Source organism: Benincasa hispida, chromosome 6 (assembly GCF_027475165.1).
Source record: "Benincasa hispida cultivar pf3 chromosome 6, pf3_genome.v1.1, whole genome shotgun sequence".
NCBI lineage: Eukaryota > Viridiplantae > Streptophyta > Magnoliopsida > Cucurbitales > Cucurbitaceae > Benincasa > Benincasa hispida.
Window position 1 is genome coordinate 8,006,186 of NC_143483.1, and position 68,669 is coordinate 8,074,854.

General features: G+C 34.4%; 3 protein-coding genes across 4 annotated transcripts; 2 read left to right on the forward strand and 1 right to left on the reverse strand.

Annotated features, from left to right (window-relative positions):
* The first annotated feature begins 37,112 nt into the window (after positions 1 to 37,112).
* LOC120080049 (small ribosomal subunit protein eS19x) lies at positions 37,113 to 38,661 on the forward strand. Its single transcript, XM_039034591.2, has 4 exons — positions 37,113 to 37,349; positions 37,773 to 37,863; positions 37,970 to 38,153; positions 38,312 to 38,661. Exons 1-4 carry the CDS (start codon positions 37,266 to 37,268, stop codon positions 38,382 to 38,384), a joined length of 432 nt encoding a protein of 143 aa, XP_038890519.1. The 5' UTR covers positions 37,113 to 37,265; the 3' UTR covers positions 38,385 to 38,661.
* A 1,766-nt stretch (positions 38,662 to 40,427) lies between these two features.
* On the reverse strand, positions 40,428 to 43,160 carry LOC120079582 (microtubule-destabilizing protein 60-like). 2 transcript variants are annotated; one of them, XM_039033814.2, is made up of 8 exons: positions 41,989 to 43,160; positions 41,836 to 41,881; positions 41,655 to 41,747; positions 41,439 to 41,558; positions 41,252 to 41,350; positions 41,075 to 41,134; positions 40,900 to 40,994; positions 40,428 to 40,807 (listed from the first exon to the last, which is right to left on the reverse strand). In XM_039033814.2, exons 1-8 carry the CDS (start codon positions 42,882 to 42,884, stop codon positions 40,687 to 40,689), a joined length of 1,530 nt encoding a protein of 509 aa, XP_038889742.1. In that variant the 5' UTR covers positions 42,885 to 43,160; the 3' UTR covers positions 40,428 to 40,686. The 2 variants fall into 2 exon arrangements, with proteins under 2 accessions (XP_038889742.1, XP_090170705.1); XM_090314579.1 differs by lacking the exon at positions 40,428 to 40,807 and having other exon boundaries at positions 40,896 to 40,994; positions 41,989 to 42,966.
* Positions 43,161 to 47,174: 4,014 nt separating this feature from the next.
* LOC120079001 (calmodulin-binding protein-like protein) lies at positions 47,175 to 49,117 on the forward strand. The gene is made up of 2 exons (XM_039033155.2): positions 47,175 to 47,985; positions 48,065 to 49,117. The coding sequence occupies exons 1-2, from the start codon at positions 47,407 to 47,409 to the stop codon at positions 48,848 to 48,850; spliced, it is 1,365 nt and encodes a 454-aa protein (XP_038889083.1). The 5' UTR covers positions 47,175 to 47,406; the 3' UTR covers positions 48,851 to 49,117.
* The last annotated feature ends 19,552 nt before the right edge of the window (positions 49,118 to 68,669 follow it).

Sequence of the window (68,669 nt, forward strand, 5' to 3'; positions counted from 1 at the left end):
AATAATTTAGTCTCTATACTTTGGTTTGTAACGATTTTGTAACAATTTAGTCCTTAAACTTTTGTATGTAACAATATAATTATTGTACTTTCAAATTTGTAATAAGTTAGTCATTAACATAAAAAAAAAAAAATCATCAACATTAAATGTTAATTTTTATTATTTTATGATGTAAACTTTGTATTTTATAAAAATATTAAGTTTCTAATTAGTTTATCGGTTTATTTATGTAAGAAATTTAATTAAACCTCAACACTAATATTTACAATAGGGATTTAATTGTTAGAAATTTTAAAATATAAGGACTAAATTGTTATAAACAAAAGTTTGGACACTAAATTATTACTTTTATGAAAATTTAGGAACTAAATGTGATTTTTAACCTAGTTTAAATAAAGCTTAAAATTGATCTTATAGTTACATTAAAGTTAACTTTTCTATAAATTTTTTTAAAAAAACTATTAGCCTAGTGACAACTATTATCATGAGATTTACGGATTCTTTTAATCTACATCTAATTGGTATGAGGAACAAGAGAGACCATGCCTTAAATTTTCGATTGACCCAAAAATTTAAGTTGATAGATGAAGATAAATTTAATATTATATCATCTAACACTTATATTCACTTGTGGACTTGCAATATATAAAATATTCAATAAGTAGAAATCAATATTAATTAGAGAGAAAATAATATCGCACGAGTTTAAACATAGGACCTATGGACCACTTACTCCAATACCATCTTAAATCACCGATTAACCTAAAAAACTTAAGCTAATAGATGAAGACAAATTTAATACAACCGGAGAAGAAATGACATTGTAGGAATTTGAACACATGACTTTCGGATTACTTGCCCTAATACTGTCTTAAATTTATGATTGACTGAAAAAATTTAGACAAATTTAATATGGTATCATCGAACACGATGTAATAATGACAGAAGAGGGGCAAAAAAGAGAAGATGAAAAAGTGAATAAGTGGCGATCTAATTGGGGGAGATGTGGGTTATGGCTTCCCAAAAGGTTGCATGTGAATGTGATATGGGCCATCCACAGCCAGCAAAGCCTGAGAGAGAAAGAGAGGGTTTTTATTTTTATTTTTATTTTTCTTTCTAGAGAGAGAAAGGGAGGCACATGGGAAGGCACATGCAAAGAAGGGATTTTGGAGGGTAGCCTTTGAGCATGTGACAAAAGAGGGACAGTGCAGCAGCATGAAATTGTACACCATGTCCTACACATTCCCTTCCATGGACCTCATCTCAACTGGACCCTGCCCTCTCACTTTTTTCCCTCTCTTCAATTTTAATGGCTTTCTTAATTAATTTTGTTTGGTAACGATTTTGTTTTGACATATGATGTAAATATGATGTGCTAAATTACTCCCGTTTATCATTTTGTACTAATAGAGGAGATGAGAGATGGCAGTAAGTACATTATCCTATCTTAGTAAAAGGATAACAATGTACTTTAAATTTAGGAGATTGAATGAATGTCGGTCTTTAAAATTGACTAAAAAGTGAGAGGAAAAATAAAGACTTTCACTTTCCAGGGAATAGTTTGTATAGCAGGAATTTTAGTTTGAGTTGTCTTTGGAAAACTAAGCTTGTAAACATCACTTTTATTTAGGGTTTTCTTACTTTACTAGATATTTCTCTGCAACGCTTTGGGAACCCAAGTAAAATTTTGAAAATAAAAATGTTAGTTTTGTAATTATTTTGTTTTTTGTTTTTAAAAAATTAACCTATTTCCTTTCAATTTCTAATAATGGATCACAATTTTCTTAAATAAATAGGTGAGATCTTAGCCAATTTTCAGAAATAAAAACAAGTTTTTAAATTTTATTTTTTTAGTTCTTAAAATCTGGCTTTATTTTTTTTAAATAATGGTAAAAAAGTTCAATGCAAGAAATTTAAAAGTGAAAGAATATAAGTTTAATTGTCAAAAATTTTAAAAAAATTAAATGATTATTAAACGGAGATTGGTTTTTGAATTTTAACTTAATTAAAACTAAAATGTGTATATAAAGAAGGCAAGAAACTTATCAAAACATTATAAGGAAAAAAGTATAATTTTAAAAAACAGAATGGTACCAACGAAGCCTTTGTTTAATTTGTTATGTTTTTAAAATTTATTTAAAAATCTAGACCAAAAGGTAAAACCCATGAAGAAGAAAAAATGGTGAGCAAGCAAATATAAATTTTAAAAAGTTGAAAATTAAAAAAAAAAAAAAAAAAAAAAAAGTCGTTTAATTAAATGGGATATTTAAAAAACTTATAGACAAGATAGTGGATAAATTTAAGACGTCATTTGATAACTATTTGGTTTTTTATTTTTTGCTTTTGAAAATCAAATCTATAGAGAATACTTCCACCTCCAAATTTCTTTATTTGTTATCTAGTTTTTTATCAATAGTTTAAAAAACTAAACTAATTTTTAAAACTAAAAAAAAGTAACTTTTAAAAACTTGTTTTCATTATTGAAATTTAACTAAGGATTCAATCACTGTACTTAAGAAAGATACAAATCATTGTAAGAAATTAGATGGAAATAAACTTAGTTTTCAAAAACCAAAAACAAAAAACAAAATGGGTGTTAAATAAGCCCAAACAATTGTCTTTCAAATTTAAAATTTAATAAATTCGAAGTAAAACTTTAAAATATTAACTTTATCTAGATGAGTAACACAGGGCCATTTTTTCCCAAACAATATGTGGAGAGTAAGGAATCAAACCTATAAACTTAAATCAACACTAGCTCGTTTTAAGATGCAATTGATAAAGTATACCTTTCCTTTCTTCTTCATCCCATGAGTATAAGCAAATGATTCATTCTCCTTTAAATAGTGAAATCAACTCTATGATGATTTACAACCTAACTTTTAGAAGGACTATTGAGTTGCCATTTCGTTTTTTGTTTTTTGTTTTTGAAAAGTAAATCTATTTTCTCTTACTTTATTACAATAGTTTGCATATTTATTCTAAGTACAAGAGAGTTGAATTCTTAGCCCAATTCCAAAAATAAAAACAAATATTTTAAAATATTTTTTTAGTTTTCAAATTTTATCTTGACTTTTTACAAACATCAATACTAAAAATGTATATAGAAGTTTAAAAGATGAAAAATGTGTTTATAGGCTTATTTTTAAAAACTAAAAACGAAAAATTAAATGATTACAATCAAATAAGGGCTTAGCAACTTCCCCTTTTTAAGGAGTCCTTTGTTTTGTGGGCATCCTAGATTCCTATGGAGTGGACATTTGAATTATCACATTTGTTTTGTGGTATTGAATATGTCCCGACATTTAAAGATTCTTGGACATCCTAAGATACTTGGATGGTGGGCATCTAGAGAATTTTGAATGTCTACCTGAAATATAGGTTTATAGATTCCCGAGTTGAAGACATCCCTATTTTCCATTTTTGTCATTCCTTTTTATTTTATTTTATTTTACATATATATATCTTCATTTGCACTATATAATTAAAATAAATACTGTCAACCATATATATCATATATTTTTAATTATATTGTAATTCTTATTATTTTTTAGCAATCTATTTTAATTTAAATTTAAATAAATATTTATTTTATAAAAAATCTTAAACTATGATATATTATTTTGTTGAGAAAACTAACATATAAAATAATATAAATTGTATTAATTTTTAAAGGAATTCAAATTGATAAAAACAAATATGTTATAGAAGTTCAAATTATATCGAATTAATTATAACTAATAAATAGTCGTAGATGCATTTTTAGAACATTATGTAAATTTAAGATATTCCCGAGTAGAAATACTACAAAACAATCACATTTATCAAAATAATTCTAGGTATTTGTAAAAATATTCCTACAAAATAAACATGGTAATCTAAAAATGTCGGACATCTATAATTCTTAATATCTATAATTTCGGACATCTAAGATTTCGATTATTTATATTCCAAAAAAACAAACGGTCTCTAAATGTATTTGTTCGAAAATGTAATTGTTCTTAAAATTTAGCTGAAGAAACGTGGATACATATTTTGAAATATAACATTATTTTGGAAATTTTACAAAAATAGCATAGTTAAAGTTAAACTCAGAAAACAAATATTATATAAAATTCAATAAGATATGTGATACCTATGGACCAATATGAGTTTAAAGTTAATAATATTATATTTTCGATTAAGATTTGAATTTCTACCACCACATATTATTAAATCGAGAAAGGTCTAATGTCATTTTTCTACTAAAAAAATATCAAAATTTGAATCTTGTCCTGCTAACAAGCATTATTCTATTGAATTCATGCTATCAAAGAAAATTTCAAAAAACAAATAAACGATTTTAGTTTTAAAAACGTAAACTAAGAAAATTAAGATCATATATATTAAATTAAGATTAACAACTCAATTTTAATTTATATTGTAAAAAATTTCTTCTAAAATATTAAAAAATTATTTGCAAGAGTTATTATATAATAAATGAATCAAAACCGTCTTCAAATAAAATAAAATAATTATGTAAAAATAATTGTGTTATAAGTAAAAACAACATACCTTCTAAAATTAATAATAAGTTCGGGTTAGTTCGAGTTATTTTAAGTGAATACACAAATCAACTCAACTTATAAAATTTCCAACCTAATTCAGATGAGTTGATAATTCAACTCAAACATAAAGGTTGGATTTGATTGATTGAATTTTTCGGGTTAGGTTGTAAATCTCTTTTGGTTATATTTTAAATTATATTATAATCCACTTATAATAATATTGTTTAATTTTTTTTGTCATGATATATATAAAGGCAATCTACTTTTCCATTCAAAATGATTTTCGCAGTATCAGTCAAAGGTTTTGAAACAAAATGATTTGATTATTGAATCAAACCAATTCTTTTAATTAACATTCTAATTTATTCCATTTCCTATTACTATGGACATATTTGGGAGTAAGTTTAAAAAGTCTAAAATTACTTTTTTATCGTTGTAATCAGAATTACTCTAAAACATATTTTTAATAAATAAATATGAATTTTTATGGTATGAAAGTAAAGCATTGAATTAATGATAATTATGACAAAATTCAAGAACGATCCTTATGAAACATGTTCTAATTTTTAAGGAATATTTTATATTGGTGGGTTTAGACTGTTTAATTGTTTTTTTTTTTAAAAAAAATATTTCAATGATATCAATTGTGTCAATTGGAAAATAATTTAACTGATTAAGTTATATACCTTCAAATTAAAATTTTAATGTTGTACATAATAATTTTAGACTTTAAATTTTAGGAAATTAGATTTTTCTTCCGTTGATGTCGGAGATTCATCCCCATCTTTTATGCAATTCTTGAAAATAAAGTTGCATGTTGAGCATTTAGGTAAGATTGATCAACGTGTTTGTGAAGTGTTCAAACTTTTATAGAAATTTAGTTCTCTTCACCTCCGAATCTTTGATCATCACAGGATAACCCTATCTAACTCTCTCCTTAAAGTTGTGTTATTGATTTTGAAAGTTTTCTAATTTGTTAATTAGAGGTTCAAATAATGACATAATTTCTAATTATCAAATGGCTAAAGTTTTCATATCACTTTGTCTTATATATATATATTTTATTGTACAAAAAGAAAATCAAACAATAACTTTCAAAAAATTAATGTATATAAAATTAATGGGAGGCAAGAAGCATGGGGTGGATGATGGGTCTAAAGAAATAGTATAATGTGTTTTGAGTCAAAAAAAAAAAAAAAGGGGTAAAAAGGTAAAGTGGGACAGAAGATGTAATGAGAGGCATTGTTATGCAATGCAACATATTCTCTTTTCTTTAAACATTCTTTTCATAACTATGACCCCACTTGTTTTGTCTAATGTGAAACAATTTCCTGCTTCTTTCTTTTTCCATTTCTATTTTGTTCATCCTTTCTCTCTTTTTTTCTCCATTTTCCCATTAAATGAAAAATGATCCATGAATTCAAAAATGATATCCTTTTACACTTGTTAATTGTTAAGATATATGACTCACGTTAGAAAAGTTCAAGAAAGTAATGAACTTCGAACATTATACAATAAGTTTATACTTCTGGTTTCAAATCGTCTTAGCTCATGAGTGTGCTAACTCAAGTTAAATTACTTTTTTGTCTCCTCTAGTTTTAAAGTGAGCAATGTGTATTAATTTGTAATTGTGAGATTTTTTTTTAGGACCAACTAGAAAATTAAAGGACAACATAGAAGACAACCATTGAAGATAAGAAGTATAGAGAATAGAGACATCTACTCTTCCAGAGCGTTCCTCATAAGAGAATGCACCAAAGAGTTAAAAGATTGAGAGGTGTGAATGACACTTCCACAGAAGATATTTCATCATCTTGATGTTGCAACAATATTGAGATTGCCTCAACGTCCTTCAATATGAAGTTATGGTAAATCATCTCCTTGTTCCACTTCCAACTCTTAGCCATCAGATGGGCCACGTTATGACATTGCAACAAGTTATTCATCAATATAACTTGACGATTTTTGTTTGAGATAGAGATTTCTATATTATTGTAATAATTTTTCATATAGTGAAAATTTTCTAGTACGTAGGTTTTTTTACTGTCCTCTAGACTGATAATAAAAGCACTATACCAGTTAAGCTATGCTCATTTTGGCAGTTGATTATAGCTCTTAAACTTTTACCTATTGTTTATATTTTCTAATTTCACTTTTGAAGTTCTCGACTTTCTGTACATTATCTACCTTTTTTTAAGTCTATCATTCATTATTGCTATATTGATCTTGTACCCCTTTATTAGATTGCAAATATTGTTTTATGAATATGAATATTAAATATCTGGAATAATTAATAACCGTCTTTAAATATGCCGAATGATTAATATATGAGAGTTAATATCTATGCTTGTTTTTCAAATTTAATATTTCTAAACCAAAATTAAACAATTATTTAATTGAATGTAAGAAGATAATTAAAAACATTCTCGATAACAATTTATATATATTAAGTTTCATTTGATAACTATTTATTTTTTATTTTTTGTTTAGAAAAAAATTATCTTTATAAATTTTACTTTCATCTATTGGATTATTTGTTTTGTTTGGTATTTTTGAGTGTTTTGGGAAACCAGCCCAGTTTTGGGAGAAAAAAAAAAGCGGTTTTTTTTAGAAGTTATAAGCATTTGGAACATGATTAAGAATTCAAAATTTTAACTAAGAACAATAAAAATCACATTAAAAAAGTGAGCATAATTTTTTTTTTAAAAAAATCATAAAATAAAGAATCAAATAGTCTGGAAAGGACCATAATTATCAATATATGTTGTTGGTCTAACCATCACTTTACCAATCAATAATTCTCTCAACTAAATCTATGGAGAGATTGGTAATCTCAAGAGTTGTTTGTTTAAAGTTAATTAAAACACTATTTTGGTCACTATATATAATTTGAGTTTTATTCCATTTGAATTTCTATACTTAACAAAAAAAAATTAAATTAGTTTGAACCTAGACCACATTTGCGGACAATAAATAAAAAAGTTATTTGAAAAGTGGGATCCATTTTTACGTCTGTTAATGTTTATAACTTTCTGCACTCGTACTGACAAGTGGACCCTAGTTGAAAATCTGTAATCAAATAATGTAATTTGAGTGATGAGAGTGAGGTGATCAATTGAATTGCGTTAAAAAATTGTGTCATATGGTTTTGATTATGGTTATGGTTATGGTTACCATTATTATTATTGTTTCGAAGAAAAAACTATGAATTTTCATAAACTTATAGTTACCATTATCGTTACTATTACAGTTTGGCTCTCAGAGGTAAAGATAACTAAAATGGTAACAATAAATTTGAATTCTTAATTTTAGGGTAATTCAATAAAAAAAAAATAATCTAATTATATTTGCGATTGAAGACCATTATAAATCTGACAATAAAACTCGATTATGATTATACCAATTCTCATTACAAATTGATAAATGTGACCTTAGTTTTTAACCTAAATTGGTAAACTAATAGTAATTATTATCATGAAAGAAAAGATACAATGTGAATATACATTTACTATTTTTGACATTATAAAAAAAATTGTTTTATTTTATTTTCTCTATGTTATGGTTTGTTCGAAAGTTCTTTTTTAAAGAAACTCTCGAGATTAGATATTAAATCCACTTTTAGAAACTTAGACTCCATTTGAAATTATTCTGATTTTGGAAAAATCTTAACCACCTTTATTGTTTAGTAAATTAAATTATCAAATAATATAAGAAAATCTAATTTCTTAATCATTTAAATAAATATATTATAATTATATTATTCCATATTAATATATTTTTTCACATACATTTTCAATTGTTAATTAATTCGTTTTTTTTATAACAATTATTTTCCTTAAACTTTTATCAAATAATTTAGATTAAACAAAAATAGTTGAAATTTAAATCTATATTTTTTTTAAAAAAAAAACATATTATAATAAATTATAAATTTATTATCAACATGAAAATAATTAAAATAATAAATATATTTTATTTAATTAGTTACACCAATTTAGCATTAATTTATCTAATGTCGTAACTAGTTTTTGTAAGGAGTAATTTCAAAAATAGAAAAATAAGAGATATTATTTACACAAAATAGCAAACTTCTAATATTCTCTAATAAAGGCCGGTAATGTCTATCAATATAAAAACTAACAGAAATCTATCACTGAACCGGACGAGGTACTCGATGAAATGGGGGCACACTGAATAAGTACGATAAATTGGCCCCGTTCCGCTTTATATAGATTATTAATGCGTGCATTCCATTATCGCGAGAATATTCCCCATGGCGCACCCAAAATATGGGGCCATAAATTGAAGAGGAGCAAGATCCGAAGCGGTGGCTGCAGTACTCATAATCGATTTCACGAGTTCAAGAAGAAATAATTTTGCAGGGGCCCACAACCATTACGATATTGGGCTCTTTGATGTTTTTTTTTTTTTTTTTTTTTTTTTTTTGCTATTTCTGTAAATAGTTTAACATTTTTCTATATATGAAAACTTTTCTTTTTCTAATCTAAAAATAAATTTTACCAAATACCATTTTACCTTCCACAATTGATTTTTTGGAAAATGATATTATAATAATTGTTTTAGAATCTAGAACAACCCATGTAGTCTTGATGTGATACTTGAAGTTAAAATAATAATATAAATAGTTTGATTTTTTTTTTTTGTTTCTTTATGGTAAGATTAGATTCGGAGAATTAGAGCGTATGATAAAATTTAGGGTTTCATTCTGAAAAATAGTAAAATCAGCCAATAATAAGATTTATGGCAACTCATGTGACATGTACATGATCACAAATTTTTTAAATACTTGATTTGCCCTTGTATGGTTCGTAGTTGTTGTTATTGATGAAACTACAAATACATGGTAAGTGTAGAATCATAAACAAGGACGAGTTCTGTATACAGGATAATTGCTTATTTTAATTGCCCTCTTGATTTTCCTCATGGTCGAATTAATCTCACTTTAATTAAATATCCAGATTTTTCTACCAAATTCTATATTTTAAATTTTCATAAATTATCAAATTTCAAATTTTTTTCTAATATTTGAATTGTTTTTCATAATTTTATACATATTCTCAATAAATTAATTGGATATTTCTCATATCCTTGGGGGTTTAATTTTTTTTTATATTATTTTAACAATTTGAAAACAAATATCCATCACTATCGTATATAAATATGCATCACTTTTATTATTCAAAAAAGTGTTTATCGATTTTGGTTTTCTTATGGTTTTTTCACAAGCTAGTTTTTTCTATGGCTTTACAACTAATTAGACTTCTCTTTTCCTTTTTTCCTCTTTTCATCTTTCCATCGATTTATCGATTTTCTTCTTTTCCTCTTCATTTGTTCTTGTATGACAATTCAATCTTCTTTTATTTCATTATTATAATAAGCTTTCTTTGTTTTTCGGTCAAAGAAGATGAAATCTTGTTGATCGGAGAGAATTAGAGTTAGACACTACAACAAATCGGAACTTCCACGGTTGCAGGGAATACCAGAGAATTGGAATTATGATTTTTGTATAGTGGTTGACTATTTTCTAATGTACCTGTAAATCTTGCAAATACACTATACATTTGAATAATAATTCACTAGAAATAGTGAAGGAACTCTTAATGAAGAGCATCCATGAGCGTGTTCAGATCTTTCCGATTTCATTGTGACTGAAATATAACACATACATTTTAACATACAGTTATGCAATTTACACTAATTAACGTCATGCTTTGATAAATAAACTACAAGGGATTGAATTCACATACCAGTTGAAGACTCTCTTTAAACTCGAACTCAACGCAGTGGAAGAACCTCTACGAACTGTATCGACCAACAAATCAGTCGGCTACGACAGCACGATTATCTACACGAATGGCAGCAACACGAACAAGCACGAGCAAGCAGAAACAGGGACGACGACACCAGTTGGAGCCCTTGGTATTCTCGAAGTGAAAATCCAAAGTGTGGTCTTTAATGAATTTGGTAGAGGTCGGAGGAATGGGCTGATCGTGTAGACGATAAGCAAGTGGGAGAGAAAGCTATTGTATAGCTTGGATGCTTATCGTTTAGACAAAGCTACACGATCGTGTAGGTTTTACTAAGCGGTCGTCTAGTAATAGGTAAATGATCGTTTAGAAAACGTGGCACGCTAGGCGATCATTTAGGAAAGCTAAGTGATCGTTTAAAGAAAGGTGTGCGATCGTTTATATGATGAAACTCTATCGTATAGGCTCTCAGCTATGCGACAAATACTTTTTCACACCGATTGCGATTTTTTCGAACTCTTTACAAAATGAAACAAATTTTCATTTTGTTCTTCGGTTACAATAACCGAATACGGATTTTCCCACTAACGCACGATTAAAGAGAGTATTTTGGCCAATTATCACATAATTAACCAATTTAATTAATAAATGAATATAATCATATTATATTCTTACCGTATAGTTTGATATCATATATCTACTATAGTAATTTCCCCTCCACTTTATATAACTCATATTTATATCTAATTTTCTCCAATATGATGTATCTCATACATTTAGTTAATTATATCATATATAATTAACCAGTTCAATTATATCATATATAACCGAACTCCCTCTTGTCAATTTGAACATTTCAAACTGACCTTAAAACTGATTCTCGACTTTATCCAAGCTACCTAGGGGACCTTATGGACTTGTGGCTCGAAGCTATAACAGTACGTGAATAGCTGACTAAACTCTTTAGCCACAAGATCCACATCCGTTAACTGCCAGGCATTCCACTAAAGACCAATAACTGAACTCTTTTTACCACTGATATATTTCTGTATCCATCAGATATAACCAATCATGAGTACGATGACCCTTTACAAATGCTCAAAAGTACAGTGGGACTAATTTACCGTTTTGCCCCTGTAGTTACATCTCACTCATTAAGTACTACTGATTCCTCTCATGAACAATACAACATAGTCCAACTATGTGTGACCACCTCTCGAGCCAAGAGAAGGTGTATGACGCCACATCGTTCAAGTCCTGGAATCAACCCTTAAGAGAGATATCTATCTACTTTCCTCTGCTTCGGGGAAGGAGTGAATTCCACGCTATGTAGCTGAGTTCCCAGCTCCCAAATCAGACGGATCCCTAAAATGGTAGGTTTGAATCGGCGACCTAGCCACTCACACCCATACAAATCAAAAGACCGCCCTTAATGGCAGGAGTTCCCAACTCACTCAGGATTGAGGTCATGTTACTTATGGTCATCCTAGTGAAGTGAAGTCTCTATCATGAACGATGTTATATAACGAGACGTTAACACTTCGTGGTCAGGTCTTATACAAACTCTTTGTATAGGACGCCCCCACTCGCATGTCCCCTACATGAATGATCAAGATCAGACCATCTGTGACAAGTCACAACACTTGTGACCATTCCACAAAGCGGGCCGCATTCGTAGCATTACTGGGATATGGTTTCCCTCCTATATCCATATACTACAGACCATTTTGGTTATTAATGACGGGTAGAAATGTACGTTATTATAAGCCTTTGATTTATAATTATGAGGGTTGTTAAGTAGAATATGTGACAAAATTCATGAGAAAACGAGCTTGCGTCGATCGGCATTAAGAATCTCGGCTAACCCACTATTATGCATTACTTTGCGTCCAATTGTTTATTTTTGTAGCTAACGCAGGAATCGATCGCATGTGGTGAATCTCTCCATTGCAGAGGTGTCGCATATACGCATGGATGTTGCAGCCATTAACCGCATGCGTCAATCACATAGAGGTTGCGGCTACAGAGTATAACCATAAGAAAGGGATGAACGCAAGGGTGGTGGAATGTGCTGATACTTCGGAACCCAAGCATGAACGCATACCTCGGAAGTATCAAAAGGTGATGTTGACATTTCACCTACCATGTCGTTTGTAGCAGAGATTCAGAGCACGTCCATCACGTTGTTAGCTGCATAATTTCAGAGAAGGACCATTAATGTTGTCGGCGATCAAACACTATAAATAGAAGCTTTAAAGCCCAACTTCAGATTATCCAAGGTTCCTTTCCTGAAGGCATCCGAGCTTCTGCCTTAAGGCAGGTCCTTGTGATCCAGATGAAAGCGTGAGGAGATATTCTCGAGAGTTCTTCATCCCTTCAACCATTCCGAGCGACGATCGGAGTTCCGCTGGAGTTAGATCTTAAGAGAGACTACTCCACCGTCCGTTCATAGCACCACCGGTAGCCTTGACACACATCTGATGGAAGTAAGACATTGCTTCCATTTAGCCCTCCATATCTTTTCTATCTTTGTATTGTATTACATTGTGGCTTAAGAGACTAATACATTTTGTAATCAATGCATTTCTATATTTTCCTTCAATTCCATCTCCATCTTCATTTACTTAGCATCCTTTACTTTCATTGCACCACTAAGTAAGACTGCTAGAGTATCACATACTTAATAATACAGCATAGACATATGAAGCATGTAGCAAACCACCGAGAGGTGCGCGTTGCGGAGTGTTGTGAGAAAATCCTATTTTCTTAATGTGATGATGTAGCAATGCTTGTCTATGAGCTGATCAGCGGTAGCTAACTGCCCGGGAGGATAAGTGGTGGAACGCATTAAGCAAAGTAAGTAGTGTTCCTAGAGATAGGAATGATCTTATGTCAACCATGTTTATATGATTACCTTGTCTTATGAGTGCATCATTCATTATTTAGGCATACTTGAGAGAGTAGTCTAAAAACCAAATCTAGGCTTGAGAGAGTCAGATTGGATCGCATAAGCAAGAATAGAGGCTTAGAGATAAGCTCTATTTGCTATTATACAATGCATGCACCCTATAGGATGCGGTCACAATGCATGCATCCAGAAGTAGGATATGGTGGTATGCGGTCATCTTGTTTATGTGTGAGAGCACGTGAGCAGGAATAAAGACTTAGAAATAAGGCCTCTTGACACTATCGTATATACATCGTATGCGTCTTCATTAAGTGTGTGTAGCATAATCGCATAGCTTGCGTTGGCTGGGGTTACCCTTGTGATAAAGCTTATTGATGCAGTGAAGTCATCCCCGCCATTTTATCTATTTTCCCATGCATCTTATTACAAGTTAACAACTGTCGTGTCTCTATCTCTCATATTCATACTTCCACTGCTTAATCTGTTAGTTAGGAGTAGGAGTAGCACATAGCCTATAACCTTCAATATTCTTTTATTCTTCGCCGTAAACACTTTACTTCATAACACTTAGCTACAAGTCCCTGAGTTCGACCTCGGATCACCCGAGAAACTTGCGATCTCGTTATACTTGGAGAGAGAGCTTTGAAAACTTATGGCAGGAGCGCATGGTCATTGCATACATTCCATATTACATATCCGACGCATGACCAGCGACGCACGGAGAACGAACGATAAACGCATATTTATTTACCTCCATTTCTCAGCCCACCATTTATCACTCAAGACATGATTCACTTGTATGTCACCACATACATACTTAAGTTACATATAGATAACTAGGGATTTTATGTTTATTGATTTGTGGTAAAGCAAAGAAAACATACAACTGAGCAAAATCAAGATGTGAAGTAAAATATCATATATTATACAACACAAGTGTTCGTACAAATTGTTTACAAACTACAGGACACGAGACTTTAGGGTATCAACCCCAACAATCTTCCACTTGTCCTAAAGCGAAGTGGGGTGTACAAAAAACTTGTACAAAACAATAAACTAGGGCATAAATGCCCAGTACAAGAAAATCTCCCACTTGCCCTAGTGCAGTCGTGGGCGATCCTGTAGACCCATGCTCTGTAGGTGACTCTTAAACACTGTAGCTGTGAGAGCCTTCGTAAATGGGTCAGCAACATTGTGCTCCGAAGCGATCTTCGTGACTATCACGTCCCATCGATGCACTATCTCGTGGATCAGATGATACTTCCGCTCTATGTGTTTGTCGCGCCTGTGACTCCTAGGCTCCTTGGAGTTCACCACTGCCGCACTATTATCACAATAGAGAGTAATGGGCCTAGACATATCTGGAACAACTTCCAGTTCTGTCAAGAAATTCCTAAGACAGACGACTTCCTTAATAGCTCCGCAAGCTACTACGTACTCTGCCTTCATAGTGGAGTCGGCGATGCACCCCTGCTTAATGCTTCGCCACACTACAACTCCTCCGTTAAGAGTAAAAACTGACCTTGATGTGGACCTGCGAGAGTCCTTATCAGTCTAAAAGTTAGAATCTGTGTATCCAGTAAGGATCAAATCCTTAGATCCATACATGAGCATGTAGTCCCCCGTTCTCCAAAGATACTTGAGGATGTTCTTCACTGCGGTCCAGTGACCCTGGTCTGGGTTAGACTGATACCTACTAACTATGCCCACAACGTAGCAGATGTCTAGACGAGTACAGAGTATCACGTACATCAAACTGCCAACGACAGACGCATATGGAACCCGTCTCATCTTCTCAACCTCTTGAGGTGTCTTAGGACACATGTCCTTAAACAAAGTGACTCCATGCCTGAACGACAGTAAGCCCCTTTTGGAGTCCTGCATCGAGTACTTGAGCAACATCTTGTCAATGTATGATGCCTGAGACAGTGTTAGTACTTTGTTCTTACAATCCCGAAAGATCTGTATACCTAGAAAAAACTGAGCCTCTCCCAAATCTTTCATTTGAAATTGGGTCGCTAACCAGTTCTTAACTGCAGTCAGTAGACCTACATCATTCCCAATGAATAGTATATCGTCTACATACAACACTAAGAAAACCATCGAAGTGTTGATGAACTTCTTGTAGACACAAGGTTCATCAACGTTTTGGTCAAAGTCATACGACTTGATCGGAGTATCAAATCATATGTTCCAAGATCTAGACGCCTGTTTCAGCCCGTAAATGAACCGATTCAGTTTGCAAATCTTTTGCTCTTGACCTTGGGCTATGAATCCCTCGGGTTGCACCATATAAATGGCCTCCTCAAGATTTCCATTCAGAAAGACCGTCTTGACGTCTGTTTCTAAGATCTCATAGTTATAATAAGTTGCAATGGATAGGAGGATGCAGATCAACTTTAGCATGGCAACAGGCGAGAAAGTCTCCTCATAGTCGACTCTCTCTACCTGGGCTCGCACATTCATAGGACCACAAAGGTCAAAATGTACTAACTTAAGAGGCTCTTTGGCTCTATAACCTTTTCCAGTAAAAGGTCGTTTAGTCATCTGACCGTCAAGGCAAGATTTGCACACTGGTAAAAAAATTTCTTCTAACTCACTTAGAAGTCCATCCTGCACCAATTTCTCAATCCTATTAAGATTGATGTGCCCTAAACATAGATGCCAAAGATGAGCATTTTCTTTAGAAGAAATACATCGACGTTTTGTCTGAGTTACAACAGCTTTAAACAATTCTGTGTTATGAAGGGAATTAATGGCTAACGGCCTTAGCACATATAAATTACTTCTAGATTTACTATATGAATAGTAACACCATCTTTATGAATAAACGCTTTATCCACATTGAAAGAAATAGTATATTTACATTGTAACAAACACTTTACAGAAATTAGGTTCCTGTTAAGTTCGTCTTAAGTTCGGGAACAATATATACAACATTCAAAACTAGAAACCTATTCTGTAAAGCTAACTGGAGCCCTCCCACTACCACAGCTAAGACGACGTGCCCAGTGCCTGCTCGCATCGTCATCTCACCAACCTCCAGTTGTCGCCAGGATCTAATCTCCTGAAAAGAAGAATAAACGTGATTAGTGGCGCCCGAATAAATTATCCAGGCAAAATCATCATTCTCCATTAAACAAGTTTCAAGTACAAGTAAATCATATTTACTTTTATCTACCTTGGCCTTAGCCTTGGCGACCTTCCATTCTTTCAGCCAGCGAGGATAGTTCCTTTTCCAATGTCCATCTTGGTTGCAGTGGAAACACTTTCCCTTTTCAACCGTTGGTAGACGCCTTCTTGGGGCGAAAGGCGGTGGGTTAGCAAGCGTTTTCCCTTTTCCCTTCCCATCTTTCTTCTTCTTCCCCTTTGCAGAGTTAGAAGTAGAAGGTGCAAACTTCGTTCTGTTGGATTTTATGTCCTAAAACTCGTAGTTTGTAAATTAATAAACATATTCTGTTTTGTTTTTCGATAAAGTTGTTATTGAAATTGTAATCTTGAATCCAATAAACTAAGGTTCTGAGCTATTTAATGTAGTTTGAACTTTATGTAGTGACATAAATATGGATCAAGTTCAAATATATAGCCAAAATGGTCTATAGTATATGAATAAGGTTGAGTGTCTTATTCTGGGGACACTATGGATGCGACCCACTTTGTAGTTGGTACAAACGATGTGATCCTGAATCATTCATATAGAGATATGTGAGTGGGGCATCCTATGCAATGAGTTTGCATAAGACTGAACCATGAAATAGTCACTTTTTACGTTCTAAATGTCGTTTTTATGTATAAAACTGTCTATTTCGTTAATTGATGACCTAGGTAACTTAATCTTAATCCTGAGCTAACTATGAACTCTTTTTCACTCGGAATTATCCTTAGATCTGCATAAGTGAGGGTAGCTCATCATCGCTGGGCCAATAAGCCACCCATTTCAAGGGTAAGATCGGGTGGATAGCTGGAAACATAGGGTGCAAGATACAATTCATTCATACCCGTTATAGAGATAGTAAATAGATTGTTCCCTTTAGTACTGAATCCAGGTCTTGAACAAGGGGCCCCACCCTCTCCTTGGCCTGAGAGGATTCAGTTTATTGGTTAGACCTTAAACCAATTATTCATTAGAGGATCAGTGGAACTTAAGGAATAAGATGTAGTCTCGGGGGTAAAACGGTTTTTATGACCCAACCGAGATTATGAACAACCTGTGAAGGATTAGCTTACTAATCATAGTTATATCAAATGGATGCAAATATATCTATAGTGAGGGGAGTGCAACTACGGGACTATAGTGGAATGACCCGTTAGTTAACGAATGTTGATTAGCTCCGTCTAAAGAGTTTAGCTAGTTAATCTCGAATCATTGGAGCCTATGATTTACAGGTCCATAAGGTTCCCCTATTAGCTCATATGGAATAAACTTAGAACAATATGATAGAATAATTCGAATTGTTCGAATTAGGTGAAGAGAGAGAAACCGATAAGTACATGTGATATAATGGTTGGGTTTTTCAGTTTAGAGATACAAGTTTAATATTTAAATGTGATTTAAATATCAAGAATATGAATATGTTCATATTCGGAAGCTCGAAAAAAATGGAAATAGTCAAAGATGTAAAAAGTCATAGAGTTGACTTTTGACTTTGAAAAGTCAAACTTTGACCGACCTTATATTCAAATTTGATTTGAATTTCGAGAAAATCAATGCGGATTCATGCTCGAGAGGTCAAAATTAGTCAACAAAAAAAAAAAACATAAAAAGTCAAAATATTGACTTTTTGGTCAAAGTTTGACTTTGACCAAATGACTATTTTGCCCTTTGACTAAAGTTAGTGTGTATTCCAAACTTTTGTTGGATAATTCCACTAACAAAATAGTGGACTAGGTGTTGGCTTATAGTGGAGACATTAAGCCCACTTAGATAGTGGATTCTAGGTGTTAGGTTTTTATGGATTTGTTTCAAGCAAATGTTGTATGGCTTTTTTCTATAAATTGAGCTTTCAATTATGGATGAAAAACTTTTGGCCAATTTTCCAAAATTGTTTTCAAAATTGGGTTGGAAAAATAAAAACCCAACCAAAAGAAATTCTATTTCTTTTCCATCTCTTTCTCTCTCTCGATTTTCTTCATCCATCAGGTCCCACAACCCGGTTGAGGATAGTAGGTCAACTCTACTGGTGGTCCGGAAGAGTTCGGGTCGAGATTCAGCGAGGAAAAGCGGTTTTCGGGAGCTTTAAAGGTAATTTTGATTTACTGTTTTTTCCTTCAAATTGTATGCTAATTTCCTTTTAATTAAAAGCAATTAGAGTGTAATTAGATCCTAATTCTGCTGCCTATGTCTCGTGTTCCATCATGTGGATCAGAGCATGCTTTAATTACGCTCAATTGCTTTTGGTGGGTGTTTTTTTTTTCCTTTCTATTCAAGTGTTGAATGAAATTTGGGCTAAAGTGGACTTATTATGATTTTGACATTGTTTTCCTTTAAATTTCTTGTAGAATTTTGTAATTGCTCACATGTTTATAAGCATTAATGTGTGAAAAGGGTTTGTAAATTTTTTGGAGTCATTAGAGTGGAAATTAGGTTGTAATTGCTTGATTCCGGGAGAGAGGATAGCAGCAAAAATGGAGAAAAATGGCTCACAGACTCAAAATAGCCACTGGATTTGAGAAGAGAGCTCCCAGACCCGACTCGAGCAGTCGTCTGACCCGGTTCGAAGTTGTCTCACACGCACGCCTGCCCCGCTCAAATCCAACCCGTGCGCCCGTGCGCTGACCCGGTTCGCCACCCGTCTGCTCGCGCTCCACGACCCGCGCTTTCCATTCGTCCGACCCGCCCGCACTTTCGTTGACCAGCCGGTCCAGATGGTCTGGACTGGTCTCTTTGACCTGTTTGAGCCGGTTCAACTTGGTTTTTGGAGTTTTTGGGCTGGTTCGAGTGGTTTCTGAGCGGTTCCAGATGGTTTAAAGTGTTTGAAGCCGTTTCCAGGAAGCTGGTTGCTAATTTATGTAATAAATTAGTTATTTATTTGTTTTTAATGCCAAAATCGGTCCACTTTAGTGTTGTTTACCTATTATGCATGTGATGTATAATGTTGTATGATTGTGTGTGCATATAGTATGCCACATAGTTTTAAAACCCCATCATAGGAAAAGCATGTAACATACATTTGTTATATCTTATAAGTGTTATAAAATATATACTATGCATGCTTAGTTTTAATATAAGTGTTATATTAAAGCATCTTTGTTTGAAGGAAGAATGTTATAGACGAATGCTCTAGGGTTATAATTGTTATAATTTATTTTATAATTGTTATAAAATAACCTAGACTTCTAAAATCTATAACAAAGATAAGATGCATGCTCACTTAGGGTTAACCATCGAGCAATCCCAATTTTCATAGAAAATAGGTCGATATCTTGTAAAACCGAAGTTACAAGAAAACTCACCTGGCAAGATCTTCGCAAAAAGTCAGATAAAATGATGGTTCACGGAACACCTACTACCTGGAGATTGAGTCGGCGTTTGAGTTAGGTTAAACCGATTTTATGAGCATGCGTGAGCGGTGTGAGGTAATAAAATTTGTTTATCACCTATACATCGTAGGTTAAAAATCCACTATAAAAGTTATTATGAATCACAGTATAAAAGTTATTATGAATCACCTAGACCTAGGATATGTTTAGTTAGCCGAAATGTATCGCTAAGTATTTTATATCCTAACTATCTAGAACACTTTAGCTGGAGAGAAGTAATGTACTTTTAGCTCTAGGGTCCCTAAGAGTTCACACCGTGAGATTCATGCTTGGCTTTGGGCCGCCCTGGGAACGGACTCCATTCGGAGAGTGTTTGCATGAGTCAATACCAAGGTGAATAAGGGAAGTTGTTAATAGTAAGTGGGAGAAGAAAGTGTGTCAACACATCCTACGGTATCTTCCATTAGGTCACACCGTGAGATTCCTATAATGCGCCTGCATGTCTGCCCTAGAGCGACCTTACCAATCGGTGGGCTGTATTATAGGATTCAGAACTCCATGAACTCTAGAAATTGATAGGGTCTCTCAGGTCCGTTTTCATTCTTGTCTTTCCAACTTCGGAAGCATAATGATTCCGATCTTTGAGGTTTTAAAATGGAGAGTCACACTTACGAGAATTACTATGTGTTAGTGAATTCTTGACCAAAGTAGCGATAACTGAGTTACTATAGGAATAAGAGTTATTCTGGTGATAGTATCTAATCAAGATAGTCTTGGTTCAACGGAGGAATAGTCGATCACCCCTCGGTGAAGGTTATTCTAAACCGTTGAAATATCGTTACAAAATATGATAATGAAGGGTACATTATTAGTTTTTTTTTTGTTAAACTTGATTGAATTTAAAAGATTAATGTTTTTTTTTTACTAAAAATGATATGTTTTTCTTTTCAGCATGAATAACTCAATAATTCAACTCTTAGCTGCCGAGAAACTAAACGACAATAATTACTCAACATGGAAAAACAATCTGAATTCAACACTAGTAATAGATGACCTGAGATTTGTCTTAATTGAGGAATGTCCTCAGGCTTCTGCCTAAAAAAAAAGCACAAGGTAAATATGATTTACTAGTTGCTGAAACATATTTACTAGAGTATGATACCTCAACCTTGATATTTGATTCAGGAGCCACTAATCATATTTGCTTCTCTTTTTCAGGAAACTAGTTCTTGGAAAAAGCTTGAAGAAGGCGAGATCACCCTCAAGGTTGGAACATGAGAGGTTGTCTCGGCTGAAACAGTGGGAGATCTGAAGTTGTTTTTTGAAGATAGATATCTAGTACTTAAAAATGTTTTGTATGCACCTCTTATGAATAGGAATTTGATATCTATAGCTTGTATTATGGAACAAATGTATAAAATATCTTTTGAAGTTAATGAAGTGTTCATTTTTAAAAAAGGTATTCAAATTTGTTCTGCTACACTTGAAAACAACTTATATAAGTTAAGACCAACTAAAGCAAAATTTGTCTTAAATACTGAGATGTTTAGAACAGCCGAAACTCAGAATAAAAGACGAAAAGTTTCTTCTAATGCCTATCTAGGGCACTTAAGATTTAGCTACATAAATCTCAAAAGGATTGAGAGATTGGTTAAGAATGGACTCCTAAATCAGTTATAAGACAATTCTTTACCTCCATGTAAGTCTTGTCTTGAGGGAAAAATGACTAAGAGATCTTTTACTGGAAAAGGTCTTAGAGCCACAATACCCTTAGAGCTCGTACATTCGGACCTCTGTGGACCGATGAATGTCAAAGCTCGAGGTGGGTATGAATATTTCATCAGTTTTATTGATGATTATTCAAGGTATGGTCATATTTACCTAATGCATCACAAGTCTGATTCTTTTGAAAAGTTCAAAGAATATAAGGCTGAGGTTGAGAACTAGTTAGGTAAAACAATTAAGACACTACAATCAGATCGAGGTGGGGAGTACATGGACTTAAGATTCCAAGACTATATGATAGAACACGGAATCAAGTCACAACTCTTTACACCTAATATGCCACAACAGAACGGTGTATCTGAAAGAAGAAACAGAACCTTGTTGGACATGGTTCACTCAATGATGAGCTTTGCTAAGTTACCTGATTCCTTTTAGGGACATGCATTAGAGACTGCTGTCTATATTTTGAATAACGTTCCCTCTAAAAGTGTTTCAGAAATACCTTATGAGCTATGGAAAGAGCGTAAAGGTAGTTTACGTCACTTTAGGATTTGAGGATGCCCGACAGACGTGTTGGTGAAAAATCCTAAAAAATTAGAACGTCGTTCAAAACTATGCCTATTTGTAGGTTATCAAAAAAAAAAAATAATAGGTGGTCTATTTTACGATCCTCAAGAGAATAAGGTATTTGTATCGGTAAATACCACATTCTTAGAGGAAGAACACATAAGAAGTCATCAACCTCGCAGTAGACTAGTATTGAATGAAATTTCCAAAGACGCTACAAATAGAACTAGTTCATCAACTAAAGTAGTAGATAAAACTGGTACATCTGGCCAGTCACATCCTTCTCAAGAGTTGAGAATGCCTCGACAGAGTGAGAGCGTTGTTCATCAGCCTAACAGTTACTTGGGTTTAACAGAAACACAAGTCATCATATCTAATGATGGCATAGAGGATCCATCGACCTATAAACAGGCGATGAAAGATGTGGACCGTGATCAGTGGATCAATGCCATGGACCTCGAAATGGAGTCTATGTACTTCAATTCTGTCTGAAAACTTTTAGATCAGCCAAATGATGTAAAACCAATTGGTTGTAAGTGGATCTACAAGAGAAAACGAGACCAAGCCAGTAAAGTACAGACTTTTAAGGATCGACTTGTGGCAAAAGGTTATACCCAGAGAGAGGGAGTGGACTATGAAGAAACTTTCTCTCCCGTTGCCATGCTTAAGTCGATTAGAATACTCTTATCCATTGCCACCTTTTATGACCATGAAATTTGGCAGATGGATGTCAAGACAATCTTTTTAAACGGCGATCTAAAAGAGAGTATCTATATGGCTCAACCAGAGGGGTTTATTGCACAGGGTCAAGAACAAAGGGTTTGTAAGCTTCAAAAATCCATTTATGGGTTGAAACAAGCTTTTAGATCTTGGAATATAAGATTTAATACTGCGATCAAATCTTATGGCTTTGAATAGAATGTTGACGAGCCTTGTGTTTACAAGAAGATCGTTAATTCTATAATAGCGTCCTTAGTTTTATATGTTGACGATATTCTACTCATTAGGAATGAAGTAGGTTACCTAACTGACATCAAGAAATGGCTAGCACCGCAGTTCCAAACGAAACATTTAGGAAATGTGCAATATGTTCTCGGGATTCAGATTATTCGGTGGTGGACGCCTTCTTGGGGCGACAGGCGGCGGGTTAGCAAGCGCCTTCCCTTTTCCCTTACCATCATTCTTCTTCTTCCCCTTTGCACAGTTAGAAGTAGAAGGTGCAAACTTCGTTCTGTTGGATTTTATGTCCTAAAACTCGTAGTTTGTAAATTAATAAACATATTCTATTTTTTTTTCCGATAAAGTTGTTATTGAAATTGTAATCTTGAATCCAATAAACTAAGGTCCTGAGCTATTTAATGTAGTTTGAACTTTATGTAGTGACATAAATATGGATCAAGTTCAAATATATAGCCAAAATGGTCTATAATATATGAGTAAGATCGGGTGGATAGTTGGGAACATAGGGTGCAAGATGCATTTCATTCCTACCCATTATAGGGATAGTAGATAGATTGTTCCCTTTAGTACTGAATCCAGGTCTTGAACAAGGGGCCCCACCCTCTCCTTAGCCCGAAAGGGATTCGATTTATAGGTTGAACCTTAAACCAATTGTTCATTAGAGGATCAGTAGAACTTAAGGAATAAGATGTAGTCTCGGGGGTAAAACAGTTTTTATGACCCAATCGAGATTACTGAACAACCTGTGAAGGATTAGCTTACTAATCATGGTTATATCAAATGGACACAAATATATCTATAGTGAAGGGAGTGCAACTACGGGACTATAGTGGAATGACCCGTTAGTTAACGAATGTTGATTAGCTTCGTCTAAAGAGTTTAGCTAATTAATCTCAGATCGTTGAAGCCCATGATCTATAGGTCCATTAGGTTCCCCTACTAGCTCATATGGAATAAACTTAGAACAATATGAAAGAATAATTCGAATTGTTCGAATTAGATGAAGAGAGATAAACCGACAAGTATATATGATATAGTGGTCGGGTTTTTCAGTTTAGAGATACAACTTTAATATTTAAATGTGATTTAAATATTAAAAATATGAATACATTCATATTCGGAAGCTCGGAAATAATGGAAATGGTCAAAGATGTAAAAAGTCAAAGAGTTGACTTTTGACTTTGAAAATTCAAACTTTGACCGACCTTATATTCAAATGTGATTTGAATTTCGAGAAAATCGATGTTGATTCATGCTCGAAAGGTCAAAATTAGTCAACACAAAAAAAACATAAAAAGTCAAAATGTTGACTTTTTGGTCAAAGTTTGACTTTGACCAAATGACTATTTTGCCCTTTGACTAAAGTTAGTGGGAAAATCCAAACTTTTGTTGGATAATTCCACTAACAAAATAGTGGACTAGATGTTGGCTTATAGTGGAGACATTAAGCCCACTTAGATAGTGGATTCTAGGTGTTAGGTTTTTATTGATTTGTTTCAAGCAAATGTTGTATGGCTTTTTTCTATAAATTGAGCTTTCAATTATGGATGAAAAACTTTTGGTCATTTTTCCAAAATTGTTTTCAAAATTGGGCTGGAAAAATAAAAACCCAAACCAAAAGAATCTCTATTTCTTTTCCATCTCTTTCTCTCTCTCGGATTTCTTCATCCATCGGGTCCCACAATTCGGTTTTGAGTCCAAAGGATAGTAGGTCAACTCTAGTTGTGGTCCGGAAGAGTTCGGGTTGAGATTCAGCGAGGAAAAGCAGTTTTCAGGAGCTTCAAAGGTAATTTTAATTTACTGTTTTTTCCTTCAAATTGCATGCTAATTTCCTTTTAATTAAAAGCAATTGGAGTGTAATTAGAAAATTCCGCTGCGTATGTCTCGTGTTCCATCACGTTCCTGAGGTCGAACCTCTGTGGAATGTCCTGGAGGATGAAGCAACATTTGCTTCACCCTTTTTTCTCTTCTTACTTTTCAGTAAAGATTGGTAGGTCTGCAATTCGTTGAGGAGAGTTGTAAGATTATATTTCACTTTGTTAAGAATCACATTACTAACAAAGTGCAGGAAGCTCTCCAGCAAAGAATGCAAAATTATGCTACCCTAGCTGCCCTCATTGATGGTTGACCCATTCAACTCCGCCACATTGAAGTGGACCATCTTGTTAAGCACATGTTCACGAACAGATGTGCCTTCTTCCATTTTGGAGTTGAATATATACTTAAGAGCCTCATGCATAAGCTGTTCAGACGATTGTCCAAACATCCCCCACAGGGACTCCATGATCTCACACGTTGAGACCATAGGCTCATGTTTCTTGGCCAAGACTTCAGAAAGACTTGTCAAGATGTAGACTCGGGCCTTCTCATTTGCCTGTGTCCATCGCTCGTATGCCTCCGAACATTTTGAGCGACATTTGGAGTTGGAATAGGAGGACATACCTCCATAAGGGGGAACATGAGATCCTCGATGATAAGAATCGTCGTGATCATGTGTTTCCATGTCGAAAAGTTATTGTCAGTTAATTTTTCAGCGCTAGCAAAGCTAACGTGGCTATAGCCATTTTGAAAAGTTGTTGCTGAAAATACGAACAAAACTTTATTAGATTTTGCTGAACCACATTTAACCAATTAATTTTGCAAAACAAGTGAAAGACTTCTATTTTGCAATGATGCCCCAGTGAGGCCAGACAAACGTCACCGGTGGGGTGGTCAGATGCCCCTTTCGCTGGGATGAGACATTCTCAACCATTAGGCAGAACCAACTCTTGGAACTGAACCTAACAGCCACCGTTCATTCGGTCTAGAACTGTTAACTTTTAATAATTTTGCATACGTGTAACCCCTCGCTTTCGGTGCCAGAGTCCTACCCTAATGAGCCCACCGTAGGGAAGAAGCAGATTAGGATAAGAGACTAAGTTACCTTATTCTCTTACAGGAGATCAAATAAAGAAACACGCAAAACTGCCATCCTTTAGGGGGACACTCCCAAGGTGCCTCGAGGCGATGCGTAGTAACTTTATTCAATCCAACAAGGGAGACCGAGGGATATGTTGTCGCACTTCCCGCTCCCACTTACTATGAACACTCTTTCCATCCATCTTGATATTGACTTATCCAAACACCATCCGTTAGGGGGACACGCTAAAGGTGCCTCGAGGCCGAGGGTAGATCTCACGGTGTAGACTATTTAGGAGAAACGTGAAAGGTTTAAGTGAAGCATCTTATGCCCCAAGTACCTTCCATGAATATTCTACCTAGGGGTTCATTAACCTAGACAATCCAGCTACTGATTTTAGTCTAAGTTGTCTTTTTAAGTCCACTCACAAACAACTTTTATCTATGAAATATGAACAAGTTCAAGTAATCACATTTAAACACTTTAATAGACTGTTCTTAACTTGCATGCATGTATCAAATCTATCAAATTCACCTTTCCAGGTATGTTTCCAGGTAGAGGTGTTACGTTTTCGTCAACTTAAATACCCCAGACTAGACAAAACCCACCTTAGACAAAAGGTCCATTATAGATAGATTTGCTATACTTTAACCTTTTATTAGTCAATTTAATCCTATTAAACTAATTAAAAGATTAAATCCTTAGGGTTGCTAATCATATTAGAACCGTGATCTTAGGTTTATGTGATCCAAGTTTTAAACATTTTAAAATATGAATTAAACCTAAGTGAGCATGCATGTCTTTCTTATTACTTTTAGTTCTAATTTCTCTTTAACTTTTAAAAAGAAACAACTAAAATTATATCGCGCACAACTAGGTGTTTATAACACTTATAAAGTAACCTATGTGTCATGCTTCATGCAATGTCCGGTCATTACTATACATAAATTTTATATATACGCGTAATAACAAGGCAAAACATGCTTTTCATTCACTCTTATATTATAACAATTATAATATAAAGATGATGCATGTCAATGCTTTTTATGCATGCATAAATATAACTCTTATATTATATGATGCATTAGCATGCTCTTACATAATTAATTCATGCTTCTCTAAATTATAACATTTACAATAAAGAGATGATGCATGACCAATGCATAACCTAAGGTGGGTTTTACTATATATGCATACCATATGACATATAAAACCATACATCGCATGTAATAAACTAAGGATTAATTGACCAGGATGAGCCTTTACAAAAAACCAAAATGAAATAACCCTATCTATTACATTTTCCATCGAGAAAATCGGTTCATAGGCAAACCAAGTCTTGACCATCAGGAGAAGTCCATCGTTTAGCAAACGCCGAAGGTAAATGATCGCCCAACGCACACTAGACAATAGGCACGAAACCTAAACGATCACTTAGACGACAATGAGGCTGCGAAGCCTAATCATCTAGGCGATTGCTTAACGCGGCAAAAGGTAAACGATTTACCGCGCGTTGCTAAGCAATTGTTTAGTCAGTTACTAGCAAGCTTGTTGAGCGAAACGATCATCTTGTGCACGTGCGTTAAACGATATATGAGCATCCCATCGTCTACATCACCCGATACTCAGCGATCGCTTACTCCATCGTCTACACGACCCGATCAACCCTTGATCGTCTTCTTCCTCGAAGAACGACAACCCTTGCTCCGATATTCTTCACAAATGACTTAAGACTCAAACTGACTTTGAATTACAAACTTGATAACGATGAATAAAGCCCAAAAACTGCAGGGGCTTTTACAATCAACCAAAAATGTAAAAGAATTAAATCAAACAGAGGCTAACATCTCAGAAAACTCCATTAATCCGCACATCCACAACAATTTAGCGGATAAATAGAGCAGATATGCACCCACCAAGAATGTATATTCAATTCGTTGCAACAATGAAATTGGAATATCGTAACTTGGCTCTGATACCAATTGAAGGAACTCTTAATGAAGAGCATCCATGAGTGCGTTCAGATCTTTCTGATTTCATTGTGACCGAAATATAACACATACATTCTAACAGACAGTTATGTAATTTACACTAATTAACGACATGCTTTGATAAATAAACTATAAGGGATTGAGTTCACATACCAGTTGAAGACTTTTTTCAAACTCGAACTCAACGCAGCGGAAGCTCTACGAATTGTATCGCCCAACAAATCAATTGGCTACGACAGCATGATCGTCTACACGAACAGTAACAACACGAACAAGCACGAGCAAGCAGAAGCAGGGATGACACCACCAGTTGAAGCCCTTGGTATTCTCGGAGTGAGAATCCAAAGTGTGGACTTTGGTGAATTTGGTAGAGGTCGGAGGAAAGGGCTGATCGTGTAGATGATAAGCAAGTGGGAGAGAAAGCTATCGTATAGCTGGGATGCTTATCGTTTACACAAAGCTACACGATCGTGTAGGTTTTACTAAGCGATCATCTAGTAATAGGTAAACGACCATTTAGAAAACATGGCACGCTAGGCGATCATTTAGGAAAGCTAAGTGATCGTTTAGAGAAAGGCGTGCGATCGTTTAGACGTGAGGTGTGTGATCGTTTAGACGATGAGACTCTATCGTATAGGCTCTCAGCTAGGCGACCGATACTTTTTCACACCAATTGTGATTTTTTCGAACTCTTTACAAAATGAAACAAATTTTTTCAATTGTGATTTTTTCGAACTCTTTACAAAATGAAACAAATTTTCATTTTGTTTCATTTTGTTCTTCAGTTACAATAACTGAATACGGATTCTCCCACTAACGCACGATTGAAGAGAGTATTTTGGCCAATTATCACATAATTAACCAATTTAATTAATAAATGAATATAATCATATTATATGATTATATTCTTACCCTATAGTTTGATATCATATATCTACTATAGTAATTTCTTCTCCACTTGATATAACTCATATTTATATCTAATTTTCTCCAATATAATGTATCTCATACATTTAGTTAATTATATCATATATAATTAACCAGTTCAATTATATCATATATAATCGAACTCTCTCTTGTCAATTTGAACATTACAAACTGACCCAAAAACTGATTCTCGACTTTATCCATGCTACCTAGGGGACCTAATGGACCTGTGGCTCGAAGCTCCAACGGTACGTGAATAGTTGACTAAACTCTTTAGCCATGAGATCTACCATCCGTTAACTAACAAACATTCCACTAAAGACCATATATATTTCTGTGTCCATCAGATATAACTAATCATGAGTACGATGACCCTTCACAAATGCTCGTAAGTACAGCTGGGCCAATTTACCGTTTTGCCTCTGTAGTTACATCTCACTCCTTAAGTACCACTGATTCCTCTAATGAACAATACAACATAGTTCAACTAAGTGTGAACACCTCTCGGACAGAGAGAAGATGTGTAGCGGCACATCGTTCAAGCCCTGAAATCAGCCCTTAAGGGAGCTATCTATCTACTTGCCCTTGCTTTGGGGAAGGAGTGAATTCCATCTTGTGTAGTTGAGTTCCCAGCTTTCAAATCAGACAATCCCCAAAATGGTAGGTTTGAATCGACGAATTGGCCACTCACACCCATACAAATCAAAGGACCGCCCTCAATGGCAAGAGTTCCAGACTTACTCAAGATTAAGGTCATGTTACCTATGGTCATCCTAGTGAAGTAAAGTCTCTGTTATGAACAGTGTTATATAACGAGACGTTAACACTTCGTGGTCAGGTCTTATACAAACTATTTGTATAGGACGCCCCCACTCACATGTCCCCTACACGAATGATCAAGTTTAGACCATCTGTGACAAGTCATAACACTTGTGACCATTCCACAAAGCAGGTCGCATCCGTAGCGTTACCAAGATAAGGTTTCCCTCAGATATCCATATGCTACAGACCATTTTGGTTATCACTCAAGTACATATCATTTATTGATGATTACAGTAGATACCTCTGGGTCTATCCCCTTAAACAAAAGTCTGATACTCTACAAGCCTTCAAATATTTCTTCAAGTTGTTCAAACACAGTTTAAAACAAGCATTAAAGTACTGCAGTCAAATAATGGTAGTGAATATACTAAATTGCATCAGTTATGTAGCTCACAAGGCATTGCATCTCAGTTCTCTTGCCCCTATACATCTAAAAAAAATAGACGAGCTGAAAGAAAATATAGACACTTAGTAGAGATGAGACTAACTCTTCTAGCACAAGCTTCAATGCCTCTTCAGTTCTGGTGGGATGCCTTTCTTAATGTTTGTCATCTAATAAATGGTCTTCCCTCAGGTGTTAAAGAATCAATCACCTATACGATGTTACAAAACTAAGAGTGTTTGGTTGCACTTGTTTTCCATGTCTCCAAGCATACTAGCCAAACAAGTTTCAGTTTCACTCTAATAAATGTGTGTACTTAGGTCCAAGAATGGTTCACAAGGGACATCGATGTCTGAACAAAGATGGTAAAGTATTCATCTCCAGAAATGTCATTTTCAATGAGTCCGCTTTTCCTTTCTCTTATGGTTTTTAGGTGCTCCGTCCATCAACTCACAAACCAATAGTGAACAGTGGCCCTCAAGTCCTTTCTCCCAACATAAGCCCACTATTGCACATTGTTCCCATCAAGCTGCCACAGTTTTCCTCAAATCAATATATTGGACCCTCACACTCAAATATCCTGTGATTGATGTCAATTTAGTCTCTCCCCCCCTTATGTCTCAACTGGAGCTGCCCCCTATTCCCTAATACCAGATGCAATGTCCAGCCCTTGTCTATATCATATAGTCACCCAATCTCCCTTGCTCTCTCCTTCCCCTTCCACTCGGTCACCTAGCACTATGTCTCCCAATGACCCACATACATCCTTGGTTCCTAATCCTTCTCATCCTTTGCGGCCTACTAATCCAATGATCACGAGAGGCAAAGCTGATATCTTCAAATCAAAAGCTTGGCTAAGCACTGTCCAACGTGACTGGTCCTTAACCGAACCAATGCGAGTGTCTGATGCTCTTGCTACACCTCAGTGGAGGAAAGCTATGGATACTAAGTTTCAAGCTTTCATCAATAATCAGACTTGGCACTTGGTTCCTCCCTCTCCATCCTTCAATATGCTAGGTAATAAATGGATCTTTAGGCTTAAAAAGAATCCGAATGGGTCAATACAAAGATACAAGGCACGCCTAGTAGCCAAAGAACTTCATCAACATCCTGGAATTGATTTTTTGAGACATTTAGCCCGATGGTCAAAGCATCAACTATAAGGGTTGTTCTAAGCATTGTTGTCTCCAAAGGATGGGCTCTTTGTTGGCTTGACTTCAACAATGCATTTCTCAATGGAAAACTTATAGAAGGCGTGCAATTGAACAAAAAATCATGTGTGCAATTGAACAAGGCTATATATGGACTGAAACAAGCCCCTCGGGCCTAGAATGATCTGCTCAATACTACTCTAACCAGTTGGGGATTCATAAACTCGTAGGCAGATACCTCAATGTTTATATTAAACTCAAAGGGCTCAACTATTCTACTCCTTGTCTATGTTGATGATGTAATAGTGACAGGCAACAACGACAACTTAATCTCTCAGTTAGTAGCCACTTTTGACAGCATGTTTGCACTCAAAGATCTGGACAAGTTAAATTACTTCTTAGGCATACAAGTTCAAAATTTGAAGTATGGTTTATATATTGAACCAGTCGAAATATGTTGATGAAAGGATTGGTTTTCCAGACTTGAAACCTGCAACCTCACCAAGTTACTTAGGCAAACACTTGTCTATTTCTGATGAAGCTCCCCTCACTGATCCATATCTATACAGAAGTATAATTGGAGCTCTTCAATACCTAATTCACACTCGTCCAGACATCACATATATGGTGAATCATTTCAGTCAATTTCTCAAAGCTCCCACAGATACGCATTGGCAAGCAATGAAAAGAGTCATTCGGTACATCAGTGGTACCAAGAACTATGGACTGTTGTTTCAACCAAGGCTCTCACTTGAAGTTTTAGCCTACTCAGATGCAGATTGGGCAGCAAACATTGATGACCGGAAGTCAGTAACTGCTTACTGTATTTTTGTTGGTGAAAATCTTGTCTCATGGTCTTCAAAGAAACAGAAAACAGTTTAATCGAGTACCAACCCCTTGCACACACTGCCTCATAAATCGTTTGGCTTCAGTAGCTCTTAAGCGAGATTCAGCAGTTCCACTCATCCAAACCAATAATTTAGTGTGACGATGTTAGTGCAGGGGCATTAGCCAACAACCCTGTCTTCCATGCTCGGACCAAACATATTGAAATAGACGTCCATTTTGTCTGAGACCTAGTCCTTAAAGGGAAGCTTGAAATCAGGTATGTGTCTTCATCAGATCACTTAGCTGATTGTCTCACAAAACCGTTGACACACTCTCAATTTTTCAACTTACGGTCCAAACTTGGGATAGTTGAACTCTCTACACGTTTGAAAGAGGATGTTAGAGATTATGCCACGTCAGCAATCAAGGAAGAGTCAAGAAAACACTTCAGTTGAAGAATGCCATATCATTGAGATGAGTCATGAAGGAGTATTCCCTTAGTGCTTCAGAATTCTGTTAGGATTGAGTAATAACAAACAAATATTCTTTCTCTATGTATTGGACCATGTGTCCTCATACCATTAGTCATTCGTTACATAATTTTTTAATTCTCTGTATCCCTAAAATAGGGAATAGTGTATAAATTGGGCAGGTTTCCCCTTTCCAAAGCAATCATTGAATACGAAGAGGTAAGCGATTCAATTCCCTCTCTATCGTTTAGTTTTTCCTGATTCTATCGTATATAACGAAGAGGTAAACGATTCAATACACTCACTATCGTTTAGCTCCCAGACTCCATCGTGTGCAACAAATAGGTAAACGATTGTCTCTATCGCTTAGCTTTCTGACTCTATCCTATACAACGAATAGGTAAATGATTCAACACATTTTCTATTGCTTAGCTCCTTGACTCTATCGTGTACAACGAAGAGGTAAACGATACCAATCCATTCCTCTTTTATTTTCCTAACTTGCATGTTAGTTATATTAAATATAGTTTTTTTTGTCAGACAATGTTTTTCCTTCATTATATATACACATAAATACATGTTTTTCTTCACTATATTTTCAAAGCTATATTTTTATATTACTATAGTTTGCACGAGCTTCCCAAAAAGACATAGTTCCTAGAGTTGAACATGAGTTTATATTGATTTTATATGAATAGAGTTCGATCTCTAACATTTGATCATTTTATTCTCTCTTGTGAATGTGTATGCTTCAGTTAGAAAATGGAATATATGTTCTTTAAATTGAAATCTTGGAAGAAAACTTATTCTCCTTGAAGAACTTGAATTCTCTAGGATTGTATAGTCTTCTCTATGTCATTTATCTTTGGAGTCTTAAATTTTGAATTGAAGGGAACTCCTATATGTATAGTGTTTCCATGAGATAATGTAGGTTTGTTCTTGAATGACCCTTGCACCTAATCAATTGAAGTTTGGGTTCGGTTGGTGTTTGGGTCAAAAGAACTTACTTTTGTGCTCAATTGAATTTGGACTCAAATATTATGATTCAGTTGGACCCAACTAGCTTCTTCAATTGAACGAGCATGATGAAGACAGATGGGACCTCACCAAAATCATTGACTTATTGTCTTCAACTTCAATTTAGGACGCATGTCAACTAATAATTATCTCAATTTTAATAAGATATAATTCTATCATTAATTTGAGAAATGACATGTCAATTCATGATTGGTCAAAATTTATCATTTTAAGAATTTAAAAAGAATAAAGAGCATTTTTTTATCACAAAATAATCTAATTATTATCGAGGGGAAAATCCAAAAATGGAATTTTTTAAAATAATGTTATTTTAACAATTCTTAACAAAAATAGGGTTGGGTGAAAAATATTGTCAAAAATAGGTGTTGTAATCGTGTACCCGGTACACAATTACCACTGAATCGTGTACCCAATACACGATTATGCATGCACAAACTACCACATGGATAGTTATGCAGCGTTGATCAGGTAATCGTGGATGGGATCCACGATTACCCTAAGTCATATATCGGGTACACGACTTAGTGGTCCTTAAACCCGTGCACTTCCTCTTCTTCTTCCCATCCGAGACATTTTCTTCCTTTTACTTTCTCTCACTGCCGCCGATCGCCATCTCACCGTCGTCTTCCATCTTCGATCTTGTTATTGTTGTCGCCGCCGTGAGCTGATCTACCCTATGTAGCCATCCGCCTTAGGTAAAACTTTTTCTTTATTTTTTTTTTCCTAGATTTGTTTATTTGGGTTGATTTATATATTTATTTATATGATTTTATATAATTGTTTATAAATTTTTATACTTGGGTTGATTTAGGCTGATTTATGTATAGATTTGTTTATATGATTTATGTATACTTTATAGATAGATTTATGTATGATTTGGGATGATTTGTTTATATGATTTGGGCTGATTTAGATATAAATTTATGTATACTTTATAGATTTGGGTTGATTATATATATATATATATATTGTAATTGGACTGTTCAATTTTTGTAATATATATTTTATAGATTTTGTTGGGCTATTTTGTTGCGCTATTTGTTGGGTTGATTTAAGAAAATATTTTGATTTCTTTAAAAGGAAGAAACAATTTTTTTTTTGTCGTATTAACATATTTTTTTTCAACTATAACAGTTGAAAAAATTTGAATAAACATGTCGATGCGTCCTGAAGATTTAGTTATTCTTGAACCTGGAAATTATGGAGATAGTGATATTGATGTTGAACTTGATGAATCTATTTAAAAATGATAGAAGTGAGGAACAAGATCTTGAGTTAGTACTATCAGATATTTTCATCCAAATAGATTGGGAAATTACTAATTATAACATGTGAATGAGTGTCAACTTTGGAGGAGATGAGTAATTGTATTTTTTTTATTTACTTGTGTTTTTAATGTAATTGTATTTTTTTATGTACTTGTGTTTTTAATGTAATTGTATATTTTTATGTACTTGTGTTTTTAATGTAATTATATATATTTTTTATTTACTTGTGTTTTTAATGTAATTTTGTTATGTAATGTAATTTAAACTTCTTAGGTAATGGAGCCCGGTCTGTCTAATCCTGTACAACTATATCAATAAAATACCTATCGTTCACAATCAATATGGGATAATTCTTCTACTGTAGTTTTGGGTTATCGGAGAAAGGAGGCATCTACACAACATTCTATCTCATTTGATCCACATATTATTCCCTACGTGAATATGTTGGTTTTCTTGGGGTTGCACAGATCGGATTTATCCAACTTGATTGACACCTCATTACTGCATTAATTGAGCGTTGGAGACCAAAAACTCACACATTTCACTTGCCTTGTGGGGAATATACGATTACGTTGCAGGATGTTACCATTCAATTTGTGTTACGAGTGGACGAAGAACCTTTGACAGGTTCATTACAATATAATTGGAAAATTGTTTGTGACGAGCTCTTGGACGTTCTACCAGATAATCTGAAAGGCTCGAGATTGAGTATCCCGTGGTTGGCGTCCCAGTTTCCAAAATTACCTCTCGATGCCGACGACATCAACATACGTAGGTATGCACGAGCATACATTATGCAGCTTATTGTAGGATTTTTGTTCGCTAACAAGTCGAACACTCTAGTACATCTCATGTTTCTCCCTCCACTGTCTAATTTCGAGCATGCTAGTACGCACTCATAGGGTGGTGCCTGTCTTGCATGGCTTTATAGAGAACTTTGTCGGGTTACCAATGCACAAGCGTTGGAAATAGTGGGACCGCTGATACATGTATGCGCTTATGATAGATTTTCAATTATAGCACCATAAGTCCAGTTACAGGCCCTACGTCATCGTCCACTTAGTGTCAGGTATTATTTCATTTATATATTTATTTCATTATCATTTTATGTAAGAATATAAATTAATTGTATTTTTTTTATAATTTTAAATGGATTGGTATATTAGCTGCCTCTGAACAATCAGCAAATATGTTGCTAGTATACCAAAAAATATTTGAAAGACTGATGCACAATCAAGCAACAAATGTATATATAAATGAATATTTAAAACATTTGGTCAAATTAATTGGGTATATAATTATCTTATTTTCTTGCCATATTAATTAGATGCCATACATGCAAGATATTTAGTCATCATTACTTGATTACTGTCGTGATGGTCAAGACATCTAGTTGACCGTTAGCCCTCTTATATGCTTCCATATAGTAGAGTGATATCATCAAGATCGTGTGTTGAGACAGTTTGGTTTGCGAAAAATGGTACCTTCATTGTGCTATACACTCCTAGAACTATACTAGATTAATTTAAGAGGTAAGCATGGCCAAGATTGACGTCGAATTCATGCGAAATATATATCCTACTGTCATGCACGACATGATCGTTGTGCACAGGGAGAAATAAAAAATACACCAGCTGTATCAGACGATACTTTTCCTGGTACGATTCATCACAAGGTGATTTATCACACATGATGACGTTTACTATTACGAGAGATTTAAAATCAGACATTTCCCAAATATATGATATGAATATTGTTTAATATTATTTTTTTCATCGTACAAAATAATTTTATCGAATAAGTACAACAATATTCAGTACAACACGATTTACTAGAGTTGGGTTCAATGTGTGATCAACAAGCAAGACGATTCAATGTTGCTAATACTAATTGAAGACGTATTTGTCGTAGACGACAACGACAACAGGGCGAAACTAATTTAGAGGCACATGAAGACAACCCATGTGGGGTAAGGACCAGGGGTCGTCTTTAAATTTCATATAAACTTCTATTTTCAAATTAAAGAACTAATCGTAAATCTTCTGAGATGTACTAAGTGAAGTCACAATTTTTTTTGATTGATTAAAATTGAGGATTACTTAAAATTAGAAAATAAACATTTAAATTGATTAAAAAAAGAAAAAAAAGAAAATATAATTTACAATTAAATATATAATTAATTTTAAAAAGAAAAAGTAATAGTGGACCCGGTCCACAAGTACGTGGTTGACCAATCCACCGTCTGTGATGATGTGGTGTTGACTGGATTAAAGCTTAATACCATGTACACGATTTCTCTTCCCACCAAATCTATCGTATTTTTATCAATACTTTCAATTCCCACCTATTTTTAAAAATTCTTTCCTATATATCCCATTTTTGTCATTATTTAAAAAATCAACTATAGTTTTTAACTTTCTCCCCAAAAATGTAACAGGCCAAGCCCAACTGAACCATCAACTAATATAAAACGCTGCGGAAGCCCTAGCCCTAGGGTTACTCTTTCTCTCTCGATCATCTGCACTCGCTCAACCATGGCGACGGCGAAGACTGTGAAAGACGTCTCCCCTCACGAATTCGTCAAAGCTTATGCTGCTCATCTCAAGAGATCCGGAAAGGTATCGTTTTTTCCATCTGTACTTAGCATTTGTTGATTTGGTAGCTTACAGAAGTTTAATGTGGATTGATGAGAGTATTCTAGGATGTCAATTTTGTTCATCGAGTTATGGCTAGGCTTGTTTCTCTGTGGTTTGTTGGAGCTTTAGGGTTTCGGTTGATCCAGTTTTTGTTAGAATCGTAATGTGCTCCTGATTTATATGAATCTTTCAATTCCTTTGATGAATACTTCGTTCTTACCAGTCTAGTTGGTTGATTTCGTAATGCCCCTAGTTTTGTTACATGATTTTAATTCAGTTACTATGAATTGTGGGCATTCTGTTCCTGACATGTTATAACTTGTGGATATTATATGTTCCTTGTTCGTTAATGAATCGACTAGGATCTGTTTTAACTTGGTATTCTATTCAATAATTGCCAAGCAGGTTGAACTACCCCCTTGGACTGATATAGTTAAGACTGCAAGATTCAAAGAATTGGCACCTTATGATGCTGATTGGTATTATCTGAGAGCTGGTCGGTTCTCTCTTTTCATTCACTAAAATGAATTGCTGCTAATATGTTTGTAAATGTTTACTGCCTTCATTCATCGTCTCATGATCACCTTTTCAAACTCATTCAGCAAGCATGGCTAGGAAAATCTATTTGAGGGGTGGACTTGGTGTGGGGGCTTTTAAGCGGATTTATGGTGGAAGCAAAAGGAATGGTAGTCGCCCTCCACATTTCTGCGAAAGCAGTGGTGCTATCGCCCGTCATATTTTACAACAGTTGCAGGAAATGAACATTGTTGATGTTGATCCCAAGGGGTGAGTACAGAGTTCTTATATGTTTAGCCCTTGCATCTCTGATGTTTCGAGTTTAATGCCAACTGATTGAACTTAATGATTGAACTAAAGTTATAATTGAATCTGATCATGGTTGATGTTGTTGATTGATATCTTTTTATCTCTGGATGTGTTTGCAGTGGTAGAAGAATCACTTCAAGCGGTCGACGCGATCTTGACCAAGTTGCTGGCCGGATTGTTGTTGCCCCTTGATTGATGAAGAGAGATTTGTGTGTTTGTTGATGAGATACCACCTTGAAAATTTTGGATATTCAGAATGAAGCTAAGCTTACTCACATGTTTTCATGGGTTTTGGATATGGTTTAAAAGTTCATTTTCATTTCCTTGGTCATTATTTATGGGTCTTTAGGATGAAATATGTTTTTTCAATTATTATCAGGAGTAGCCTGTATGATGCTGAGAAATGGACCTTCTGTAGTAATTTTTTGACATATCATATCGATTATCAATAGAGTTTGCTGTTTGTCTACTTAGAGTGTTTTCATTTTTTGTAATATATCAACTGTTTGGATTATCGTATCAAATATCAAACGTTAACAACAAATTGTTAATTATAATAAAATCTGAAATTTAATAATGAAAATGTTGTGAATTAGGATTAGAGCTTGAGCTTGAGATTTATGAATTCGACTTTGTTGTAATCTTCTGCAATTGATGGTATAATTTTTTAACTTCCGTTACTTGGATTTATTCATTTAGGCTCTTGTGAATTCCTTTTTAATTAAAAAAAACGTAAAATTAAAGAAGTAATTTAGGCCTTCGTTACCTCATTTTTTTATTATGCTTTTTCACCTTCATGTAATTTCAATAACAAAATCAAGATTTTAATAATTGCTTTATTTTAGGTTCTGTTTGGTAATTGATTTGGTCTCATTTGGGAACTGTTTTATTTTTGAAAGTTAAGTTTATACATTCATTTGTTATCTACTCTTCATTTTGAGAACTAAAAATAGTAGCGTTTAAAAAGTTTTTGGAATTTGGAATTTGGTTAAGAATTCAACCTTTTATTTAAGAAAGATGTAAATCATGGTAAGAAATGTGGAAGAAATAGACTTAATTTTCAAAATTTAAAAATTGAAATGGTTACCAAATGAGATTTTCATTTTCATTTTTGGTTTTTGAAAATTAAGCATATTTCCTTTCAATTTGGTACAATGATTTGCATCTTACTTTAAGTGCAAGGGTTGAATTTGTAGTCAAATTCAAAAAGTAAAAGCAAGTTTTCATTTAATAATCATTTGGTTTTTTATTTTTGGTTCTTTAAAATGAAACCCATAGATACTCTTATCTTCAAATTTCTTCCTTATTATCTTGTTTAAAAAGCCAACACAAATTTGAAAACTATATAAAAAGTTGTTTTTGCAAATCGTTGTAAAAATGGAGAGGAAATATGTTTAATTTTCAAAAACTAAAAATAAAAAATGAAATGGTTACCAAGATCTACTTTTTTTTTTTTCCTTCAAAATTTGGCTTGATTTCTTAAACAATTGGTAAAAGGTAGATAAAAAAAGAAGAAATTTGGAGCTGGAAGTACTATCTATATATTTAATTTTCAAAAATTAAAAACAAAAAACAAAATAGTTACTAAATAGGAATCTAATATTTAATTTGATTGGATTATTTAGAACAATTTTTAGAAAAAAAATTATAAGTGAGATGAGTAATATATGCTTATTTTCCTAAAACAAAGCATAAAAACAATATAACCATTAACAAGTAGTATCTAAAATTTCCTTTTTTTTTTCCTCTTTTTTTAAAGGAAAAAAACTATTAAAACAGCCTCCTCAAAGATAACGGAGAAGAACCAAACCGGTAACACAAAAGAGTCCCTAAACACATCTTCAGAGAGGGAAGAAGGGGAATAACAAAATCAGTCCTAAAACTACCAAAAGTCACCGTCGTACGAGTAACAGTGAGCCACCCCATTCGCAGATCTCGAACACCAAGCGAAAGAGGATGCACGAGGAGCCTCAGACAAAGAAAGAATCTCATCCACCAAGCCACTCAACTCGGAAAGATCGTTACCCTTAACATTTTCTTAAGCTTTAAGAAGATGAATATGAAATTTGTTTTTTTGAATCTTGAAATTTCTCATGTTCTTAATATATCTAATTTTAAATCTAATAGGTCATATTTGAAAACGTCAGTTCATAGATGTGTTGGATTCAAAATTAAAAGGTTAGATATTTGTGAGTGATAAAGTGTCAAAAATAGGTATGTTAATTTCAAGAAACCTGAAGATAAAACTATTGAATACAAAATATAAAATTAATTTTAACAAATGACACATTATTTCTGTGTAAGCCAAGCAACTATAATCGGTTGCCTCATTTGTCATCATTATATATCAGCTTTCACAAAGAATACACAATCAGAAAACTTTAACCCAACAAAACTAAACCCAAATTTGCTTATTCAGAGAGAGAGAGAGAGAGAAGATGAACACTATGTCACAGAATTTTAAGAGAGTTGTTTCTTCAGTCTCCCTTCTTCTTCATGGTTGACACTGAAAGGTATAATGGCTCATATCATTCCATGACAAGCAGGACTTTATCTTCTTCTGCTGTGGGATATGAAACTTTGGTTCCTTAGGTATAGTTGGAAGCTTTGCTGACCTTTTAATAACCAAAAAAGCCCCTTTTAATGACATTCTTCTCTCAAGGTTTCTCAAATGAAAATGAAATTTAAACTAACTTTTGTTCTTTACCTTCTAGGAATGAAGGGCCTATCAAAATAAGGCATTGGTTGTGCCTTTGGAACCAATTCCTTTCGCAACCTCTTTAGTTCTTCCTCCTCAGCCATCTGTTAGTTATCATAAAAACCAAACAAATCAACACATAATATGAATTAATTGATAGCCATTTCATATTTTTTTTCTATACCTTCCGTTGTTTCTCTCTTTCCATCTTGTATTGTTCTATCACAGACGACTTCTCTGCTACCTTCTCGTTAACAAAAACAAACATGGATTTATGAATTTGAGTTGCAGGCCATATATCATATTACTTTACTTTTCACAAGGGATTAACAGAAGTTCTTTCCTGAGATCAGAAAACCACCTGATGATCGAACTCGGCGCGTTCTATTGCCCTTACATCACTGTGGAGAACCAGATCCACTGGTATTGTAATTTCCTTCACAGGGGGTTTAACAAGGCACTGCAAATGGATATGGGCATTTTTCTTTTAAGCACTAATGGAGCATTCAAGAGCTGAAGTTCAGTTCAACACATGAAAAGGATTATACCTCTGGTTCATCAGTTGTCCATGGAAGACCTTGAGCAACTGGTATTCTTTGTCTCTCTTCCTCTATCATTGTTTCTTGTACCCTTTTTAGAAATTCTTCTTCCTTCTCCTTTCCTCTTTGCTGCAAATTCAAAAGAAACAAAGAAAGAAACGATTGTGAATTTGTGAATTTGTGAATTTAGCTGAAATTTTCATGGTATATTCCCATTTTGCTTACTTCTGTTCTGAGCTTAAATGGCTTCTGCCTAGTGACTTTCAGCTGCTTTTTCTTCCACCTACTTCCACCAATTGTGCCTGCAGATTCAGTGCTCTGAAAATCAAAACAATCATTAGAATTACCAATCAGTTCACTCAACAGTTCATTAACAATGATCTTCTCACAGTAAGTCTTCACTTACATTTCTTCTGCTTCTTCTACCCCCATTGGAAGTCCTGCTTGAAATACTGAAGTTAGAAAGAAAACACCAGGAGTTAGCCTATAATAACAAAAGAAAATGGATTCATTCTCTTCAAATATACACTAATGTGGTAAAAGTAACTAAGCCACCAACCTTCCACGGGATCCGTCCCAAGAAGATGAAACTGAAACTCGAGAATCCAAACCGAGATTTTCCAATGTCAGAAATAGCTCCGACGGGCTAAACGAAGAAGATGATTCACTAACCTTTGGAGGAGGTAATCCTGGCAGTGCCCATTTCATCACCTTGCTCTTTCCTTTCATGGGCTTCTCTTGGTTTTCTAGTTGCTTCTCCTCATTCTCATCACTCTCTTTTGCAACCTGTATAGTTCTGAGTTTCTCAAACGCCATTACCAAATGCTTTACTTTCCCAGATCCTGTTTCTGGAATACTATTCCTTGCTGTCTCTAACAGCCTTTCCCTTCTTCTCTTGATCATCGAACTATTCGCTCGTTCGGGTGATTCGTTCTCTCCATTAACAACATGATTCTCTGCTTCAGTCCTGTCTTGAATAATCAATTTCCTCTCCATTTCTTCTTCAAGTTCAATCTCAGCCCTAATTTCCCCAATTCCACCATTTTGATTCTTGAAAAACTCCTCTTGAGAAGCTCTTAGTGTCTCGTAAGCCGAACACAAACACTTCTTCGCATCACTTCCATTTCTAACTTCACACTTACAGTCAGTCTTAGATTTCCCAGCTTTCTCCTTCTTTGAATTCTTCTTCGCTACTACAAACTTCCTCTCCCGAATCTTGTACTTCGGCGAGTTCAAAACCACACTAGGGTTTTTCGCAGCCGATTTCTGAGCCGTCTTTGCAGATTTCATCAAAGGAGAAGATTTCGAGAGCTTCGGAACTGGGCTAATCGAATCATTAACATTCGGATTCGTATTCTCGGAATGCCTCGAAACTTCTTGAATCATCTTCGATCTAGATCCCGTTGAATCTTTTAAAGGGGTCACTGTTCCGCCGTTCTTGCCGATCGAATCCATTTGCCCGAGACTAAAACAGATCGAAAAATGGGAAGAATTTTTCGCCGCCGGTGGGGGGGGGGGGGGTCGAATTCGATTGTCTTCAGAACCGAAAGGAATTGAATCGAAAGGATATATTCGAAACGAAGGGGGAAAAATGGAACGTTGAGGAGAAAACGCTCTGTGTAACGGCTAGTATTTGTGGGTCGTTCGATTAAAATTTGAAATTGTGTTCAATTTGCAGACCGTTGGATTAACCCTACTGGAGCTTGGTTTTGATGGATTTAACTTACTCTCGTAGCAACCGTTGTGACCATGGCTACTTGAGAGAAAAGAGGCCCAACGATGAGATGTTATTACAAATTTGCCCTTTTACTAATTTATCAATATTATAATTCGATTAAATTATAAGTTTAACCTCAAAAGTTTTGTAAAGTTGAGACTCGTAACTTATAAATTAAAATCATCCATTTTTAGATACTTTTTTTTTAGTAAAATAGGAGCCGAGAGATTCGAACCATTGGCTTCATAATCGCTAATATATATAGATGTCTACTGAACTATGGTTTTTTTGGTATTTTCTTTCATATGTACATGACATGTTAATTATGTGTTTTTTTCTTACAAAACATGTTAATTATATATTAATTATAAATTACTTGATAAGTTGATTTTGGACATTTCAATTAAAAAATCAATGCTTCATATAAAGCTTAAACTACTACAGTAAGTCAAAATGAGCATACCTTAATTAAATTAAAAGGTTCAATCACTCTCTTCCATGTTGAAAGAAAAAGCCAAGTAAATGACAACGACTTATAAAAAGTGAACATACTCGACTATAATTGGCATGGATTACCTTCATATAAGTTGGAGGTTTGAATCCCCTTACTTTCATTTGTTGTACTTAACAAAAAGAACTTATACAAGATGAAAGTTAAGATTTTACTATATAATGTTTAAAATATAGAGATTAAATCAACTTAATTGGGATTGTTTGGGGCGGTTATGGAATGAGTTTGTAATATAATATAATCCAAAACCCATGTTTGGATTGAGCGTTTTGGACTCGATTTAAAATACCAAACTCATTTCGTTCCCATAGTTTTCAATCAACCATTTTTTCCACCGTTTTTACGCTTCACAATCTCATTTCCATTCTACCATCGATTCTTCACGTATTTCAACATCCCTCAGATTCTCAGTAATTTTGATCACATTCCAGTCTTCTAAACAACCTCTAAAATTTTTGGAGGTCTTATATATTAACTTTTGTGATTTAAAAAGTTTCAACCAAGATTTTTGAAAAGACCGAATGCTTTAGAGTCCTTGCCATAATTCATATGTTGTTTTGAAAGCTTTAATTTAAGCCATGGATTGTTTGAGTTTTACCTTAAGTCCTTTGATGGCTGAGTTGAAAGCAAAAGGTAAGGGTTGAAATAATCTTTGAAACTTGGTTTCTTCTGTGAGGAGGTGTTATCTCTCATATTTGAGTTGGGCAATAGCATATTTTCTCATTTGGAGTTTTGTTACAATGTGCTCGTACGTCTAAGGCATTGGAAGAGTAAAGTAACTCTCTCTACGTACCATATCTTAAGTGGTTTTCTTCGTTTGTGTCTCTTGATGTGATTTTATAGTTAGTTGTATTGTTGCTTCTTTCTAAAAAAAATGTATTTTTTACACAAATCAAGTTTTTTTCTTTTCTTTTTTTTTTTTTAGTGAAGATGATCGTCAGATTTTCAGATGGTTGGATTGGGATGGGTGCTCCAAAATCACCTTGGTCGTGTTCGTCTTATTGGTATGAAGTCTATCCCAAGATGCTTTGAGATTAAGTATCTTGAAATTTTGGCAATTAACGAGGGTTTATGTAGCTATTCCAAACGTCCGATCTTAAAAAAATCATTGTGAAATCTAACTATTTTGAGATGATTAATCTCTTAAATAACATGATCACCGCGGTCTCATCTTATAATACTTCAGGTGCTAATGAAATTATTTTAGTGAAATTTAACTGTCCAACCTTGGCAAGAACGACGTTCCGTCTCTAAGGTGTCGTATCTGATTGAGGATATGATGTAGGACCCGTGATTTTTAGCCTTTCGGCAACACAAAATTTTAGTACATTTTCTTATGAAACCGACTTTGAATGAGTAGATGTCTTTTATCCTATATACTCCCTACTCTCAATGGTTATTCTTTTTGTTGTCTTTTGATTTGGTGTTCTTCTTTAGTTTGTAGTGATTGTCTTTGGGGAAAAGGAGAGAGAAATGTTATGATTGATTTTTATAAAAATGAGTTTTAGATTGAAGAGTACTTTTTTGCCAAGTAAACTGTGGTTATTATTATTTTTTTTTATTTTTTTAATGATAAATAATTAAAAATCAAAGACTAAAAAATATATGCTCTAAATTGATAAAATAGTTCTTTCGTGTCTCTACTCCACCAACCAAATCACATCCATAAAGACATTCCATTAATTTTACTTCAAGAAAGATGACCCATTATTTTGAATTACTTGTTTAGAGAAAAAAAAAACATTAATCGTTTTAAATGATAAAACTGTTAAAAATATTTTCAAGTATAATAAAATATTATTATCTATTAGTGATAGAGTGTGATAGACATCTATCATTGATATTAATAGATGTTCATCATGGTCTATTATGATAGATAGTAAAATTTTGTTATATTTGTAAATAAGTTGACTAATTTTCTTTTATTTGAAAACAAACTTTAGAAAAGGTATTTTTATCTTTTGTTGGTTTAAAATGTTTAAATCATCTACTCACAAAAAAAATCAGAATCCAACAAAAACATAATGAAATGAGTATAATTCAAGGGTTGTTTTTAAATATAGAAAAATGAATCAAAATATTTACAAAATTTTGCTATATTTTGTAAATATTTTAAGCAGTTTTACCATTTGAAATAATTATCATAATTTAATGATAATTGACATGTATTATCTATCTTAATATTGGATATTCAAATCCAAACTTCATATGATGTTCCCTTATTTATTTGTACCTACTAACTTTTGTAAAATGGTATAAAGATCTCTAATTTATCTATTTTTTCATTTTTTTAAGGTAAAAAAAGTGGATTACACTACGAGAAATGGACATAAATCATAAAATAGTATAAACGACCAATTAGGTTGGCTTGAATATTATGTCACATAAGCACAATTTAATTGATTAAGCTATTTACTCTTTCCCTTCCATTTGATTTTTGAACTAAAAAAGTATTCTTATTAAAAAAAGAAATATATATTTTTTTTTATTACAAAAGAAATCTAACTTAGTTTTGCATCAACATTGGTAAAAAGATTAACCCGATCTACTTATTACATAGTTTGATGAACATAATTAGAGCGTGTTTGGAATATATTTTCAAGTGATTAATTTTAAAAATGAACCTTTTTTTTTATAAAAAAAAAAATCTAAGTGTTTGGGAACCACTCAAAATGAATTTTGGAAAAAATAAATTTATAAAATAAGTTGGTTTAAGAGAAACAATTGAAACCAATTTTTAGAAAAATGAATTTTGAGTTAATTGATAATCTTTCTCTAATTTGTATGAGAAACTCCTACCACTACTGTCGTCAAACTCCAACCACCATTGCCACTGGCAAATTTCTGTATATTAATTTGATATTATTAAAAACATTTTTAATATATAATAAACCAAACAAACTTGTATACAAAAATACTTTTGAGAAAGAGTTGTCAAAAACATATGTGTTTTTATTTTAAGGAATTATTATCAAGAGTCTTTAAATAAAAAATGAATTTTTGAAAAACATTTTTTTCTAAGTCATTCTAAACAGACCTTTAATATGATTTAAAATTCAAATTTACTATCTCATCTTTTTTTATTTGAAAAGAAACATTTTGGACACATCCTTGTCCTTCAACCAAGGATGAAATTATTTGATGATATACTCTAAATTGAAAAATTCGACATTGATATTATCTATTGATATGTCTGATATCTTTTATAAATGATGGTAAAATATAAAAAATGTCAATCTCTTTAATCCAATAAGAATAAGAATACCTTGTTAGAGTGAAAATAATATAATCATAATGGAATTTTATCAATAGATTAATTGTAATGGATCAAAATCGTAAATATAATTGGATTGTTTTTTATCACATCCACATATAATTATGAATTTACTATATTTACTGTTGCCTTATGTTGACATGAACTCCATTTCAAAGGGAAGGGAAATGAAAAAAAAGTAATTGACACCACATTTTACTACGCACATGTGGGTATATTTTATCTTATTTATAAACTATAAACAATATTCATTAGGTTAAAAAAAAAAAAGCAAAAAACAAAAAACAAAAACAAAAACAAAAGGATCGCCAAAATCGAAGTCCCTTTCCCAGCCTTCTTACACATCCATCGTGGTGGCTCCCTATTCTTGTTCTTCAATTGAAGACCACCATTTTCCCCCAAAACCCCAAACCCTTGAAGATTCTCCATCCCTATCTCACTGATCAATCTTCAAGCTTCAATCTTCAAGCCTCTAATGGCGTCTCATCACCATCCTCATCAACCCCATTTCCAGCGGACCCATCTTACCTCCGCCTGTTGCTGCGGCGGCGGAGATTTCACCACTCCCTGCTTCCAAACCCACCAGCTCCCGCCGTCTCCCTCCGACCCCCTTCTTCAAGCTCTTGCTTCTCAAATCCTTCAATCCGCCCAATTTCACCACTACCCAACTCTCCGTTCCCAAAAATTTCAATCCCATTATCAGTTTCTCAATCCCCAAAATCAGAAGAAGCAAGAAATTCCTCAAGTCCTCCACCATTCTACTGTCTCATCTCTTCTCTCCCGCATCGAAGCTCTAGAATCCTCTCTCCCTCGTGTTTTTGGTTCTCATCTTCCTTCCCCATCTCTCCGGCACGTTGCTGCCAGTACAATCCAGACCCATTTTCGAGCGTTCCTTGTCCGGAGATCCCGAGCATTCAGTGAGCTTAAAGATCTCGCCATCATCAAGTCTAGATTTGAATCTCTTCAATCGTCGCTGTCCAATGGATTCCATTTTGATCGTAAAGCCATTTCTCTCAAAATAATGGATTTTCTTCTCCATCTCGATTCCATTCAGGTAAAAGAAATTTTGTGGGTGCCTTCCGTTTTTCTTCTACTTTTATTGTAATTGATTGTTTCTGTGATCTTCTTCTCAGGGTAGTGATCCAATGGTCAAAGACAGCAAGAAATCCCTCATCAGAGATTTGGTTCAGTTCTTGGAACGAATTGATAACTTTGCTGTGAAGAGGAACGGACTTCCAGTTAAGGCAATGAAAAATCTGAGGTTAGGTCAAGATGTTAGTAAATCTAGGGTTTCTTCTAATCCTAAGCATAAAAGCTATGATAATCAGAAAGAGACTATAGAGGAATTAAAGAGCAGAGTTGAAAAGATTTGTGAGCGTTCAAGAATTTTTGAGAAGAATGAGAAAGATTTGAATGCTAAAAGGTTTCACCATGTTGATGATGATGATGAGGAGGAGGAAGAGGAGGAGGAGGAGCAGTCCCCTAGAATCATTATCAAAGACAAAAATCAAACCCGAAATCGGAATCTTGCGGAAGCCCATCAAATTCTTCAACCTAGAGTAAAGAAAAGTGTTAGATTTGCTGAGAATGGAAACTTATCTAGAGTTTTAGGTAGCAATAGTCCCCATGAAGATTATGGTGTTTTGGATGAAAGGGATTCAAGTGATGAACTTGTGGAGGATACTTGCAATGAAGCAGTGGAGATCAAGGAGTTTTCTGAGGAAGCTGAGGATGAAGAAGAAGCTCATGGAGATGGTGGATCTTCAGAGGTCAGTGATGGAGAAAGAAACCACAGAAGGAAGATTAGTAGTAACCATGGAGGTTCTACATTCACTCCTCCTTTACCTTTAAAGATGGAGAATAAAGCTGATTTGATGAAGAACAGAAAGTCTCTGAAATTTTTTGGGATGAGTATGTAAACTTTAACTAATTGTTAGCTGTTTTTAGGTTTGGAAATCACTATTGATTATGGCATCATCTGGTTTCAAATTGTTCATGGATGTGATTCTCTGTTTTGTTTTATTATCTCAAATACAAGAGGCTTATTTGCTTTCTAGGAAGCTTTCATTCTTTGAAGATGTGATATTTGTAATTGATGCTTCTGGAGTTGTTTGTAAGAAGACCCTCTTGGCAAATAACTTGCCTGTGTTCTTCTGTAAATGAAGCCTCAGTTTTTATTTGTTTCATCCTTTTGCTTTATCAAAATTCCATTTACCTGTGGAATCAATACCTCAAGGCTCTTCTCATTTGTCTGAAAATGAACCTTGCTTCACTTGATCAACCACCACTAAGATATGGGAAATTTCTAGAGAAATGGGAAATAATTCCTTTTAAGTTTCACCTTTCACAACTAGCATGTTTTTTTAGAACTCGTTGGTAGATCTCGATCGATGTAGATCGAGAAAAACTAGTTTTACGAGTTTTCGAAAAGCATGCTGAAATAATGAATGTGAAAGGTGAAGCTCGTGTCTCATAGTCATGGGATCAAACCAATATTTATTATTATTATTATTATTTTTGAAAAGGCCAATCTATCTTGTTTATTGAATAGCCTTACTAATTTTTTAACTAGGGAAAGAGATCCTTAAAAAGTTGAGGTTTTAAAGTTCTCTGTCTCCCTTGGATTCTTAGAAATCAAGTATTTTATATCTTTTTATATGTATAAAAGTTGGTTCCTATTGTTAGAAGAAAATTGGAGTTTAATCTTTAATGGTTTTAAAAGTATATATATATATTTTTTTTAATAAAATTTTTCTTAATATCCATGAATGTTTCAGTCAGTTTACAGGCACTTCGATTAATATTTGAGTGTCAAAGAAACTTATAGGATATTAAACCTTAGTTTTCTGTCCATAATGATTAAATCATCACGTTCAAACCATTTATCAAGGTCAATTCATGATGGTTTAGAGAGTACAATTGTAACCTAATGTAATTTCTTTTGAATGAAGCTTAAAAATTAATAGTTCAAGTTCAATTGAATATTTAAATATTACATTTTAATTCTTGAATTGTACACAAAAAGTATTTTCTTTAACAACATTGTAAAATAGACTGCCCTTTGACCGAAAAAAAAAAAAAACATAAATGAATAATAAAAAATAAAGAAAAATTGCTTAACAACCTAAACAATTTTGTTCTGTTTCTTAGAATTAAATTTATTCCTAATATTTCCATTTCATAAACACTTTTTTCTTTTTGTATATTACAGTTAATCTATAATCTATATCTATACTATATTAAAAGGGATAATAAGGGAGAATATTTACATTCCCTTGTTGCCTTTAATACCTATTTTGCCCTTTTAATGGTTTATATTATTTGTGAAAGAAAATAAAAAATCATGTATCAATGAATAGGTGGGTGGAAAAAAAACTTACTTTCTAATGCAACTCCAAATAAAAACAACACAATCCTGTACCAAAAAAACACAACCCTTTATGATCTATCTATAAAAATCAAGAAATTGATAATCACATTGTCAATTTTCATTTTTATATGATGTCACAAAAAGTTCTTAGTATCAAAGAAACCTTTCTATAGATAGTAGGAATTAAAAAAAAAAAAAAAAAAAAAACTGTTATTCAGAATAAAAATATTGAAGCGGATCAAAATGAGGCCTTGCAAATTTTGATGGAGAGATATTGCTATCTTATGATTAAATTAGTTGTGTGCTTTGGGAAGCTCTTTGTTAATAGTGTACTTTGAGAAGTTTTTGGAAGTAAAAAGTTTGTCTTTAAGATGTTCTTTCATTAGAAAAGGAAAAGAAATAGAAGAACCATGAGATTTAAGTTTCAATGCAGATTAGATGTAGTGTTTCACTATCTCACGAGTCACATGTTCCTTCCCAAATACCATTTTTTCTATTCCCACTAAAATGACAAAGAGAAGAGTAACATATATGAAAAAAGTACAGAGAAATAGAGTATTCTACCGACCTGTGATATGTGCAAAGTTCTGAGGCAAAATTTGCTTGAACTGATAATTGAAACTTGAGAGCAAAATCGATTTTGATAGAGACTTCAAAGTTCAATCGTGTTTTCGTGGTTATTTCATTTTGTTCAAACATGTCCATATAAAATATTTTTTAGAGATTAGAGAAGATATGAAGAGAGAAGTCTAAAATTGTAGAGAAATCTTCTATATATATAAAAAAGGTTCAAATCTTTTTTAAATTAAAAATCTCAACCAACTATTATTTTTCCTCTCTTTTCCTAATCTATTTTATTATATTTATTCTCCTTTTATTGTATTGGTTCTTCCAAACTTGGAGATCAATCTTCTTTGATTATTAAAATATTTTGTGTTTTGTGTTTGAGTATATTAGTAAATTCGCTTCGACAAGATGGTGCTTGGTGAGGAAAACACCCACATTAGCAGGCCTTGAACGTAAGGTGAGTTTGGTATTCCCCTTTAAAAATATTTAATTTGTTTTAATACATTTTTTAATTAAATACTTATTTAATTCTTTAAAAAAACTCTGTCCGTAATTCTTATATAAAATATTTTTTTCTTTTTTTTTTCTTCTACATAAGTCAGTCCATTAGAAGAAATCACATCAGAATTGTACTCATGAGATAAGATATCTTATTGTGTCATAATTACATCATCTATATGTAACTTTTAGTTTTAGTTTAATTACATCATCTATATGCATTTTTATTAAATTTGTTTTTTTAATATTTAGATCTATTTTTTCCAACGTTAAAATTTAATGTCAAATTTATACAATTTAAACTTAACGAAAGGTGTATTCATTCAAAATTTATCACTACAAGAAATAACCCTTATGATAGCTTTTGAGTATAGCATGTGAAAAAATACGCTATGAAAGAGAGAGAAAAAAGAAAGGCAGTAATTTTGGATTTTCGTGCGCTCATATTTTAGAAAAATTTATCCCTTTCCCTCACTACACTTCCCTTATTCCCCCTTCCGCCTTTTTCCCTCTCCTCCCGTTCCCCTTTCTTCTCACTTCATTATTTGTGCCCTAAAGCTTCAATCAAAGAATTTTTTTAACCTTTCTTCTTCTCCTTTCATTTTGTAATGGTTGTAGCCCTGTTGAGTGCCCTTGTTACTTTGACTAAGGTCTCCTACACCGCGAAATCGAGGTGGTCGACAATTGCCATGAGTGTCACATTGACGTTTATCTCTACCTCCGCCATCATATATGTTGTAAGACTTCAGATTTTTTTTCATTCTCTAGGTTCTCTCTCAATTTCTCTGATCCCTAAGCGTTTATCACTATTGAAATTTTATGGTTTCTCTAGTTTATCTTGTGACAAAGAAGTTGAGCGAGTTGGGTTCCAAGGTTGAAGAGCTCGAGGCTTCTCTGGCATCTTCTTTGAAAAAAAAAAAATCTTCCTTAAGATTGCTCCTCTGCATGGCTTCATGTTCCTATTTTAATTTTAGTTTTTTCGTATTTATAAGCTTTGAGGAAAGCAGTAATCGAACTGAAGCTTGATAATGTTTTAGTTTTTTCTTTTTAGGAATGAGACGCCAAGGAAATCTTTACTTGTACCTCTTGTAAGGGCACAACTGATGTTTTTTGCTCACATTCCTCCCCCACTTCCATTGAAGGTCTTGTATGCATTTTTTTCTTTAATGATGTTAGTAAGTAGTTAGACTAGCTTCTGTGAGTTTGTGAGATCTGTTTCTATGTTATATGTGTTTGCTATAGATGCAGTCATATTATGGATGTGAAGAGAATGGTGTCGGCAACAATATAAGAAAATAGGGAGAATTTGCTGACAGTACGTAGTCTCAACTCAGTGTCTTCAAGTTGTATATTTCATCTAAGTTGCCCTAAATCTGATGTTTTTAGTTGCAATTTTGTTACTTTAATTGAATTGAAACTATGAGAACTTTAATTGTATATAATATTTGATTGGAGACTAACATGATTGGTAGCCTCAACTATTTATAAAAATAATGGTGTCAAGAATTGCTTTTTAATATGTGTCTTTAATCTTACCTGACATGCCCACAACTCTCCGCAAGAATTCCTTCATATTGTATGTTTTCCAATCTTGTTTGAGTTATTGATTTGTTTACTTATTTTCTAGGAGAACATGTGGTACCGAGTCGAGTTTCTTCTCAAAAGTTGAAAAAAAAAAAAAAAAAAAAAAAAAAAAAAAAAACAAGATTGGAAACATTGGATAGAAGAAAACAATTAAACATCTTTTGGTGAGTTTGTGATTTAGGGGGCTTTTGGTGCGTGATAAAAATATAAAGTTGAGTTGGTAATTATTAGATGAAGAGTTAAATTGTGTATTTGTTGTGTAGAGTTCAGTTGAGTTGATAATTATTGTCTGTGTTTGGTGTGCAGAGTTGAGTTTGGAAGTTTGTGTTTGAGTGCAGAGTTGAGTTTGGAAGTTTGTGTTTGAGTGCAGAGTTGAGTTGAGTTGGGATATCTGATGGAGTTTTTGTAAATGAGATTGGTTTTTTTTATTTATTATTATTTATTATTTTTTGTTTTATTTTGCTATTGTTGATTAATTTTCAATTGTACACCTATTTTCTCAAATCTTTTATGACACAAACTGGACAATTTCAAATTTTTTTTTTATCTCAATTTGTAAAACATAATAGATTATTTTCAATGATTTTTTTTAAAAAAACTGTAATAATTTTAATTCTCTTCATTCTGTAAAACATACCACCAAAATACATGTTATATTGCTGCTCAATTACTAATGAATTGGTATGTTGTATATATGTATATTGAATCTGCTACCTGAACATTATTATTTCACATATTGTACTCATGAACTTGAATAACTAGATAACTTAATAGTTTATGTTTATATAATATGGACTGTATATTTGGAACTGAAGTCGTATATAGAATAATTACGTTCTATTTCATAATGATGATGAGAATGTGATAGTGTAGTAAAGTAACATTGTTCTGAACATCAAAAAAATAATATCAACCGATTGAACATATGGCCGTTTCAAAAAACAAATTCACAAAATACATGTTTTCAGGTTGAAATATTATGTGGCCAGTTTAGTGGGTTCGAGCAAGTAGGCGTGTGCAGTATCGTAGCCGTTTGTCTTCTGGTACAACTTGGAAGAGATTTGTTTTTTGTATGCTCATGTCAATTATATCAATTAGGTCATATCTATCATCCTCAGTGAGCTCTTCAATGCCAAATATGACATGAACTATCTCCTTCCAACGTCTAAATTCCATCTCATATTTCTCGGTTTGCCACGCAACGAGTCTGTCCATGTGCACTGACTGCATATCAGCGATTGATCTCATGATGTTGATCATTTCATTCTGGAATGTGAGTCATTTCCTCTTACTCCCTCTCGATAGCTCCGTTGATACGCTTGTTCTGTCGGTGGAAATATCTAGTGCACTTGCTCTTCCCGTGGACATATCTATTTGATCTTCTTTCATTGCATTCTCAGGCAGCTGGGTTTGTTCATTATCAGGGGTAGGGTATTCTTATGATCCTAACCCAATATCGTCTTCCATTTCCCGGAACAAATTTGACACCATCACCATTGAGGGCTCGCAATAGTGCCCGATTGCCCTACCTTTCCCAAATACACTTGATAATTCATCGTAATAGGGGAATGGCTTGTTCCACAATCCCTTCGCGTTAGGATGACTCTGCATTTGTATATGAAAGCAATATTAGAAATTATACAAAAACAGGTACGGTGTACATTGTTTAATATTTTAAAAATCTTACTCGAACCCAGACGCCGAAGATCTCCCTATCCACCTGAACGCCTTTAAACTCCTTGTTGCATCCAAACCCTGATTGATTTAACATCTCCGTCACTACCAAATATTGTTTCTTCAAACTTCTAATCTTGCATTTGATGGTATTCTGGTTTAGGCCACACTCGGGAAACTTCTCCTCTATTATTCGTTCCAAGTGTTGTAGATATCCTGACCAAAAGGTTCCATTGTTGGACTTCCAACCGAACTCCATCAAAGAGGTTAGGGCATAAACCAACCCAGCGTCTTCGGCTTTTGTTCATGTGTGTTTCGATCCTTTTCCATTGCCTGCCATTCTAATTCATGCATGTATACATCGTAAAGACATTGTTGAAAATTAAACAACTTCTTGCTACTTGTTAAAAAATAAAAAACTAAAACCATTAAGTCAAATAGTCAAATTAAAAATGTTAAAATTATTCACGACGGAAATATAATCATGATGTTTGCCATTAGGAAAATATTTTGATAGCCAAATCATCTCTAAATTGGGTCCATTCGTCTGAGATCTCAATAATTTCAATATTCTCTCCCTCCATAACAATAGAAGTTTAATTCTCATTCAAGAATCATCAAGTGAAGCATCAATCCCCATCTCTCTTGTAATTAAGTTGTGAATCAGGCAACACGTAGTTATCGTTCGACATTGAACCTGTACTGGGTATAATGATTTGCCCTTAAGAATTGTCCATCGGCCCTTCAACAGTCTGAATGCTCGCTCGATAACATTTCTTGCCGACAAATGCTTCATGTTGAAAAATTCTTTTGGTCGTGTCGGTGCGTTGCCTGCGCCATGCTAGTCTGAGAGATGGTAGTGTTCCCCTTTATACGAAGCCAAAAATCCTTCAGTATTAGGGTAGGTAGCATCACACAGGTAGTAGTACCCTGTAACATTTATGTGATTGTAATACATGTCTATTAATGGAATAACTAAAGGTTACTTATGTACATGAGTGATTTTTATACCCTTTAGAACCCTCGGTCCGTGTGGTAGTGAAATTGCATCCCTCAGGACCCTAGAGTCGATGGCGAGCCCTCCCAGCCTGGCATAACAAAGATGAATTCTCCGTTCTGGTCACATATCATAAGAACATTTGTGGCGATTTCTCCATTCCTCGTCATATATCGTGATCGATCTATGACACTGACATTCACTTTCACTTACATGCCATCCAATGCACCCAAAAAATTTCTGTTGAATCATGATAATTTGAGAAGATGACATCACAATTTATTTGTGATGCATTAATAGAATGGTATTGGAACTTTTTTCTACCTTAAACCATTTCCATCGTCCATCGGTACATGCACTTGTAACTGGTTCGAGGGTTTTCAACAATACTATGTGTAGCTGTATTTCTGCTTTAAGAATTGCATTGAAATATTTCGAAACCGTCTCATCAGATCTCGAAAAATGTGTGCATCCTACTCTATTCTTCACATCATGAGCAAGAATAAGTAGGAACATTGCCACTATCTCTTCAATACCAACACATCTACCTAGCTCCAAGCATCTTGTCGTACGAATCATGTTGCACAAAATCATAAACGTCCTTCTATCCACTCGAGTACTCTCACGACACGCCAAGTCACTCTTGTAAATGATGCGAAAGAACGTCAATTGCCGAATGCAGTGTCTAATGCTCGTTAGTTGTTGTTCTATCCTTCTATTATTGTTAAGCAGCGTTGCTAAAGTGAAGAATAATTGTCTTTGGGACTCAGTAATACTTGTTATTATTTTAAACCGCTCCCGAACAACCTTCATCTTACCAGGGTAATGAGGGAAGTATGTAGATCATTTATATTAATTATATCACATATATAATTAATTTAATTAATTCTATCATATATAATTAATTCCCTCAATTAATTTGAATACTTCAAATTAATCCAAAATTAATTCTCAATTAAATCCCCGTTGAGCTACAGAGGGGACCTTATGGATCTGTAGATTGAAGATCTATTGTCACTTGGATAATTAATTAAACTCTTTAATTAAATTACCCAACTTCCATTAACTGTCAGTCATTCCACTAAAGACCGATAGTTGCACTCTTCACACTACAAATATATTTCTGTGTCCATTAGATATAACCAATTAACAGTTTGACGACCCTTCAAAAATTGCTCGTAAGTACAACTAGGAGAAAATTACTGTTTTGCCCCTATAATTACATCTAACTTCTTAAGTACCACTGATTCCTCTAATGAATAATAATTCATAGTTCAACTATGATCAAGTCCCTCTCGGGCCAAGAGAGGGTATGGCCACATTGTTTAAGCCCCGGAATCAGCCCTTAAGGGAGCAATTTATCTACTTACCCTGACATTAGGGAATGAGTGAATTTCGTCTTGTGTAATTGTGTTCCCAACTCCCTAATCAGACGAATCCCCGAAATGGTAGACTTATTGAGTTGCAATCTAGCTACTCTCATCCATACAAATCAAAGATCCGCCTTCATGAGCAGGAGTTCACAACTCACTCGGGATTCAAGTAATCTCACCTATGGTCATCCTAGTAAAATGTAAGTCTCTATTATTAACGGTGTTATATAATAAGACTAATCGTTTCGTGGTTCGGTCTTATACAAATTCTTTGTATAGAATACCTCCGCTCACATGTCTCCACATGAATGATCAGGATCAGATCATTTGTATCACTTTACAACACTTGTAACATCTACAAAGTGGATCGCATCCATAGTGTCACCAGGATAAGATACCCAACCTTATTCATCTACTACAAACCGTTTAGGTTATTCTTTAAATAAGATCCATCTGTATGTCTCTACATAGTTGTTTAAATTACATAAAATAACCTAGGATCTTATTTTATTGGATTGAGTATATGGTCATAAAATAACAATTATTTTATTAATAAAAATTTGTTTATACAATGTTCATAGACTACGAGAATATAAGAGATTTAGAACACCAATACCAGCACCTGTTCCATTGGAGGAGTTTATATAGGGCAAGCCCTATGCGACCTTGGAGCTAGCATCAATTTTATGCCTTTATCAATTTTCAAGCAACTGGGAATAGGAGAACTTGCACCCACCACGGTTACATTGCAATGACGAACCGTTCCTTAGTACACCTAAAAGGGAAACTAGAAGATGTGCTCGTGAAAGTGGATAAATTTATTTTATCAGTTGATTTCATTATTTTAGACTATGAAGTGGATAAAGATGTACCCATCATTTTGGAAAGACCCTTCCTATCCACAGGAAGAACCCAAATTGATATGCATAAGGGATAAATTACCATGCAAGTTAATGGCCAAATGATGAAGTTCAACATTCTTAAGGCGATGGAATACCCGGATGAGATCAACGCATGCAAAATGGTTAACTTGGAAAAGGTTTGGCCTTGTAGGCTGGAATTTGAAATCAATAAAGAAATAGAATTGAAGGATGAAGCAATCGCAACATTTGAATCTTGTTGTGCGATAAAAGAGAGATAAAAGAATTTTGAACCCTTGGGTTTAGAAGTTCGAAAAGGCAAAATCAAGTATTCGCTCAAATAATCGCCAGTTTTAGAATTGAAAGCACTCCCCACTTGAAATATGTGTTCCTTGATAACAATGATATTTTACCTGCCATTATTTCAGCAACACTCTCACAAAAGAAGAAATACGCTATTTTGAAGGTTTTGAAGAAATATATCAAGGAGATATGGTAGACCCTAACAGACATCAAGGGAATCAGTCCATCCTATTGCATGCATAAAATCAGACTCGAGAATGGAAATGGAGGTTTTGTTGAACACCAACGCAGACTCAACCCTGCAATGAAGAAAGTTGTCAAGAACGAAATTATTAAATGGTTGGATGAGGAAATTATTTTTCCTATTTCAGATAGCACGTAAATCAGTCTCGTGCAATGCATCCCACAAAAAGGCAGAATGACTGTAGTTCCCAACCAAAAAAAGGAACTAATTTTGATGAATACGGTTACAGGTTAGAGAATATGTATAGACTATAGGAAGCTCAACACAGTTACTAAGAAGGATCACTTTCCTCTGTCATTTATTGATCAGATGTTAGATAGATTAGCAGGGAATGACTTCTTTTACTTCCTAGATAATTATGCGGGGTATATCCAAATAATGATGGCACCCGAAGACCAAGAAAAAAACTTACATTTATCCCTATGGGACATTCGCCTTCAGGCATATGCCCTTCGGGCTATATAATACCCCAAGCACCTTTCAAAGGTGCATGATGGCCATCTTCTCTGATTATCTTGAAGAGTCGGTTAAAATTTTTATGGATGACTTCTCAGTATATGGAAAGACATATGAAATATGTTTAGCAAAACTTGAAAAGATTTTGAAGAGATGCGAAGACACCAATTTGGTTTTGAATTGGGAGAAATGTCATTTCATGGTAATCAAGGGAATTGTGCTTGGGCACAAGGTGTCTAAATCTGGGCTGAAAGTTGACAAAGCTAAAATTGAGGTCATAGAAAAATTGCCATCGCCTAGCAATGTGAAAACACTTTGAAGCTTCCTCAAACATGCTAGATTCTACTACAGATTTGTTAAAGATTTCTCTAAAATTGCAAGATTGTTGAATTTGTTGTTGGAAGTAGATAGACCTTTCGAATTTGATCCTAACTACTTAAGAGCATTTGAAATATTAAAAGAAGCGCTAATCACAGCTCCTATTTTGATCACACATGACTGGTCAAAACTATTTGAATTGATGTGCGATGTGAGCGATTATGCGATGGTGCAACTTTAGCCCAACGCAAGCACAAAGTTCTTCATCAATCACATATGCGAGCAAAACCTTCGATAGTGCACAAAAAGATTATACAACAATCGAGAATGAATTGCTCGTAGTGGTGTTTGCTGTAGAAAAATTAAGACCATAATTGTTGGGTTCGAATGTAATCATTCATTTGGATCATTCAACCATCAAATATCTTATGACCAAGAAGGATGCGAAGCCACAATTAATCAGATGGGTATTACTCTTGCAAGAATTTGATACTGAAATTATTGATCGCAAAGGATCAAAAAATAAAGTTGCAGATCATCTATTGCGGCTTGAGAATGTTGAGTGTGATCTTCGCCAGCCAGAAGTAAACTCTTCTTTTCTTGATGAAGCAATATTAAGAGTTGATGAATTCTTGCCTTGGTATGCAAAGATTGTTAATTTTCTGGTCTGCAAGCAATTCCTAGAGGAATATTCTTCACAAAAAAAGAAGAAACTTACGCATGAATGTAAGTTTTACTACTAGGACGAGCCACATATTTATAAAAGAGGACAGATCATATCATAAGGCAATACGTTCCAGAAACTTCCTTTCATCGCTTCTTATATCAATGTCATAAGTCATCATTCGGTGGCCATTTTGGAAGTCAACGCATAATAGAAAAAGTACTTCAGAGTAGGTACTATTGGCCGACATTGTTTAAAGATGCTAGAGACTATGTTATGAAGTGCGACAGCTGCCAACGCACAGGGAACATTTCCAGAAGAAATGAAATGTTGTTGATGTTATCTTAGAAGTTGAATTGTTTGATGTATGGGGAATTGACTTCATGGACCCATTCCCTATTAGGTTTTATGTCTTAAACCTCGTGGTTTTGTAAAATAATAAACTTATTCTGTAAATCAATGAAGTTGCTATTAAAATGTGGATTCAATAAAGTTGTTATTGAATATATGAATTGCTTATTTCATTTCAGAAATAAATTCAATAAACTAAAAGATCCATGACTATTTCATAAATACTTGAACTTTATGTGAGGAAATAAGAGTGGATCAAGTTCGAGTAAATAGTCAAAATGATCTATAATATATGAATAAGTTTGGATACCTTATTCTAATAACACTATCGGATGCGACCCACTCTATAGTTGTTACAAGGAGTTGTAAACTGCTATAAACGAAGTGATCTCGATTCGTTCATGTGGTGACATGAAGAGTGAGGGCATTCTATGCAATGAGTTTGCATAAGTTCGGACCAAGAAATAAGTCACTCTTACTTTATAACGTTGTTTATTGTTTAAGACTGAATATTTCATAACAATGACCTAAGTAACTTAACCTTAATCCTGAGCTAACTATGAACTTCTGTTTATTCAATATTATCCTTAGATTTGCATAGGTGAGGGTTGGCTCAACAGCACCAGCTCAATAAGCCTCCCATTTTAGGGGTAAGATCGGGTAGATAGTTGGGGACATAGGATGCAAGAAGGATTCACTCTTACCCTCTTTCAGGGATAGTAGAGAGGTTGTTCCCTTAAGTGTTGACTCCGGGTCTTGAACAAGGGGCCCCACCCTTTCATTGGTCTGAGAGGAACTCAGTTTTATGATCGGATCACAAACCAATTGTTCATTAGAGAATCAGTGGGACTTAAGGAACAAAAAGTAATCTCGAGGGTAAAACAGCCATTTGACCCAGCCATTATTACGAAGAACCTGTTAAGGGTTAACTTACTAATCATGATTATATCGAGTGGATACAATATATCTACAGTGAAGGGAATGCAACTACTGGACTTTAATGGAGTGACCTGGTAGTTAACGAATGAGGATTAATTCAGTGTAAAGAGCTTAGCCAATTAATCTCGGATAGTTGAAGCCCATGATCTGTAAGTCCAATAGGACCCCTACTAACTTACAAATGGAATAAGCCTTAGAATAGCGTGATAAGTTGATTTGAAACGTCAAATTCGAATTAAGGGAATTAGTAATTATATGTGATATAATTACATGTTTAATTTTGAAATTAAACGAAATTGGAGAATACATTAAATATTTAAATATGATTTAAATATTAATTTCATGAATAGAGATTCATGGTAGTGGAATTGGTGTTAAATTAATTTAATAATTGGTATTACATTAATTAGAATTAATTAAATTATTTAATTAATTATTAATTTTATTAGAAAATTAATTATTGAATTAATTTTTGTAAAATGAATAAAATTTCAGTTTTAATTATAGAATTAAAAACTGAAATTAATTTTAAATTTTGAATTGGTTTTCAAATTTAAAAGAAAAGTGAAAATTGGAAGAAATTGAAAAGTGGGATTTTCCTACTTTCAAGCTAGCCTCTTAGTCACACTTCCACTCCTAAATTATAGCTCAAATTGAAGTAGGAGCTGGAATTACTTCAGGCAATTAGTTCTTGCATGAAGTTTAAGTATAAAACACTCAGTTTTGAGTGGAAAAAGGCATGCAAAATACTGGATTTTTGTTGAAGTCTCAAGGTGGAAGAAGGGATCTTAAACAATGCTGAACCAGTGACCTTCTCCTCTCAATTCCCAAATTTAAGCTTGTTTTGAGTCTCACAACTCAATCTAAGGCTCCTATAGGATAGTAGGGAAGTTCTACGGGTGGTCCACTACTAGAATTTGAGGGGATTGCAACTCAATTATCAAGATTGAAGAAGATCTTCAAAGGTATGTAATGAAACCCTCTTAATATCTCATGAACATGCTTAATTCAAAGCCAAAATTAATGCATTAGAATGCTTTATGATCCTGTTTTCTTCTGCTATGTGTTTTCTTAAACTAACATTCCCACCCCCCAATGGCCACAGCTACATTCTACTAGCCATTGATTATGTTTCAAAATGGGTCAAAGTAATTTCATGCGCTACAAGTGATGCGATAACTGTCATGAAATTCCTACAGAAAAATATTTTCACGGCTTTAGCATCTCACGTGCTATCTAAGCGACGAAGGAACTCATTTCATCAATCGCATCGCCAACAGGCTTTTGGCTAAATATAATGTTCATCACAAAATCGCAACAACTTACCATTCTCAAACAAATGGTCAAGCTGAGGTGTCCAATTGAGAAATCAAATCAATACTTGAAAAGGTTGTCAATTCAACGCGAAGAGATTGGACACAAAATCTAGATGAGGCGCTATGGGCCTATCGCACAACATATAAAATGCCCATCCGAATGTCCTCATATGCGCTGGTTTTTGGTAAAGCTTGTCATTTACCTTTGAAATTTAAACATAAGGCATTTTGGGCCACCAAAAAGCTGAATTTTAATATTGAAGCCTCGAGAGAAGTAAGAAAGTTGTAGTTGCTAGAGTTAGATGAATGGAGATTACAAGCATACAAAAATGCCAAGATCTACAAAGAGCGCATGAAGCGTCGACATGACAACGCATTAGTAAGAAAACTTTTGAAGTTGGTCAAAAAGTCCTGTTATTCAACTCATGTCTATGTTTTTTCTAGGTAAATTGAAATCACATTGATTGGACCCTTTATTATTAAGGAGATCTACTCTCATGCAGTGATAGAGCTAACACATGAAGATAAAACAAATGTATTAAAAGTTAATGGCAAAGGATCACGCCATATTTTGGAGGTGATTTTGATTGTGAAAAAGCCTCCATCGATTTGGGAAAGCCTAAATAATGACGATTGGAAAGTTCCTGCGCCAAGAAAGCTGACATCTTTTCAGGGACGCATCATATATATATATATATATATTATCCTTTTATGCTTTTTTTTATGTCGCTTATTTCTTAATTGATTGTGTTCTTGAAGTTTTTGTGAACAATGATTGGTTCATAAGATTGGATCAGTGTGAGTTATGAATAGGGTTTAGAAGCGTTGAATTATGGAATGCGTTGGAATCATAACTCAACCCATCCCAGTCAAACTTTTGCAGGTGAGGGAACCTCAAACGACAAAAATTGGTCGTTAGGATAGTGAAAAGATGCTATCAAAAGTGTCGCTTGACATTCTTTAACATCTCATTTATTGCATATACATCATGATGAGATCAATCTTCGAGCTGACGACCGATCATTTCCCCTCCACTCATGTGCTTATTTAAACCCCATCTCTTCCTCATTTTCTTCCTACATTTTCCAATAAACCGTAAGATTTTGCGATTTCCGGCAAGTCCCTTGTTTGACGATCGTCATATTTTTCCCTTCACCAAGCATTCCGATCATCAACATTTCCTTTCCATACCACCCACCAAAAAGTCACATCTTCCACTGAAGCTACCACCTCTTCTTCTTCCTACGAGGTGGTCATACCGTCGGCTAGCCTCCAACTCATATCCTTATCAATCGCCCTCGTGTCGGTATACGCTCTGCCACCAAATGTGGTGGCTCCTCCACCATTCAACCCTAACCTCATCAGGACCACCTCCTCAATCTGACCTGACCTCGCACTATCACGTTCATCATCCCCACAAGAACGCGTTCAACCACAGACTTCTAATGCCAGCGAAGCAAGGCGAAGGGACGAGCAAGAGGTCTACGGAGAGATTCTAAAAAATTTGAAGCCGCTTAAGTCCCTCGAAAATAAAGGCGTTGTTAATAAACCCAACAAGGTGGGTTGGATTTGAAGTCCAACGTCATGGTTTTGGGCATGCGGTAAATGGCCCTGAGGTGCTAACATCCAATGCACCAAGCCCTATAAGCGTCAAGGTAGGGCCTCTCAATAAGATGTTTGCCGCATTCGACCAAAAGAAGGTGAAGAAACAAGGCGACAAAAAGGCAGAGGCTCAATGCATTGATTTTTTAGATGAAGTGGAAGAGCTCCTTCAGCGAAATAAAGTGAACGAGGGCTAAAGAAAAGTGAGGAAGAAGTAATAGTCCTGCTCGCATCCTCTGCTAAACAGTTGGCTGATAAATTGGCCACTAAGGCCAAAATGGTTAAGGAGGGCTTCCAGAAGCTGAGAAAGGAAGCCAAAATCCTCATCGCCGCGATGAAGCTTCATCATGAACTACACGATGAGGATATTGAAAGAGTCGGGGCCTCATCGCAGATAAGATCGGACGAGTCGATAGATAGTGTGGAATGTGTCGCACTAGAGTTTGAAAAAGAATGGAAGGAAGAAATAGATAAGAAAAGAAGAGTCTGTAAGGAAAAGGTTCAACGCATCAAGCGTAATTTGAAGAAAATTCAAAAAGAAAAGAGGATCTTGAAGGAGAATGAATAAAAGAAAAAAATGGTGGGCAAGAAACAACAGCCGGTGAAGGAAGTTGCAAAAGCCACAAAAAATGAAGCGACATCGAGAAAAGTGGCGTCGAAGAAGGAAGCATAGAGCAAAACACCTAGGTCGAGGAGGAAAGAGCGTCAAAGAAGAGAACACCAATTTTACTTGAGATGGAATTTTTTTTGGAGAACGCACCACTGCCCACCTTCATCACAGATGTGGCAGATGTGATTGGGTGGAGAGATTTTTGTGAGGGAACCAGAACAGTCAAGCTAGATGTGGTCCGTGCATCTTATGATGGGATGCCACATTTAGTTAGATATAGAACAATCGTTGGCAATGCGACAATCGATTTTGGTGTCAAGAAAATCAATGACATATATAATTTGGAAGACATCCTTAACGCCAAGGAAAATAGAATCATCAAAGATCCAACTGCTGAAGAACAAAAGGATGAGCTGAAAGTGGTCACCCAACTAGGGACCAAATGGTCCATATCTATTAAAGGAGTGTAAACTATATCGTCATACAGCCTGACGCCTGAGGCAAATGTGTGGCTCTACTTCATAAAGAGGAAGTTGCTCCCTACAACACATGACCACTTGGTTTCAAGGGATCGTATCATGGCGATCTATTGCATAGTGCGGTTAATTTTTATCAACGTCGGTAGCATTATCACAGGCAGATATGGATTTCGTTCGCCGAGGGGGAAGTTGTTCTTCTCATCGCTGATTACAAGGTTGTGCACAACGCAAGGTTGGTTTGAAGAAGAAGAGGATGTGGAAGTGAAAGGTACATTGATGAATCAGTCTCTCTACCGCCTCATGAGATTACCAACACAACAAGCCGAGAACCAACCAAAACAGCCAGCAAAGCGACAACTCCAATAAGCCCAATCTTCTTCAGAGCCTACTCAACACAAAAAGCAAAAAGTTGTCATTTCGCTAAGTGTTGATGAAAGGACGATCACATCACTCCAAGTTGAGAAGCCTCCTTCCCCCTGAAGCCATACCTTCTCACCTAAGCCTAGGGCAAAGTTTCCCCCACATATAGACGAATTTGAAGAACCCTTTTTATCATTATATAGGGAGTCTCCGAGATTAGGCGTTGACCTAAATAAGCATCTTCCATCGCTTGAAAAATCTCAATATCTTGGAAAGCCCCTCCTCCCTATTTTGCACATTGAAACACAATTACCAATACCCCCACCTTCCCCCAAATCTAAACAAAGCCTACCAGGCATCTAACCAACCATTCCCTCTGCTGATGACCCAAGCTTACCAACTCTTACACTTAAGTAGGTGGAGGATTAGGCATTGATGAGGCCAATGGACACCAAGCTGAAAAAAGAAGCCAACACCATAATTCTAATGCGTCTGAAGAAAAAGAACTAGAAGTTGACGAATAGTATAGGTTCCTTCATGATGACCTCCATGAGCCATCTTAGGAGGTCTTGATGAATTGTCGCGGCAGAAGAACATAATCGCATCTCAAATGATTGACATGATGTAGCAACAAAAAAAACTCGTTACACAACATAATGAGAATTTGTCCAACGCCAAGTTCAAAAAGTTCAATGCCAACAGGTCATCACCAGAATCTTCATTCCTCAGTAAACGAAGAAGCAACACGAGCAGTTTCACTTCATGATTCAGTTTTTTCAAGACGTCGTGGCCTACCTCGTGGTTGGACCATCCATTCCCCCGCACCTCCAAGCTCTTTTACAGTTCCCAGAAGAAAACATACCACCAAAGCAAGATAACAATGATGCGGGTGGAAATTAAATTTGGGGGTGTTTGCTTTTAAATTTTTTGTTATTTTTCTATTTGTTATCACAAACTTTTATAATTAACCTATGAATTCCATTTTAAGTACAAGTTTTTCTTTGCCTTTTCTTTTAGTTTGTCTCTTACATATCTTTCTGGATCTCTAATAGTCTTTCGTGTTTTGTTGCATTCTACAAATGATCTCAATGATGATACTGTGTTACCATCGCAACGATTAATATGAATAGTATTTGTACTAAGCTTTAGGACTTAGGAAACATTTCTTGAAATTAGTATGTGTGCAAGCTTTATCTCAAACCTCTTTTACGATATCTTTCTAAAGTCATCGCATAATTCGATTTTCTGCAATGAGGACTTTGTTGATCTCTAAATTTGAGAGTGAGAGGTTTGAGCTAAATGCATGCAAAATCAAGTGCTTTTTTAAAATCTCCTGAAATCTTCTTGTTATTCTAAAAAAAAAAAAAAAGAACGCCATTGAGATCAAAACCTGCTCGTAGTTGAATGTCCGCATGACACCTGGGAGGAGGGAGGAGGGCAAGCCAAAACAAAGGTGGGAATCTTGATTAACGCAATAAATAATTGATGCAACTCCGCTGCCATGTTCAAAACTTTAAAGGCATGAGTTAAGTCTGAAAAGAGCACCTTGTTCCTAGTTGGATGTTCGTATGACACCCATGGGGGCAAGCTAAAACGAAAGTGAGATGCTCGAATCAGAGCATGATCAAACCTAAATAAGTGCACCAAGGAGAATCTTTTTACTAAATTTTAAAACCAAAAGTCCATTGCTGAAAACGGAATATAAGATGGCTTTGAACATGAACAAGGGATTTTTTAAGAATAAGCTTGTCGTATCTAAAGACAGGAAAAATTTTCATAGGTAGAAGAATAAAACTAAAGAAAACATTGATCTAGCAAATCTAGAGTTAGAGGCACTTTGAGAGGTCTAGGTAGTCAAAGCGTTCAAGATACGTTAGGACTCTAAATATATGTTTGAGGACAAGCATTGTTTTAAATTTGGGGATGTGATAACTTTTAGAAATACAAGTTATTCTACATCTTTTATCTAAAACAGTTAGGAAAATATGTGACAGCTTGATAAAGAATACATAAAAATAATTATATCATGCGATCACACACGCACAAAGTCTTTCTATCTAGAAAGTTATAAAAATCGTGCTTTTTGGGGGTAGAAAATCTACTTATGCGATTGCAAGGAATTCTCAATGCCAACATTGGAATCGCATAGTTGAACAAGTTGGTAGCCTTATGCGATAAAGAATGACATGACCATGGACAATAGAAGTCAAATCAGAGACCAAGTTGGTAGCTGACAAGAAAGTTTTATGGCAGAGCCAATGAACTTCTAACACGAAGCAAGCAGCGCACCAGGGTATGGAATTTAATGCACCTTATCAGCATAATCATTAGTAAGAGAGAAAAAGGTTGCTCCTTGAGCCTATAAATATCCAACGACATTTCCATGCAACAACACAACTAAGACATCGGAGAAACACTCTGCCCAAAATTTTACTTTAAAAACACTTCCCCTTCGAGTCATCATGAAATCTAAAGTGAAGGCTTAAGATTCATCTCTGGAAGTAGAAAGGGAACCTCACCTTCAACACACTCTTTGTGAAGCAGTCGTCTACAGAGCCGAAGGGAGCAAGGAATTGCATACCACGGCTTGACTTTCTATCTCTATCTCTTTTCTTCTACAGTTGTTATTCGTATTGTGTAAACATTGAAAGACTTCTTTTTTCTCAATATGAATGCATTTACAGTTTATCTCTTATCCATCTCCTCAACTTTTACCATGAGCAACTAATTTATTTATGGGTTGAGAAACATTGCAGCTAACATAAACTAAATAAAGCTTAATCATGCGTTCAACTTGTTTTATGTATGCTTTATAAACTATTTGAATAAGTCGAAAGATTATTCTAAGTAGGTTAAATCTAGGTTTGAAAAAAACCAAGGATTTCAACCTTATAAAACAAGAAGAGAGCATATTTAGAAATAAAGAAACATCTTTTGCATAAAATACTCATCGCGTGCATCCTAGAGATAGGATATTGTGGCTAAAGACACTGAGAAGTATAGATTGTAATTTTTTAGTAGTTTGCTTGAACGCATGATTTATGCTTTTACTTAGGAATATTTGTGAATATTTTTCTCAATCCTACATTCATTCGAATCTTGTACTTCTCACATGGACTATTTTATTCTCAAATGTGATTTTCATCGCATTCACCACTCTTTATTTTGGCAAT

What these genes read in the sequence shown, in the direction of transcription:
- LOC120080049 (XM_039034591.2), top strand. Translation starts at nt 37,266, where the DNA reads ATGGCGACGGCGAAGACTGTGAAAGACGTCTCCCCTCACGAATTCGTC. An exon ending in TTGGTATTATCTGAGAGCTG is followed by an intron (nt 37,864 to 37,969) that starts GTCGGTTCTCTC and finishes AAACTCATTCAG; the next exon opens with CAAGCATGGCTAGGAAAATC. An exon ending in GTTGATGTTGATCCCAAGGG is followed by an intron (nt 38,154 to 38,311) that starts GTGAGTACAGAG and finishes ATGTGTTTGCAG; the next exon opens with TGGTAGAAGAATCACTTCAA.
- LOC120079582 (XM_039033814.2), bottom strand. Translation starts at nt 42,884, where the DNA reads ATGGATTCGATCGGCAAGAACGGCGGAACAGTGACCCCTTTAAAAGAT. An exon ending in TGGGACGGATCCCGTGGAAG is followed by an intron (nt 41,882 to 41,988) that starts GTTGGTGGCTTA and finishes TTCTAACTTCAG; the next exon opens with TATTTCAAGCAGGACTTCCA. An exon ending in AGGCCCTTCATTCCTAGAAG is followed by an intron (nt 40,808 to 40,899) that starts GTAAAGAACAAA and finishes GGTTATTAAAAG; the next exon opens with GTCAGCAAAGCTTCCAACTA.
- LOC120079001 (XM_039033155.2), top strand. Translation starts at nt 47,407, where the DNA reads ATGGCGTCTCATCACCATCCTCATCAACCCCATTTCCAGCGGACCCAT. An exon ending in TCCATCTCGATTCCATTCAG is followed by an intron (nt 47,986 to 48,064) that starts GTAAAAGAAATT and finishes TCTTCTTCTCAG; the next exon opens with GGTAGTGATCCAATGGTCAA.